At 38.2% G+C, this 71,899-nt stretch overlaps 5 protein-coding genes across 6 annotated transcripts in view; 4 read left to right on the top strand and 1 right to left on the bottom strand.

The window, feature by feature from the left end:
- The window catches only part of LOC146161436 (uncharacterized), a 5,293-nt gene extending 5,028 nt beyond the window's left edge, over nucleotides 1–265 (bottom strand). The window contains exon 1 of the mRNA XM_083385602.1: nucleotides 119–265. Within this exon, the coding sequence (XP_083241728.1) occupies nucleotides 119–179 (61 nt within the window). The 5' untranslated portion in view covers nucleotides 180–265. The remainder of the gene's footprint in view (nucleotides 1–118) is intronic.
- Nucleotides 266–15,371: 15,106 nt separating this feature from the next.
- On the top strand, nucleotides 15,372–18,479 carry LOC146161435 (toll-like receptor 7). Its single transcript, XM_083385155.1, has one exon. It carries the CDS (start codon nucleotides 15,372–15,374, stop codon nucleotides 18,477–18,479), a length of 3,108 nt encoding a protein of 1,035 aa, XP_083241281.1.
- A 5,367-nt stretch (nucleotides 18,480–23,846) lies between these two features.
- LOC146161434 (sodium-coupled neutral amino acid transporter 7-like) lies at nucleotides 23,847–30,991 on the top strand. Its single transcript, XM_083384653.1, has 8 exons — nucleotides 23,847–24,150; nucleotides 25,686–25,884; nucleotides 26,416–26,551; nucleotides 26,953–27,103; nucleotides 27,248–27,362; nucleotides 27,564–27,711; nucleotides 29,135–29,334; nucleotides 30,053–30,991. Exons 1-8 carry the CDS (start codon nucleotides 23,893–23,895, stop codon nucleotides 30,238–30,240), a joined length of 1,395 nt encoding a protein of 464 aa, XP_083240779.1. The 5' UTR covers nucleotides 23,847–23,892; the 3' UTR covers nucleotides 30,241–30,991.
- An 11,565-nt stretch (nucleotides 30,992–42,556) lies between these two features.
- LOC146161433 (mitochondrial glutamate carrier 1-like) lies at nucleotides 42,557–62,985 on the top strand. 2 transcript variants are annotated; one of them, XM_083385969.1, is made up of 10 exons: nucleotides 42,557–42,649; nucleotides 43,577–43,635; nucleotides 43,884–44,012; nucleotides 45,145–45,200; nucleotides 45,633–45,781; nucleotides 55,692–55,764; nucleotides 57,414–57,507; nucleotides 57,881–58,038; nucleotides 58,774–58,843; nucleotides 60,387–62,985. In XM_083385969.1, the coding sequence occupies exons 2-10, from the start codon at nucleotides 43,592–43,594 to the stop codon at nucleotides 60,538–60,540; spliced, it is 927 nt and encodes a 308-aa protein (XP_083242095.1). In that variant the 5' UTR covers nucleotides 42,557–42,649; nucleotides 43,577–43,591; the 3' UTR covers nucleotides 60,541–62,985. The 2 variants fall into 2 exon arrangements, with proteins under 2 accessions (XP_083242095.1, XP_083242094.1); XM_083385968.1 differs by lacking the exon at nucleotides 42,557–42,649 and adding an exon at nucleotides 42,754–42,844.
- A 1,530-nt stretch (nucleotides 62,986–64,515) lies between these two features.
- On the top strand, nucleotides 64,516–68,728 carry LOC146161432 (adenylate kinase 2-like). Its single transcript, XM_083383887.1, has 7 exons — nucleotides 64,516–64,672; nucleotides 64,955–65,059; nucleotides 65,685–65,816; nucleotides 66,101–66,195; nucleotides 67,690–67,762; nucleotides 67,958–68,150; nucleotides 68,448–68,728. Exons 1-7 carry the CDS (start codon nucleotides 64,577–64,579, stop codon nucleotides 68,450–68,452), a joined length of 699 nt encoding a protein of 232 aa, XP_083240013.1. The 5' UTR covers nucleotides 64,516–64,576; the 3' UTR covers nucleotides 68,453–68,728.
- Nucleotides 68,729–71,899: the final 3,171 nt, after the last annotated feature.

Genomic DNA, 71,899 nt, shown 5'->3' with positions numbered 1-71,899 from the left:
CCTTATCGCCGTCGTTGCAGGCGAATTTGCGATAAGGGCGGCTATTCACACGGACCGCTTGGGTCAGAGATCGTGTACGCTAGGCTTCCGCGAAACTGTACGTGGAAAATTTTCTTACCTCCCGAGTCCTTGGCCATCTCAAACTTGCGTGTGAACAGAATCGAGTCGATCGACGTCATTTTTCCCGCGTTTTTGTTACTTTTCGTTGTTTCGGCTTGATTCTTTACTGCTCGGTGCTTTGTTTTTCTCTTTTCTTTTTCAGCTTTGTTCCTCTTACTTTGCTCGTTACTCTGTCGCAGTTACTATTCGCGTTCCAGGTATGGGCTCACAGTGATAAATAATAATCAACGGCGATGTGCAAATATTCTGAAACGAAAACAATCCATTAGGCTTTCAGAGAAATAAATTCCAACTATCGGAAAGTATAACACAGAGTGCTACATGATTTCAAAACCAATCTTTTATGTTTATACTACTTTCTTTTTAGTTCTTCATTTGACACGATGTAAAATACTTTGAACCAATATATACATTTTTTTAATGTAGTACTGCATTCTTAAAGCAATCGTTTAGTTTTGTTGATTATTTTAGCTCATAAAAAGTATCGTCTAACGGCTGTAGTCTTCCTAAAGGCAGTCAAACCTTTTAAAAAATAATGTGAATTAAATATATAAATCGCGTAAGCCACGATGATATATTATGACGATGATTGGCTAAGCTTTGCACTGTAGCTGACTTCCAACCATATAACTATAACAACACTCAACGCTAGTTGCTGTCTTTACCTTTCTAAACCAAGTCATGCAGAGACATATGCTCGAGTCTGTCTACTTTAAGTATCTCTGAAGCGATGTGCGTCTCGAATGCCTACAACAAAAGGATGTGTATCTCTTGACGACGAGCGCCTGAATTCGTTAATCCGTCGCTCAGGTTGTTCGGAAGCCACTGTAGCAAGGACGAAGGCAAGGAGAGCGAATGTGCTCCTAACCCCCGTCGGCCCGCTCTTAATCAAGCCTCGCTGCAGGTGAGGATTTCTTGGCGGAGAAAAAAGCGACCTCGGTCGACGGCGGCGCGCGGAAACAGCAGTTAGGACGAGGTGCGATGTGGCGCGGGGGAGATAGGGGCCGCAGCGGGGTACGAACCAGTCCAAGTGGCAAAATCAAAAGCGAGCGCTCGACTGGCGTCACTTGTGACACGTCCAGACGCACCAACCCGGATTGTGGATCGTTGCTTTTGCAAGAGACGCCAGACGTTCCCAGTTGCTGGCCATCCTTCGGTGCAGCGTAAGACCGGCTAACCTGGCCAAGGTTGTTTTTTTGCTATCTCTAGGCCAGTTCAAATTAATAAGATGGGCGTCCTTGTGAATACGCAAAAATAGTATGAGAGCTGACTGCTTTCGCAATAGCGAAGACTATAAAGTGTAAAAGAGTGCTTAAGGCTAAAGAGAATGTTTTTGCCCAAATGTGGATATTTGATTTTAAAACATGATTTTTTGCAATTTTGTTTGTGTAAATTAACGATATCTAGGTAGTTTTGACACATAGTATTACAAGTTCCCCCACCCATGCTTTGTGAACCCTGTTGCTTATCCAAACACTGATTGGAGGCTCAGAGGGTTCGTAATCTTCTTAACAATCCCATGCAGTTTTGCAAGACTTTAACATAAAAAATAAAATAATTAAACCCAATTTGAAACGCCTAAAGCCTCACCTGCAGGATCTTCCTTACGCTGCTTGCGTGTGAGGGTGCGCGGCTTCACAGCGATGCCAGCAACAAATCCTCCAACCCAGGGCACCACATCAGCAGTCACTAGCTGCCAGCCCCACTTTGCAGCGGCCGCTTCGTCTCCACAAGCAGCACCCGCGACCCAAGCGAAAACAGCTGTCGGTTGCAAGAGCGCTAATTTTCACAACGCCAGCCAGGGTGTCAGGCTTGGCAGGCGCACGGGTCTTGGTGAGCCGAGTGTGCCTTGCGAGTCGTGTGCGCGAGCACCTTTCAAACGAGCGTTTCAAACGACTTGAAAGCCTGGGCGATAATTACGCCGAGTATACATCGCAGTCGACGTACGTGCGACGCGACGCTCCCCTCCCGACAGTTGCACAACACCGCGCTGCACAGGAGAATGACGTCATCGGTTTTATTTTAAACGTCACCGGGCCTGCAGGAGTACGCACCTAAGCGATAACTATCGCGCCGAACTACAATTGTATCTGTGACTTTAAAATTGGTACGCATCACATTTATATTTTGATAAACTTGACATTTAATACCCTGAACGCACATTGTAAGAGTGGATCTCAATACTTGGGAATGTTCTTGGACTGTGCTCACTTGCCTAGTTCAATCACAGAAGATCTAAAAACTTGATAGACGGAGAATCAAAAACAATATGTCAAGACATTTCTCCTGGAGAACTGAAATTAAAAATTCGCTAAAAGATCAATTCACCATCAAACAAAAATTCTTTTTTTTTTAATTTTAATAAAAACAAATTATTTTGTGTAAAATATATCAGAGCCATATTTGTAGCTTTAATTGAAACTCATAAAAAATCAGTGTGAAATATAATTTGCCGTGGATTGGATGGCCATCCTTTAAAAACTGTGTATAATTCAATTTTTGAATGGAAGAAAACATTTTGCATCGAGTATATTAAAATGTACGAAAGTTGGTTATGTTCCGCTCGAAAGAAGCGAAATATTAACATTTAAAAAAACTCCGGAATTATTTAAGAGCTAGAGCCCGATTTACTGTCGCTATACCGTTCGTAAAACTTTTGTGCTTCAACGAAGGCAAAAGCTTTTGTGCCATGTTCATCCCGGGTTAGCAGTCTTTCACATTCAATCTTCAGCCGGTGCGAGCGCTAAAACACCTTACAGACTGCCCAGGTGGAAGCGTCTGGTTCGGGCGGCAGTAAACATTGACAGTTCCCGCCGCGTGTCACCACGGGGTATCGTCGGGCCAAGGGCAGACGCACGCACGCCGAGCGCCTGATACGCTGCTGATTGCGGACCCTCCGTAAACTTGCCACCGATAAACAACTGTTGACCCGCGACTGACAATGCAGGTCTACCGTTGTCCCGTCGCTTCCGAGACGGCCGATAACGCCGCCTCCAGTTGTTGCCGAAACGGGGACAGTCCGCCTTTGCCTTTGCCGCTTCCACCGTTACGTATACGCGATTGCATAATCGCCAGTCGACTTATAGCTTTTGATTTTCTATCCACGTGCTGCTTTGTTTGTATGTTGTTGTGTTTGTAAATATTGATGAAGCTATCATGGGAGGGGAATCTATTTATCCCAACTTAGTAACAAAAATTGTTTTTTCTTAGTATCCATGCAAGTTCGGTAAAAAGTGGCAAAGTGCTATGTTTTTTCATGCGTTGGATGCTTGTTCTTGTTAAACAAAATTATAACAAAGTCGAAATAACAAATTAGATTAAAAGGGCTATCGTTAGGATTAAATTAAACTGTTCACTTCGTGTAGCCTAATGTTAACAGACGTCATTTTTACGAGATGGTATATTTTGAGTCCAATCATAAGTAAAGTACAAGTTTGCAAAACAAATATTTTCTCAAGCCAACGTTTTGCCCGTTCTGAACTTTTAACTCATCGAAATTCAGACGGCGAAGCCCAACAATTTTTTAATTGTTAAAATATATATATATTTTTTTATTGCAATACCTTGTGAGGCCGCCTATTTTAGGTAAAGTCTATCGGGAAACTTTCTTGTAAGGCAGATGTAAGTTACGTGTTATGACGTCGTAACGAATTTTAAAATCTTTTTGGTCCATATAACGAGGCTTGATTGTATCTGAACATGGAATTTTTATTCAATAAGACAAAATCCTGAAAAGAACCGCGTGGCATAAAGTCGGCCACGTATTGATAAAAACATAACGCTTAGAAATGTTAAAAATATAGGGCGAGAAAAAGTGACAGTCCGAAACCGGAAGCCGTTATCAAAGCAACCTCGACATCTGGCGGTGCATAGAGGCTTCTTAAATCGCTTAAGGGGGAATCGTGTATACCTTAATGACGCTACGAATTTCTATTCCCAACGCAGGCCGTGACTCACACAAGGCTAGGAAACTTTCCACCAGCAGCATTAAGCAACAGCAGCAGTTGTCGTCAAGTGTCCGGTGCCACTGGCCAGCTATTCGGTCGCTAGGGCTACGGCATGCAAATTGTTTCCCGCTTCTGATGTCACAAACCTTTAGGAACGTATAATCCGGCGCGGCCCCCTAGTTTGGCCGGCGTCACTCCTGGGATGTGGCACGCGACCTATCGGGAAATGCGCGCGCTATTAGCGTCGCGACTCTTCAGTCACTTTGGTGTGCGCGCTTCTCGGCTTGTGCTAGTGATGTGTCGACAGGTGGCAACCGGCTTGTCCTGCCTTGCTTTGCTTTGCCTTTCCTCCGCTCACTGACTTCTTCTCGTCAATAGCCTCAGAGCTGGACAAGGCTGCCGCTAATTTATTGGCACGCGCGACATCCGCTTTAATGCACTATATTTGTTTGTCCGGGATCCATGCTATGGCCGTATTGTGGCCAGACTTGGACAACTATAGATAATTATAGTTTTCTAAATCGATAAATTAGTGCAAAACGCGGCTAATTTTAATTCCAATCTAATTTATGAATTGCTTGTTGGCTACGATTCTAGTTCTAATCTAATTAGGATTTTACCAAAAAATCTATACTTATTTTGTCCAACGGCTTTTTTTTCTCTTTGTCAAAACAAAGAATTTGAATTAAAAGAACGAACTTGCATGAAATTTTTACAGCCTGTAAAGCATTATGCTAAGCTGAAAGGAATATTGTGAATAATTAAATGCAATCCTAAACACAAAATAAAACTCAAAATGATTTAATTTGAACTAATTTTGAACAAACTGAAATGCTCTAATTTTAATTCCAATCTAATTTTAAAACGCTAAAATAAATCTAGTTGTCCAAGTATGATTGTAGTGATGCGATGGGACTTACGCAAAAAGTTAAATCCTGAGCCTTTTCGTTGCAACATGCCTTTGGTTGCATATAGTGCGGACGTTAAACAAAGCTCTGAATAAACCTTAGCAATAGAAATAGCCGTCAAAACTTTAGTTTTACAATGCCAATTGAGATTAGAATGATTTGATCTATATGTGTTTAATCGTCGTCGAATGTTTTTAATGGAGGCTCTTTTCTGTTTTTTAGATGTTAAACATTGTTTTTTTCGCATTCGCCATTCTGTAGAAAAAAAGTACTCTGACCCGTAAAAATAGACGTCGCATGTCATACTGTAAATCAGTACTTTTCAACACTTTTGCTGGAGTGGAACCCTATGGAAACATTCCACTGGTTCGAGGAACCCCAGTTCAATAATTTCACTGGTTCGAGGAACTCCAGTGTAATAAAAACACCTCAATTAGCTAAAGAATTTAGAAGTTGCGGAACCCCTGGACTGTACAAGCGGAACCCTAAGGTTCCGCGGAACCCTGGTTGAAAACCACTGCTGTAAATCTTAAATATATGTATAGGGGCAGGGGCCTGCAGGCTCAATGCGTAAACCGTCAATAATATAGTATGAGTGTCGTTTTTCGTCCTATTTGTTTTTCATGAAGATTACTGCAGCAGTTCTCAACCAGTGGGTACATTTTGATGCGGGCCACAGGCCAACTTAAAAAAGTTAGATTTATTGAAGAACTTAGCTTCAATTGTTTCACTATACAGAATTGTATATTCTCACTAATGCACATCATAATATTACAGGAATAGCCAAATGGCTTGAGGATGAATTGAGATAAAATGTAAATTTATTGTTTAGCAGCAAGTGTCTCACTAATGCACATTTGAATAAATAATATTTTGTAGTTTTTTTTCATAAAACTTATAGAGCCACAGATTTTTTGTGCAACGAAAATGGCCCACGAAAGGAAAAATGTTGAGAAACACTGGGTAACTGTATAAGACAGTGCGTCTTGGCCTGCAAATAATTATCCTAAAGGGTTAAATCGGTAATTTTATTTGGGTAATTTGACACTGATATGACAAAATATTTTGATCGGTAAAAATAACAAAGTAGTACTTGGTTTTATGTTTCAATTTTGTGTTTTTAATAAATGCAAATTATACGTTAATTTCAACCGTTGTCTTTCAAATCTCCAATGAGGAACATCAAAAGTAGATAAACGTCACCAAAAAGAATTTCCAAGAAATACAGGTATAATGAGTGGAACTATATACAGCACAGCAAATTAGTCAAAAGTAGAAAAAGTACAGATTACAACATGATTTGGGGGATCAATCCTGATCCGGTATAATATCGGGGATCATTAGGCGTTACAGACTTGTGTGCATGGTATAGTGCAATGTATGGTGACGCGTGCATTGTGTTGTGATGTATATGTTACGCCAAACTATCCATAACTCTACTTAACGGCCTGTCGACTGTCCGAGCACTACACGAGGCGTACATTAGTGTTGTAATATAAGACGAAACAAGCGAACTTACAGAAAGAATCATAAAACAATAAAAGGACTTAATATATAAGCGGCCAATGACTAAAATCGGGCGTAAACAATGACGATCTTAAAAGCTCCTAATCCCAGCCTTGCCCAAACCTGACTGTCAGCTCTATCAAGTGTTCCCAGAACTACAAGTGCAACGAAAAAGGTGTGATGGCTTCAATAACGAAAGATAAAAAGGTGTTAACAGCAAACGTGATTAGATAAAGTATATACAGGTCAACGGTGAGGTGGAGCGTGAAGAGGCAAGAAAAGTTTAGTGAAAACGATAAGGCAAAAACAACATACAACAAAGATAACTCATTTTGTGCAACATATATGTAACGCGGACTCGAATATGTATGTATGTGTTAGGCGTTTAGGGTTGTTCAGATTTAACTTTTTTTTGAAAATTTATGCTTCCTGCTTGATTTCCCATTATGTGTCACATAAAAAGGAGTTTCGCAAATTTTCAAACCAATTGGACAACATTTAGGGGCTCCGCAGACACCCCAAAGTAATCGAACTCAAATTGCTAAAATCTGGGACTTCCCCTAACACGATACTGTACGTTTTTCTTAAAAAACACAGAAACCTTGTAATTTTGATATTAAACAATGGCAAGAAAGCATCACTAATCTACTTTCCAGTTTTATGTAACTTAAAATATATTCTTTAAGCCCCTAAAGCCCTACTTTTTACCCCATTTTTAGAGTTGTCATTTAATTTATCACATATGTACAATAAAATATATTTTAACAAATTGTATATTATGAAAAGCAAAGTATTTTAATGAACAGTGAATAAAGAAGGAATATAGCAAAAGTATACCAATGTCATAGTTAAAAAATGTAAAAAGGAACATCAATGAATAGCTTTTTTATTTTTTAGCAAAGTTTTTTTTTTAGAAAATCTGGGTATGATCGCCTGTGATCTTCAACAGCTTGTAGCAAGTTGTTTGTTACTGTGGATTGTCGGTTAATATAGCAGCACAATCAGTGTTTACTTTTAACCCCTCTTTCTGCGGCATCATTCACAACTTTAACAGTACATGAAGACTTTAACTCGTTGTACCCATTATGAGCACCATGAATCGGGAGAATGCGTCGGCCAATCACAATCTGATTGAGTAGCGTAAAATAAACCAGGAATCTGTGCCAATCAAATCCTCTAAAGTGGTATAACTTTTGATTTTATGATGCAAAACTTGAATGCCTTGGTGAAAATCTTGAGGTTTTGCGGTTGCAAGAAGTTGTCGGGCAATTGCTGCCTTTGTGTCCTTGGTCATTTGTGGGTGATTACTAAACAAGGAAAATGTGAATAGTTTTCTAGAAAATTAGCATCATTACCCATCTGTTCATACCACATAAACATTTTTGGCCATAGAAAACTTGTCCCATCCCCTTGTAGTGTGTGTTGCACCTGCTTGATCGTCTTCTTCTTTCGTATGGACTATCTTATTATTCCAGTTCAAATGTCCGGGCAGAAGTCGAGATGCCAGCGGATAGTCTCATCGTCCAAGCGTGTCAGACCATTTGTCCCACTTGGTTGGCGATATATCGGCACCGTGAGACTATGTGATCTGCAGTCTGTTCCTCCAAACCACAGTCATAGAAGCCCCATTTATTCATGGAAGACCTGGCACGCCCGACCCCCGTTCTCAGCCTGTTAAGGCGAGTTTAGGCTCGAATAGACAGGCCAAAACCCTAAAGGCTTATCGGAGGCGGTGGGGCAATAGTGGTGGAGAGGGTAATCCTGCTCCTCGTTCCATTTGGTGGCCATCCATTCACCTACACCAGAGCTTTCGCATTTCTGCAGTGATTTGAGTGCAGCTGGTACAAAGGGGCATCTCGAAGATAGTAGCCTTTGGTATTGTGGCTCCTCTGGGGTGAAACTCAGCGGGCTAGATACCTGCCAGGGTCGGAATGTGAGTGTCCTGTCCAGATGCAATGCGAGGTATATAGACGTAGAAATCCAAAGTTCTTCCATTGGTATTGACGGACAACACACGTTTAATTTCCTTATTATTGAGGTGGACTAAGAGTCCTCTCAACACTGCGCCAATTCCTTTCAGCATGCAAGATCGCCCAGTAATCAGCGCGTATGCTTGGAGACTGTGGCGGGCAGATCACTGTAATAAACATTAAACAGCAAAGGAGCCAGACCTGATCCCTGAGGCATATCGTTTTTAAGGCGTCATAACCTGCTTTGATGGTGCCGTTGTTTGTCTTAAAACAAAGCTGTGAATATGGACAAGTTCCATGATCATGCTGACCATGTGTTTGTTAAAAATATTAATCACTGAATATGCTGCTATGTTAAATGACAATCCTCAGCAACGTGCAAGCTTGCTACAGGCTGTTGAAGATCACAGGCGATCATAAACAGGTTTTAAATAATTCGATAAAATGTATTTTATTGAATACATGTGATAAATCAAATGACAACTCTAAAAATGGGGTAAATTAGGGCTTTGGGGGCTTTAAGAATACATTTTAAGTTACATAAAACTGGAAAATAGATTAGTGATGCTTTCTTGCCATTGTTTAATATAAAAATTACAAGGTTTCTTTGTTTTTAAAGAAAAACGTACAGTATCGTGTTAGGGGAAGTCCAAGATTTTAGCAATTTTAGTGTGATAACTTTGGGGTGCCTGCGGAACCCCTAAATGTTGTCCAATTGTTTTGAAAACTTGTGAAACTGATTTTTATGTGACACATAATGGGAAATCAAGCAGGAAGCATAAATTTTCAAAAAAAGTTAAATCTGAACATCCCTAGCGTTTACTTATAAATCAGTGTAACTATGGAACAAAAACATTTATTAACAAATTTGGGTTCGCGTGTGCAGTGTACAACACATTGTTTTTTCCTGATTCTCATTCTCTTCGGTTTTGTTTCACGGCAATGTTGCAACCATCCGACTTCCAGTTAATTGTGCTGTTCCGGACGCAGTAGAAGAAGAATATTACGACACCCTGCAGGCCGTTTACCACCACGTGCACGTACGTCACCACTAGTGACGTAACTCCACTTCCGAGGCCTACAGACGGGAAACAAAAATTCATACCAATGATATAAAGATAAATGCAAGTATCTGCAAAACTGCAATTGCTAATCATTTAAAGCAGTGGTTCCCAAACTGTATGCCGCGGCACACTAGTGTGCCTCGAGAGATTGTCAAGTGTGCCGCGAAACTGTTTTGTAATTTTGGAAAAGAAAGTATTTGCATTACCAATAGGCATACAAGCAAGTGTTTTAGACTTATATTTGAACTATTCAATTAATATTTTGAGACATTTACATAAAGTTTGTCGTGTGGTAAGGCGATTGTAAAGTTACTCTATTGGTTCTTAAAAGTGTGCAGCGATATAGTTAAGATTTTTTTAGGTGCCGCGACCTAAAAAAGTTTGGGAATCACTGATTTAAAGACACACACGCCGGTGCATTTAGTATTATGTTAGTGTTGCCATTTTACACTTGCTATTCCTGTAAAGTAGGAATAGCAAGGACTTGTTTGGTCTGTTGTTTTTGACAAATTGTTTATCGCGAAATGTTTCAAACTAAATTACCTGTTAAAAAATGACCTGCGTTTCGAGTTACGGATCCCTAAGTGTGATTCCGTTTCGTTAAATCATGTTTACTTGCACATTTTCTTACCTGTGAAAAATCCAAGTACCCAGCTGGTTCCGAGAAGTAGCATAACGACGAAGAAGGAGCGAAGAATAATTTTCGCGTCATCCACCTTTGTTCCTCCCTGTTGCAGCCGCTCCTCTCTTCTCCGGAATCGGAACACCACGTTGGCGGCGGCGAGAGAGGCGAAGAAGTTCACCGTCAGAACAATCCCGAGCGGCACGATCACCGAGAGAACGAAGAGCGCGGTGCCCGGGGCCAGCCAGCATCTGTCGTACTTGCGGATTCCCTGCTGCAGGCCATTGCATTTCACGTAGCGGGTGCTGGGCTTCATGTAGCCGCCAGATGTAAGGCCAAAGACGAGCGCTGTGACGACAATCAGGGCCGGTACGCACCACCAGACCACCAGGAAAAGTTTGGAGCGTTGTACGGCGCTTTGGGTGAGAAATTCCATCGGGAACATGAGGGCCATCGTCATTCGGATTCCGTCCAACATGAGCCAAAAGCCTAGGAAAGTAGGTAATCTTACCTTGTAAAATAAGCGACGTTAACTATTAGACTTTTAGAGCATGAAAGACTCCACGCAGTATTTTAAATAAAGGCACTCATAGGGCCACAAATTCTCTGATAAAGTCTTTAAAAGAAAGGAGCAAAATACATTATTTCACCTGGCGGATGCTCCTTATCCTTATTAAACTAAAACCCAAACAAATAGTTCAAAAATCCACAAGCCGTAAATTGCACTAAATAGTTGCCGCCTAAATCCCTTAACGTACAATCAGTGCGTTGGATCGCAAATCATGGCTGAAATTTTTGTATTAATTTGGTATCGTGACGGCACCGATATCACCCTAGTATCGGACAAGTACCGATAGTGGATACTACCACTTGGTCGTTCACCGATCTGATATCATCGGAAGCTCAAACAGTCATTTTAATTGAAGTGATATTTGCAAAAAACAGATCTTGGCAATCGAATTTATTTAATAAATTCGCATAACGAGTGTTAAAAGAATTAACAAAATTAATTTATATTCTATAAATTTGGCATGTCCGATACTTGGTATTTTTTTCCGATGCCCGACATTTTGTACCTAATGTATGACCGTCTGATTCGAGATCAAATTACGTCATTACCACCCTGAAACTGACAAAAAACAAGAAATTAAAAATTCCAAGATATTTTTAGCGAGGCTAAAATTTGCTCTCGGGTGAGGAAGCTTAGTTACCTCCAGTTGTTAACCTAATCTTTTACAAAAATATTATTATCTTTCATAAAAAAAAAAACGATTTCGCTGACCTGAGGCAAGGAGGAAAAAGTGGATGGCAGCGGTTTCGGCGACGCAGGTCGTTTCGTTGATGACAGCAACGTCGTGAAGCAAGTTGACAATGTGCAAGGACAGAAGGGCGACGGAGATGTTGAGCTGGATCACGGTGCGGTCGCTGTCGAGTTGACGCTTGTAGATGTGCAGAAAGGCGATGGTCAGAACGAGAAAGACAACCGACAGCGCCTCGCACACGTTCGACAGGATCTATACGAAAAATTGATTGGTTAGAATTCGAGCGGTTAGAAAATGCTGTTTTGTTAGGGCAGGCGTTCTTAAACTATTGAAGCTAACTTGGGGGCCATGAAAGTCTAATTGAAACATTTGTACATATTCAAAACAAGAAATAAAGATTTTATAATTTGTTTTGAAAGAAAATACATTAATTGGCTCAAAACCAATGAGGCAATTTCTCCTTGAATGGATTTGAACTTGATTCACTTTTTTATATTTGCACATGGGTTCAATAGAAGTTAGTAGTTTTTTTACATACGTGTTTTATGATATCATCTCAAAAAAAAAAAAAAAGATTTGATATTCTGGTCTACGCAAACCAGAATTGTTGGGGGGGTCGGTGGTAGTTAAACTTCGTGCTTAGCAGTGGTATATTCCATGTGTGTTAATCACACAATACGTACCGCCAGTTCCTTTGGCACAGCGATCGTTTTCATGGCGAGCAACACCGAAAATACGCTGAGGTGATCGCACGAACAGAAAACGCTGTTTCCCACCACGCTGGTGCGACACCCAACGGTCGAGTAGACTTCAGATACTGGGTCGACGAAAACACATGCGTATTCGAGACTTTCAATTAAGATCGAAGCCTTGTTGGACGTTTTGGCCTGTTCTTCGTAAATACCACAAGCACGTTTCAGATTCTCACTGCTGCTAGAAATGTTCCTCGAGATAAGAACAGACCCTGGAAGTTTAGAAACCGTTGCGAGGTCGTAGCCCGCGACTCCGATAAAAATCTGTCGGTAGGGCGCTACAAAGAAGGTGGTCGAGCGAACGTTGATGTTAGTATTGGGTTGCAGACCTGGCGTTGACGTGTACTGAAACGCAACCAGTGACACGCGAGAGCCTGTGGCCGAGTTAAACCTGGGTTGGACAGAAGTACCATTAAAGCCAATCAAGCCGCTCTTTGGTTGGCCCACGACGGTCAGTTTAACAATTTGCAGGTTTCCTTTTTTCAATCGGAGCGGCTCGGAAGTGTTTAGCGTTGCCAATTGGCCGAGATCCCTTTCAAATGAAGTAAGATTGCCCAAACTTAGCTGTGTGACATTGGTCAATGCTGACCATTTCTTGATGAGGACAGACACATTTCTCGTGTAGTCTGCATAATAAATTAAAAGTTATAACTGTTAAAAACGCTCGTTAACATAAAGAAAAAAGTAAAAGAGATATCTTAAAGTGGATTAGTTATGAATAGTTATGCATAATATGCTTAGTTGGCCACTCGAAATTCCTAAATACAGGTTGGATTTCAAATGAAAAACTTTTTCGATCCGCCACAGGTAACAGACTTTACCTGGTATACACGCCCAGATTTTAGGTCCAATCTATATACCTAGAGTCCTAGAATATCATTAAAATTTCCTTATATAACATATTCAACATGAATCACGAAAATTTACTTTTGATGCCCAACATTCTTTTGTATCACGAAATTCTTAAAATGCTTGTATACCGAAAATTTACCTTTTAATACAAAAATGTACCTTGTATTACAAAAAAGAATCTCGTATCACGAAAATTTACCTTAAATAACGAAAACCTTTGTAACAAAGCCTTACCTTGAAATTGAACGTAACAGGAAACTCTGCTAGGCGTGTTACAGTCTTGCATGTACCAGTCATTTGGGTATCGCCTCCCCCGAACACATTTCAACGAAGGAGAGGGCATGTACCAAGGCCTCTTGTACGTTGCGAGCGATCCATCCTGCCACACCCAACCATCGCTTGGTGTCTTACGGGTAAGGCCTACCCAAACAATATAAAGCGGTATGTTATATGCCAGCGATGAGCAAACTGCGGACCGCCGGCAAGTTTTTTGTGGCTCTTCTAGTCGAATCGTAAAATTTCCCAAAAATTGTAAAGACTACCAAGATACCGTTTATGAACATTTCTTAATACTAGAAATAGAAAAGACTGATATTGATCAATATTGTGCGTGTTATTATGTTATTACAGTAATTATTATTGTCTTAATTATTACTGTTTTGTTATATTACAATTCTGTTATTATTGGTCAACTTGCAATTATTTACCGGTTTTGTATTGAAATAATTTTGGGGGTCTCTGGTACTTGTATATTCTAGAAATGACTCTTCCATTGAATACATTTGCCCACCCCTGTTATATGCTGTGGCTATGGTTAATAAATTACTAAGAGCTAATTGCTTTAAAATGATGGCTTGGAGAAAATCGTCGTTCGGTAAATTTTAGGCGCTCTTTAAGTCAACGCAAAAAGACTTGTAATTAGTGATGTGCGATAATATTACACCGAAGCGATAATATTATTTTACACATTTAATACCTGATATCAAGTGATAGTGTCGATCCTTTAATGAGAAAAGTAGATAATCATAGCGGCTCTAAATTTGATTTTTGGTTAAAGTTATCTGCCTTTGCGTGATGCAAAGTCTATACTGCGAAGTGTAAGTTTATAATCTTAAACGTCGGACCCACCTATATAAGGCCAATCGTAGCCATCCTTTCTCCACAGCATTAAGCAATTCCATACAGCCTGATCTTTGTCGGACTCGACCTTAGTGAGGGCAGCGCGAGGGTCGACGTTCTGGCAATATTTTTGCCCGGCATTTTGTGTGAGTTCAACAGCGTTCATCCAGAATAGCTTGTAGGATGGAAGACGAAAACCTAGATAAATAATTTCAGTTTTTAATAAGCGATCGCGTTTCAGGTTTGCACAGCGACTTGCTAACGGATAGCAAACATACCTTACCACATCCTAGCCCGCTTTCAAGTCATTCCAAATTACGAAATATTACATTGCAAATCTTTTCAGAGTAAAGTGTTTCGCAACTTTCACGAAATTAAAGCTTAAATGTTTTATACAATTCAATGCAATGAACTTTCGTGCGCTGATATGCAGTGCCTTTTTTGCTGTGGTGTTAAAACATGCAAAAACGATCCACGTCATAACTTTCCGTAATTGAGTCATATATTTCTTTACATGCTTATTAGTTAAACTGTGCTCCTAATTTCCAACGTTATATTCTTCATTGTAGTTAAAAGTTAACTCAAACTTTTTGCGCAGGCCTTCCTGCTTTACATTTTGAATGGTATTTAAAATAATGTCCCTTTATGGAGTTGGTTTAGATCAGCTCGATTTGTCTCTAGTGTTCTAGCAGACTATATCCTGCTGCAGCTTTCTACAAAGACCCTATATCAACTGTAACCTAAGAAGCAGGAAGTTCCCAGTCTGAGAATGTACTATGGTAAACTTAGAGTGAGCTAAATCAAAGCACAATGGATTGGGGAATATAAGGCCATAACTAAATGCTATGGTTAGTTTTATATTTTTACTGTGGTAACAATTTAGATGCGATTGTATGAACAGCCAACTAGTCATAACACTTTATTAACTTAAAAATAGTCGATTGGCCTTGTTTTCAGCAAGCCCGTGTCCACAGTGTTTTACAGAACAAATAGCGTATAGTGAGAAAGGTTAGTTATAGGTGTTCCACTTCTGGTGAAATTGATGTAAGTTTATTTTTTTATCAGTGTTCAATTATTTTTTTTAATATTAGTATCAGGCTATTCAGACATTTAAATGCAAGACATTTTATTAGTGTCTCCACAATATTTGTAAACCAGAATTGACTTAAAAATACTTCTGTTTCTTGTTGAAAATATTGCAGAGTTAACCGTTGTAAATAAGATAAAAATGAAACCTATTTTATTTGCTATGTTTGCACTCTGCTGTGGTGTACCGCCTTTTGTGAGAGGCGGCGATCAGAAGGCAATGCGATTCATTAAATATCAATGTAGAAACATCGTCAATAGTACGATTCACAATTTTTCAAACAATGTGGCAAAGTTGGCGTTCGAAAGGCTGCGCTACCCGGCCTGGACAAACAAGTCAATTCCGGCCATCAGCTGTTATAAACGAGGCATCCAGACGATACCGAATGTTCTCGATTCCAGCGTTGAAATACTTCTGCTGAACAACAATCTAATTCGGTACGTGGGCGCCGACGACCTAGCGCAATACCCATCTCTGGCAGCCCTCGATCTTGGCTTCAACTGCGAGACTAAAAAGCAAGTGGTCGCGTGCAGCGGCTTCCTGCGATTTCATCCGCTCGCATTTTCGCACACATCGCGACTAAAGTTCCTTGACCTAGGCAACAACGCAATGTCGAAGCTGCCCGATAACTTGCCAGCCTCGCTACGAGTGCTGCTACTCGACAACACCTTGGTCGGACCGATTGGTGAGCGGCAGCTTTCAGCTCTTACCAGTCTCGACATTGTGCTCATGAAGGCGAACTGCATTCAGAGCACTCCGGTCTCCCAGTGCCCGCGGAATTTCACCGTCCACGGCAAACCGTTTGAAAAGAACAAACTCCGTTACTTCGACGGCAGCTACAACAGTTGGCCGCGCTCGGTCCCGCAATCTCTGATCGCTGAAAGCATGGAGTTCATTTTACTCGGTGGAAATCCCATACACGTGTTGGGCAGAGACGACTTCAACCTAGCCAAGAAACTCACCTATTTGGATTTATCCTGGACGACCAGGCACGACTTTACACCGATGGTTATTCACGAGGGTGCCTTGGGTGGTTTGCGAGATTTGACAGAACTCAATTTAGCCGGTAACATGCTCACCGCAGTACCAAAGGGCTTTCTTCTTAACAACACAAAGCTTCGGGCGCTTCACCTCGATTTTAATTGCTTTAAGTTTCAGACGTCCAATCCGACCTTCATACCGCCCCTGAAGTATTTAGCACTGCTCGACCTTGCCACAAGTAATCGATGCCAAAACTTATACCCGACGCCACCTGAACAAGTCAACCTTACCCTAGGAGCGGCATACAGCAATTTTCCGGCACTTATCACGTTGGTACTCGGATTGTCGTATGGAGTGAATCATTCGGAAAACTACGGTATTTATGGCTTACGCTACAATAACGTCAATGCTCATAGTTTCGCTGTTCTTGGCGCACTGCGCCATTTCAAACATCTTTATCTGGGAAGGTGTGGCTTTTCGAAGTTTGACATGAGTGCAGTGGACGAATTAACCAATCTAAACATACTGGACCTGAACGCCAATGACATTTCGTTGATACATCATGGCGAAAAGCGAAACGAAACTATACGAAAGCTAAATATAAGCTCAGGGTACTACTATAGGACATTAAGTTTGAGAAGCAACTTTATATCGATTGTGAATAGCGGTTCTTTTGGAAATAACCCTGCTTTTAGCTCCCTTGACCTGAGCTACAACACGATCAGCTACATTGAAAATAATGCATTTTCGCCGCTGATTAATCTACAGATGGTTGACTTGAGTTATAATCCGATTCGAATCATATCCCCGCTGGCGTTCAGCGGTTTATCAAGAGTAAGAATTTCATTATTCGGGTCCTTCTTTGACCCCAACTTTAGATTGGATTTTTTAACTGCAGTTAGGAAACAAGTCAATTTGACAATTGGTGGGACCCGCAATGGCCTCTACTACCTGTTAGGAATGTATTTGCTGCACAATGTTTCTTTCGAAAGCGTGGACGTGCTTGATCTTTCCGGCATCACGTTTCCCTACTTCGACGTGATTCAAAACGATTTCAGCTACGCCATGTTTCCGGCAGTAACCAAGCTGACGATCCAATACGCCCGTTTAAAAAAAGGACTGACCTGCAATTTTTTAAAAGGCACGCCATCAGTCGCTGAACTGGATGTAAGTCATAACGAGCTGGAATTATTCCCATACGCAGCGCTCCGAGAGTTGCAGAATTTAACGCACTTGGTTGTCGACTCGAACCTAATCGAAACCATCAACACTTCTATTGTGTGGTGCTGTCGCAATCTGAAATCGCTTTCGATTAAGCACAACATTGTACACTCGATAGCCCCCGGCTCTTTCAATTTACCCAAGCTGCGCGAACTTGATCTTTCGTTCAGCGAGCTGACTGACTTGTCGCCCCTCGTATATACAAAGCGGCTATTGACCCAGCTGTCGTTTCTGGACGTTCGCGGCAACACAATGACTTGTCACTGCTCCATGAGTGATAACTTTGGTTGGCTGGTGCGTTCAACCATGATCGACCACACTTCTGTCGTTGGTTTTTTGCCTCACTGTCCGATCCAGATGCACAACTATTTCGACGGCTGCCTTGTGTGCTACACAACAGAAAATAAACTCGAAACCGTTTTTAGCTACAGTTTGAATTACTTTTGTCAAATGAACATGGCATTGCTTGACTTGTCGTTATTTTGTTCTGTCAATTTAGCTTTGCTTATTGCCGGCTTGACAGGCACCAGCAAGCGGTTTAAAACACTTCTTACAAAGATAGTGCACAGAAAAATACGAAAATGGCACGAAAATGAATCGAATGCCGACGATGTAAATGCAACAACGTACTCGTATCACGGATTTGTCGTTTACGACGTAACCAACAAGTCGGTTGAGACCTGGGTAGTCGACCAGCTCGTTCAAAAGCTGCAAAACGGCACTCCGTCGTTGCAAATTGGAGTAATCGGTCAAAACGACTACTGTGGTACGACACCGATTAAGCAGCTGCTTTTGCGGATGCAGTCGAGCCGAAAAACGATCGTAGTTTTGTCCAAGAACTTCGTTAAGTCCAACAAGTGCAAGCACGTGATAGCGGTTCTGGAAGACTGGTCGTTTTCTGGCCTAGGCGATCGCTGCGTCATTGTCAGCCTCGATAGAGGCGTCGGCGCCAGTTCCTTCGTCAAGTACAAGGCCAGGAAGAATCCGCACAGCGTCGTGCTGTATCCGGGTCCAGGGGAAAGCGACGAGCTGGTTTGGGAAGAGGTGCGAACCGCTGTGTTGCTGTAGCGACTTTCACAAAGAACCGCGAAAGGAGAGCGGGTTGGCAATGTTTCAATTTAGGTTGACACGCGTTTAGGAGGAGGGTCAGTTTGAAGTTTGACATGAGCACATGGGACAAATCAACCCACTTGACCAAGCTGGAGCTAAATGATAATGACATTACGTTAACTTATCACGGCGAAAAGCGTTTCAGGTTTTAAATTTAATTTTTAAAAAGGAACGAAAGCGACAGCGCTGAGAGAATGTTGACGTCCTATCAAACTGTTGTTACAGCGGGTTTTAAAAGCAGGATGCCACCAATTGCCCACTTACCATCCCTAATATATCAATACACCAATGAATGTCTGTCCAACTAGCGTTGTACTATCAAACTGCGTTAAGGGGAAGACAGGCGAAGTATAAGCGGAAGAAAACAGAGGGAAATTTTGCCTGAATATTTCCGTGTTACGTTCGCCCCCATAAACGAGGAGAATCAATGTTTAAAAACAACAATTAACTATAATTTAACACGGAAATCGCTAAGAAATTAACAATTATTCTAGGGTTTGCCTATATTTCGTCACACGGCTTGCAGTGAAATTCTGTACACAATTTTGCCCTAAATATATGTATACTGCACGTTCATTACATTAATTTGTTCATCGTTGTATTATTCTGTCGCTTGTGTTTAACAGCGCTCGCATTTCTTTTTGTTTTGTAAGATTTCCATAGTTATACCAATTCTATGTGTACTTGATATTGACTCTAATTCTGTTGATCATTCACAACACGTCTTTGCCTTATGATGTTGCAAATGTAGGCAATATCAGAAAAGGTCAAACACCAAGGTAACCGCTAAGTAAGGTGAGCTTAAATTCAGCCGATTTAGTAGTAAATCCATTGGTATATCGCAATGGTGACTTTTTGGATAGAAATTTGCATTCAAATCACATTAGAATGGCGACAGGACATTTCTCTTGAGCACTTACGGAACACCCTCGCCTAGAGATAAATCGTAGTTTTGCTTGTAGTTTCCAGGTAAAGAATGACACATTTCATTGCTATTATAATAAATAATATTAATTAAATCAACGTCTTTAGGCTTTGATTGTTTTAACATTAGCGATTGGTCGTTAGTAATTTGCAACAGGAAGCGATTAGTTCGCCAAAATATATTAGCTCAACTGACTTATATATGCGTGCAAGATTCCTGTATCTTAATTGCAAACTTATTAAACTGTATACCTATTTTAATTTTCTAGAAGATGATATACATATGCCGAAAATATATCACTTATACGATGCATCCAGCACTGTATAATAAGTCCAACTGTAATGACTAACCCTGGCCAAAACAAACGAGCACCACGAAAGCCCACCTGCATAATTATAAGAGACCGCGACAAGTTGCAGCCTTCTGTAGCCCTATTGACAAGGACCCGAAATGGATGATTTTTACATAAAAGCCCCTGTTGGTTATACTAATAAGATAAGGTATAGCTTTACGGAAAAACAGAACTTACCGAGTAACTGTAAGTTCAACTGAAGTCCTGGGTCTGATAAAAATGAAATGCAGTCGTTGACGCACACTTTATTGATTTCATCTTCAGGCTCTTACATTGTCAAAAAAATAAATAAATTCTAAAGTGCAGGTTAGAAAACAAAAAATAACTCATGTATTAGTGGCCATAAACCATACATGCAGTTGTCTAACGTTTATGTTTACAACAAAGCAAAGTAACTCGAGTAAAACGACGTAGAAACAGCTAAAATTTTCTTTCTTGGTAAAATGTTTTGCACTTTGACTTTATTTGAATAATTAACATTTGTTGGACACGACTGACAAAAACAGGAAATTTACCAAAAAAATATATAGCTGAATGATAACTCTCCAAAGCATAAAATGTTTTAGGCCTTAGGTTTCAATTAAGTACAGTGTCGCAAGACCACTTATACCAAATTAGTTTATAAGATATTTTTTGCCGATCTTCAGGATTGCATTCAGTCCGTTTTCGCCAACAATTATTTGACCGTTGATAGTTGTCGAAAAACCTGCGCCAGTGACATCCTCTGACGTGCAAGATCGTCGTCATTGTAATTTAACAACGTAATATGGCCGTCTATAGCATCTCACTTCGGCCTAATCAATCTCACTTCGGCCTAATCAATTGGCCAATTTTTCAGAATACGGAAACTGTCGGCCAATGAGTTTGAAACATATTTTATAAACACTTACTTGGTGTGAGACAGAAATTGCGCTGACAGTTGCGCTGTTGACGGAATTTGGCAAGAAACGCCATTATGTTGGTTCGGTTGACGGAGAGATTACTGGCACTCAAAGAGCAGTTCATAAAGTACTCGCAAAATCCTCCTCCGCATGTGTCTAAGAAAAGTCAACCCATACTGATTTAGATTTTATACTGTGCGACGATTTTGCTGTGCACAACTTACCTGCAGTTGCCGAAAATCTTTCATAATTTAAAGCAAAAATTAACAGAAGGAATTTGCAAAGATTCATTGGTACAGCTTCAACAGTTGTGACAGTTTTTTAAAGATATAACTACACGTTTCCGATCTTAATTTATTCTGTGATGTCAAGGAATCTTTCGAAATTAGTTTTTTTAGCTTAAATTACACTTATTGCACCGAAGCGGTTCTATCCTAATAAGGTCGTTGAATGTAACTGTTGCAGTGCAATTGCGATCGCACCGTTATCTGCCTCCTTTAACCATTTGGTTTTTCTTCGATGAAAACTGTGTAAATTTAAAATCGTAATAACAACACTATGAAAATCGACCTAGTATGACTTTCATGTGCTGCAGGCTTCGCGGTTTTCTTGCAAAATAACTTCATGGTTGGAAAAAGACTTTATACCTGGTCCTGCTTGTGTTTCGGTCTACCTAACGCGGAAGCGTTGCCCGCAAAGCGCTGTTCGTGTCACTTTGTTGCCTGTAGTTCGGCCTCCTTCTATTTTGAAGGAAGTTACCGGGAACACACGTTCCTTTAACAATGGACTAGGCTACATCGTTACCAACATCACGACCATTGAATATAATAGATCATTATCGCTCTTACTAGCATCGTATATTATTTCCAGTTGAAAGACCATCTCCTAACTTACAAATGGGTCGTAATAAATGTTGAGTTTTAGTAGCAGCACAAAGCATATCATTTCTGTCATTTAAAATGCAACTATCACAGTTGTTTTGCTTAACCTTGTCACATAGGCTATTCTAAAGGCGCATTGTTTATTTTTGGAAAAAGGTTATATTTTTTTCGGCAAGCCAAACACGGAACTTTCGGACCGGCTTTCTGTTTTATGTGTGGCCTATACATCATCCAGTGTTGTATTGACTTAAGTCAATGACTTGACTCAAGTGCACTAAGTAAGGGATCCGCAAATACTTTTTGGCGCGACCCCAAATTGCTATTACCGAGGTCTCGCGACCCAAATACTTCGAATTTTTTTAATAAAATAGCTTTGCTAAAAAAACACAGTAATTTATCGTGTTTCTATTCATTAAGACAGATCTATATGTTATGCGTTTTCAAAGAGAAAGGGGTCTGTAACACAACTGAAAAGAAGCCTTGAGTTTTACTACTTTTGATGTCTCATTCGGATGACAAATATGATTTAGCAACCAATATGGGTTGCAGGCTTGCATCTCCACCGACTCCCCGCCATAACCCCTTCAACCCGCGTCCGCTATTGCGCTTTCTTAGTGCAATAATTACTAGCTAGGTGTGTAATGATTTTTTGGCGCGAATCACTAAAAATGCCCGACGTCTTATCGCAATCGTTTTAGGAAACTCAACATTATAAGGCTCGCATCTAAAAATTTTTCAGAGAGCAATATAATTTTTAAGTCAGAGGTCGACAACCTTTACCAAGTCGCGGAACAGACTTCAGCAAGTTCTCGGCGGGCATTAAATTTCCGCTAACAATATTTTATAAAAACGTGTGGCCTTAAGCACTTATATAATAATTAATAACTCTTAATCAGGGACAAACCCAAATGTGTGATGCAGTTAAAATGAGTCTAGTTACACTACAACAAGGAAGCAACGGGCGTAGCGCGAAAAAAAAATGTTTAAATTGGCATACCTTTAAAATTACAAGGAGACGTGACGCATTTTCCACTCATGGAATAAAATACGAATTTCTTATGCTCTTTTTGTTAATGTTTATCATTAAATAATACATCAGCGAATTAATTTGGAAAAAAATGATTTTAGAGGGTTTCATGCTACGAAAAATTTCCTACTTATATTTTTCATGCGCACGTCACCTTTGGTCTGAGAAGACTACATCAAAACGCCAATGTAATTCAAGGATAAATTTGATACGCGCGGGGAAAAATTTTGTGCAATTTCGTATAGTTCAAACAGTTAAATATATTGAGCAAACTGGCCTTGTGTACAGTTTGTGATAGAGTTTGCGGGCAGGATGATTTTCACTGGAGGGCCGGATCCGGCCTGCGGACCGAAGGTTGCCGACCTCTGTTTAAGGACACGATGTAACGAAGAGAACAACGTGCTTACGACGCTTTGGTTACAGAAACGGGATAAAAACATTAAAGAGAGTTTTTTTAAAAACATAGCCTATACCAAGAAGTAAACCCAGATTTCGGTAAGCAGATCAGTTCGGTGTGGTAATGGCCAAAATAGCGTTGGATTGCAAGCGCTCTTTGCCAACATCACCTGGATCGAACGAACACTCAACTTTGAACGGAGCTTAGTGTAAATGTTTTCGGTTTGTGCAAAAAAAGTCAGGAGCAGTAGGCCTATAACTTCCTGAGATACTACAATCTAAAAAACTTAGCATGCTCGAAGACCTGATTGGAAAATTGGCCTGTTGCACTATCGGACGCATCGCAAAGTTGAAGTAGCTTTTTACAGCCAACAAACTTAACCTTATTAAACGCCCCCCTCGCGCAATAATCAAATATTCCAATCTATAGGTAGAAGATACCAAAGTTGCTCTTAGCAGATTGTTCTTATAGTAGCCAAAAGCCCTTAACATTATTTTAGGGTTAAAAAAACAGTAAGCCTTTTTGCTATATTCGGCCCGATTTTGAAAAAGTTTTTTCTGGCAATGACTAGGTGAACTTGGTCTGTGCAGGTCTGTGCCTCGACATGGTTTGACGTCGGTTGGTCTCTTTAAAAACGCACTCAAAATCTGTCAATGCCTAACCCAAAATATAATTTTGTTAATTAGCATAATTTATTGCATACAATTTGGATCACAAAACAAAATGCAACTTTGAAATTAAAAATGGCTTCCATTTAAAAAAAAAAGATCCAATGTGTAAAACGGAATTCGACGTCTGTTGTTCTCTGCTCAGTGGCTCATTCTGCTGACTTATTTAGACTACTTTGACGAATTGTGTGCAGAACAGATTACTGGTGAACTTTTCGGTAGTTGTTGTTATTAGTTGCGATGGCAAGCATTAATGAAAAAACTAAGCTTATCGTTTCGAACGGCACCGAACCTGAAATTAGCCGGTACGAATACGAATTGGACGCTGATGTCGAAATTACTGCGAAAGACAGCCAAGCAGCGGCACCTGAAGCAAGGACTGGAACATTCAGTGCAATTTTTATTGTGGTCAACGCCGCCATGGGAGCTGGTTTATTGAACATTCCAGAGGCTTTCAAGAACGCAGGTGGACTTTTACCCGGAATTATGTTACAAATGGTAAGTTCTATAGTTCTATAAGTTGGGATGTTCAATACTTGACGTTCTAATCAAGTGGTTCTCGGACTTTTTGGTTTACGGATCCCTATGGTTAGTTGAAATAGAAGCGGGACCCGTTTAAATTTAAAATAGCTATAATTGAAAAAAAAGTGCAGTAAAATAATTAGGCGCTCTTTCACTATTGTAGTAAAAATTAATAAAAAAAAAAATTTCTTCAAATGCCGCATACCACAACACATATTGTTTGGGTTAGGGTGCGGGTTCGCGTTTGGTTGAGGGTGGGTCAAGTTATTATTAATAATAAACATAGTATTACTTGACCCACCCTCACCCAAACGCTAACCCGCACCCTAACCCAAACAATATGCGTTGTGGTAAGCGGTATTATTATTATTTTTTTTTTTGCATAACTTTTCACATACAATAGTGAAAGAGCGCCAATAATTAATATAGACATGCAGTCGATTCTCATACCAATTATACTTAATTGTATACAAGCTGTCAAAAGATTTATATACAATAAAATGAAAAAAATGTATTTATTTTATTATGAAAATTAACAGCCTATAAAATAGGAGATGTTATGTGGATTTCAAGTATGGATTAAGCACTTGGCTTCCAAACCGAATGATCTTATAGCACTAGTTTAGCATGAACAGTATTATTACTGCAAAACTATGTCTGAGACTGTTGAATTAAGTTCACAAACAAGGTTTTTCTCCTGATTAATATGTAACTTTTCATCGAATTAAATGTATTTCCACATATATAGCAATCATTATTGAAACTTAACAACTAGACTTATGTAACTTATTGGAGACCTTTGAGCGAAACTGAATGTTCATGTAATAGCACTATAAGCACACAAAGATTGTTTACTTAAGCAAAGCCGGCTTAAAGGCATTTTTTTGCATTTTAATTTCGTTTTAAATTATTATTGTAAAGAAAAGTGTGGCATTTCATGGTAATAATATTTTACTTTCAACATAGAGCAAACATTTTGATTAGAAGTTGACTATATGTTACTAATTGCTAAAGCAATCCAATCACATGGATGTATAATGCATCTTCTGTCTAATTTTACCCACTTATATTAAATCTGAATTGTGCGAAGGTTCTGTAAATGTAAAAAAATGTATTTTCTTGGTGTCTTTTTTGTCAACCCACGCTGTTTGTAAAATTTAATAGCAATACAAATGTATAAAATTGAGGTGCTGTTTTGTTAGATGTTAGTGTGTAAGTCAGGAACCTATGGCTCTCATTATGTTGGCTTTTTGTACAGTCCATTTCAAATTACTATTTTTGCCAACCTAAACAATTGTTGAAAAATATATTACGACTCTCATGAAAATACAAACAAAAATATTTGGGTTTTATGGCTCCCTCAGCCCAAAAGATTTCCGACTCCTTGTGTAAAAGATCCACTGTTTAAAATAAAAGAAACATTTTTATCAGTAGACAAAGCGTTTCTGTGTTATCTGCATTTTTGTATCTTTACTTTACCACAAACTAATCATTTTATTTCTGTTTTCAAGTGTTTCCTGGTTATGATTGTTGGGAGTTTGATGATACTCGGTTATTGCACACACCACTACAAGCGCCACACTTACCAGGAGGTGATTGAAGTGATTTGCGGAGGATTTGTTGGAGTTGTAACAGAAACTTGCATTATCCTTTACATGTTCGGCACCAGTATTGCAATGATTATCATTGTCGGGGATCAGTTTGATAAAGGTGTGTGCCACAATGTTTTATATATACAACACAGATAGTTTGTACTATAGTTACAATTTTCTTTAAACATTTTAAAGTGAATATTTATTGTTTAAAGCAAGTTGTATTATACTGGGTTTAATCTATCATTATCTTCATTAATGACTATGTAACATTTCTCAATATAAAGCAAAATAGATGATTGTGGATGAAATAAAACAAAATAGAGATGACAAAATGGGCCTACTAGGTTTTTTAAACTCCTGCAAGAATTACTGCATAAGCTTTCTGGTTGTAAATATGCCTTAGTTTCTTTTTAACTATGTTATATGCTACCTGTTTTACTTCATTTTTCACAAACATATGTGGTAGTTTTCACTGAAACACATTTTGGACAGTTTTAAGCTGGAATTTGACTTCACAGGACCATTATTACTATAGTATTGGTATTATCTTGGTGTATTACTCTTTTATTTTTTTTAATACTATATGAATACATGTTTTTTACTCTAAATTAAGAAGTGGCTTTATAACCGCTTTTGTTATATTTAGTGATGGAAGCTATTAACGGCGTAGATTTTTGTCACCATTGGTACTTCAACAGAAAGTTTACAATGAGCATATTTTCAACCGCTGTCATTTTGCCATTGTGCATACCAAAGAATATAAGCTTTCTTCGCCATGCAAGGTACAGATTAAAAAAAAACACAAATACAGGTTTTGTCCAAATTGTACAGGATTTCTTGGATTAACTGGTATAACTTTATTAGGACTGAGATAAAAGTCAATTGGAACCACCTTAAAATGTCTGTTGATATTTTTCAGACAGCTAATTAAGCAATTTGTGTATTTCTTATTTGTTATTTTTTGTGTTAATTATTGTACTTACTTACTTTAAGATAATTTAAGATATGTAAAAAGGTTTCAATATTTCAACATATGATCATGTTAAAATCAACATACATTTTGTCAAAAAAATTAACATATATATATTATTTAGTATTTTTATTGATCCTGTTACTTCAGTTATAAAACTTTTATTGCCGAAGTTTATTCGCCAATGTGACCTGTTTTTGTTTACTTTTCCAGTGTGGTCGGTGTGATTGCCACAATTGTTGTAATGGTAACAGTTGTTGTCAAGTTTGCAACCAGCACCTATATTCCAGGGACCATCCGGCACTCGCCACAAAGTTTGTCTGAGTTTTTGGCGGCTGTTCCAGCAATATTTTTCGCGTATCAGGTAAATGTCAATATATAATAAAAAGTAATATATAATTATGTTTTTGTAAATCTAGCTTTCATATTAATTTACCTTAACTTAGCACACTCTCTTAAACTAATTTATACCGTGAGTCCGTGACACAGACAGATTTGTGTATTTTAGTGTCATGTGAGCAGTGTTCCAGTTTATGCATCTCTGAAAAAGAAAACAGCCACAAACTGGGTTGTTGTCATTGCAGCATCGTTGTTTCTTTGTTCATTTTCATATACTATAACAGGTATTTCTCAAAGCTTTGTTAGCTTGTATAAAAACAGTTGCTCTCTAAAAGGAATTTCCTGATGTTTGACATTTACCATTAGCATAATAAATGCTCTTGTAGATAACAAAATAATGAAAGATTAATGTTTTTTGAGGGTCATTGCTTGCTTTTTGCCATAACATTTACTTTTAAATTTTATTTTTTAACTATTGTTTTAAGGTGTGTGTGGATACCTGACGTTTGGTGACGATGTCAAAAGTGACATTCTTCAATCCTACAACGCCAAAGACATGTGGGTGATAGCGGCCAGGATTTCAATTGTAATTGCAATGCTCACCTCCTATCCTATTCTCCAGTTTTGTGGAAGGTATGGTGTTTTACACAGAGGATTGGATACTAGCTTCATGATATAAATAAAAAACTATGGTAAACGTAAATACACCTTAAATACAGCTGTTGTAAGCTCCCTGTCTTATTGTATTCTTCTTGTATTTAATGTCGTAATGGCGTTGGTATTTATTGCATCTTTATAACCTCAGGTATTTACGGTGATTCACGCCATTTAGTATATCCACTTGCATTTATTTCAGGAAAACATAATTGAGCTAAACACATAACAAAAGGATCACATTGCTATAAGATTTCACTGACTTGCAGCTTACCAGACAGTATTTTGCAGATTAAGCACTGATGCAATAGTGATAGCAATGCAATTCATATTATCACACTCGTGATGTGAAATCAAAATGAGTCAATAACAAAATTAGATGCGTCTAGTCCCAGAAATAAAAATAATAAGGCGTTGACAGCAAGTGTGTTTCAGTTGGCTTGCAATTTTAAAATTGTTTGGTTTTAAGTGCTATCATATAATACATTTATTATACTTAAGGACCTTAAGCAGAAAAAAACCTTCCTTTTGTAAAAAATAATAATCTGTGCTATATATAGGTTAATTTTGATACACTATAGCTCAGGGGTCGGCAACCTACGGCCCGCCGCCTCTTTGACAAATTGGACACAAATCAATTTCACATACGTTTTAACTACTTAAATTCAAAAAATTTTTGCGCTTCGGGCGAATGATCTTCCTACGTCCAGTGTGTTTCCGTTTTGCTGTCTTTTGAACTAGATTTTACGCTTCTTTACCGTTGCGCCGTGGAAAGCTGCTAAGTGTGACGCGGACAAACGGAAAACATATTCACAAATATGTTTTAATATTTATTTTTTTCATTTTTGGCAATGTACCGAAAACTTGCATGAATTTTAAAAGAAATGCCGGTATACCAAAAAAAAATCGCGCTCGCTTCGCTCAAGAAGTGTGACCTCGCTTAAAAACGTTAACAACCACTAAGCTAGATTAACTTTAAATGTTATGCCGTTCCCTCAAAGTAGTTTTATTACACTTTTTATTAGTTGCATGGATGGTGACGTGTGAAGTCGAATTTCAAATCAAACAAACGCTTTTTTATGCACTTTGCGCCACCAATTTAGTACCTCCTTAAATATAATTAAACACGTTTTTAAGTGCAAAAAAAGACCCGAGGCCCACCTGATTTACAGTTGTTCTATCATTTCAATAATACAATTCTTTGTTGGCATTTTGTGCGGCACGCAGAGACCTTTCTGAGTTTGGTTTTGGCCCGCGACTAGAAAAAGGTTGCCGACCCCTGCTATAGCTGTATCGAAAATCTTAAGGTACTATTTAAATATAATTATTTATAGAAATCTTACTCGGAGCTAACCACGAACACACAGATTTTTACCGTTTATTTAATATCGTTTTTATCCAGAGCTGCACTTACCACGCTGTTCGTCAAAGTCAATTTCTTTTCCACGCAACCTATGCAACGCGTTGAAAGATTGCGACGCTACACCATAACCTGCACCTGGTTTTTCGCTTCGCTGGCCCTCGCTCTTTTCATTCCCAACATCGGTGAAGCGATTGCAGTGGTCGGTGGATTCGCCGGCTGTTTTATTCTGGTCTTTCCTGGTAGGTTGGGTCCGTATTTATAATTTCTTAGCGGTCAGGAACGCCAAACCAACCTGAGTAGATAGATAGATAGATAGACAGGTATTTTATTTGCAAGTTTGCGGTGGTTTTAATCGCTACGAGAACAGACGAAAGAAATTAAAGTGCAGTGCGACGAAAGGCATCAAATTCACCATGTCAGCTACCTTTGAAAACACAAAATACTGTGTACTACAAGAAAAGCCCAAAACTTTTGCACAAAACACGGAATCAGGAGTTTACCAATCGAAAAACAACTATACCGCGTTTAATTAAGCGAAATAAATTAGGGAAAAACATACAGTACGAAAATAATCTTGTGTTGTCGCATAGGATTTTCCCCCTAGGCTCCCAGGGTATAACACTGGAAAGCCACCAGTAACGTTTGTTGTTATGGTACACTTGCATATCGTTTTGATATGAAATTCTTGATTTTTATGTGAAAAGTTGAACTGGCTTGATTATAAAATGTCTGTCTAAAATCGGTCGAGGTATTACTGTGGTTATTACAGATGTGTTATATGGTTCAACCAATTTCCTCGTTGAAAAGCACAACAATTAAAATTCCTTTAGAGAAGTTTCCCCTAACTAACAACATAGAGTAATTTAGACAGATTGCTATTGCATGGTGATAAAATGGAACGTTGTAAACTTTCGGTTGCACTATATTCCTGAAATGAGAAAATAAATCGTTTTTTAGGTATATGTCTGACCTTCATAGCGTTCGAAATAGAAGAACTATCGAAGTGGAAGGCCTACTTATTGATGGGAATTGGTCTGTTTTACGTCACTGTGGGGACTTTCCTCTTCGGGGAAATCGCTACTGAAGCGGTTATGAGCGACCTACGAATCACCACCCCGGAATTGTCAAGCCAGTGTTACGCTTAGGCGCGTTTTACCTGCAATTTTATTCCGTTTTTAAATCCACTTTTTTACGATTTCGGTGGACCATTTTACTTGCAAGTGATGTTTTCTTGTTTTGAGCCCGTTTTATTATATTAATCTTCAGTACCTGCACTCGTGTGTGTTTCCGATTTGTCGTTGTCATTTTGTCTTGTACGGTTTTAGAGTTTATCGTTTTTAAACTAAATAATTTTATTTTAAAGGTAACTTTAACTTTGTCGTCCGTGGAAATACCTCATTTTGTTCCACTTGATTCTGCTTTATCTCTTCGGAGATAAGTTTTATGGCCTATCGGTTGACGTGTTTTACTTTGTTTGTATTGCCTGAGGTCTTGTTTCTATTGCTAGGAGAACAGTAAATTGGATTTTATTACGTGTTAGTTAATAACTTATAATTGCCTTTAACTGAAAGTTTTTCCACCTTGTGATGTAATTTGCAGCTTTTTAATTAAGCAAACTATATTTATCACCGTGCCATCCTCGCCACAGTTGTAAATGTCCAACCATTTAAATTCCCTACTTGTTTTTTCTTCTAACATTTGAGTTATGATTTTCTCATTCAGTTTTTTTCCTATGTTGGTAATAACGTGCAATACTATATTGCGACATTTTCCTGTTTTCTTTAAGCATTGTATTGTGTTTGCCTGTTGTGACAAATCTGAAAATCCACGTTACTATCATTATACGATTTTGCGTAATTTTTTGTCGAAACTTAAGTAGGCTACATGTATGGTACATTAGGGGAGAAAAGCAATAATTTCGAACAAATTAAAATTCCTGTTATGAGTCCACATATTTATTGTTAAGATTTAGCTTTTATTCATTTGTCGCAATTTTTCAACCATAATTTGTCAGCAATATCAAACTTATAAATAACCTGGAAAAAATGAACTTTCTTTGCTTTTTTAAGCATGACAATGACATCATTTTGGGGTGTATAATCTGACCGCCCTACTCCCTAACAATGATTAAGGGTTAGTAAGTCTACAGGTGAAATTTCTATGTTAATGTGATATCAGATCGGCACGCACCGGTATCAGTTTTGTATCAGACGAGTACCGATACTATGCTATTTGACATCGAGTATCAGCTGGGATCCTATGTTACCGGACATCTCTACTCATTACTGTGCTCTAACTTGCAAAATATAAAGTTTGTTTAGATTGTTAGACCAAAATTTGCATTAGCGTTAAGAATTTAGTTTCCAGTTGTAACCTTACTATATTCTGATAAATTTACCTAAAGGTACAATTTTTGATCGCTATCATGTCTGAAATTCCTATATTATTTTGGGATAGGATCGCGAAAGATATCACCATAGTATCGAGCTCGTCGTGACCATTTAGCATCGGTTATCGGTTTGATCTGATAATATTGTTGTCATTGGCTACGTTCAGGAGAATTAGGTAGGAATACTTTGCCAGTAGATAATGCCACCAAGGCTCAATAAACACTGTTACCCAGTTGCTTTTTGTGTTTCGATAATGTTGCATTTTTGTGTCTTTCCTATACTAAGCAACTAACTAAGCGATAGAATTTTAACTGAACAGTTTTCTTGAACATTACTCATATTTCTAAAGCGGCATAAAACGGTTTACCTCGGTTTGTAATTAATTTGTATTGTGATGTTGACATAAAAAGCAGGGGGGACATTTACTCCTACTTAGGCCTACTATTGGTGTTTGAATAAAGATTAGTAAATTCAAATGCGGGTTTAACCACCAGGTTAAGTCCAATGGCAAATCCTATTAATTGACATTTTAGTAAAAAATCCTAATAAACAAAATTTCTGCGAATATTTTTGTTTAACACCCATTGTTTAAAACCTAAACCAAACATAATATGTTTTCACTGGTCACATTTTATTGTTACACTATTTTACGATAAAATCGCAAATGGCACGAGGTGAAAAACAAAACAGCTGACACAAAAGGAGGCTAAAAAGGCAATATATCACAAAAGTAAAAACACCTGCGTATAAAACGGCGAAAAGTTGCGAATGATATGCGACAATAAAACTAAATGGCAGGCTCAAAAGAAAACAATATATTGCACAAAAATCGCACATCACAATAGGTAAGGCGGCGAAAAACAATTAGGAAACAATATTTGTCGAAATCAAACAGCACATTAAGTATAAGGCGGCGAAAAATATTGAAAATACGCGTGTTGATAAACGACAATGTTTTCATGGCCAATCCAACCGCAAAGCGATTTGGTCAGTTTAACAAATACAGGTTTCGTATCGCCCCTGCATTGTTGGGTCGGGGAGAAAAACAAACAGGCCTATGACGTCACTTTTTGAGGAACCTAAATCGCCGCTGCAAGATTGCCGACCTCCTGTGCTTGAGGTCAATCGGCGGCTTTCCTTTCACAACATCGACCCTGGCCTTCTCTTCCCACCCAGTTTGTTTCGTTCCGCACAAGTTAGTGACACGGGCTTGTCGGAGTTCGTCGGGCTTCGTTCCCTGCGTACGCACTGGCCTTGGCTCTGCTATGCCGACGTCGCGCGGTTCGCCTTCGTACGGGCTTCTTCGACGCAAAATTCGGCCGAATTGTCGCGAAACGACTTGAAAGGCCTTTGTCATTCCCTTGTAATTGTCAGGGTGCGGCTGCTCGCCTTTAGTTTGGGTTTCTGTTGCTTCGGGTGGATTTGATACCGAACGTGCTTTGACGTCATTTGTACGCATGTTTGCACCATTAACATGTTGTTGACCCCCTCGGCTTTCGTCGTAGCTACGAGGGTAGATTTGAATAGCGCGACATTCTTCGCCATTAGAGGCGGACTGTTTCCTACTATTATTTGAAGCTGTAAGAGATTTGTCCTCCTTGTCGCATATATGCACAGATTGTGGCATTATGTTTCGTCTTTTAATCCGCGCTGGGGTACTTTTGTCCTGCTTTGGCGGGCGAGGTTCGTAAATTTTAAAATCGATTTCTGTGGCGGAAATAACGTCCTTTGCCATCGGCATTTCATTCTCTGAGCTGCATTTTTGCGGTGACCTATCAAGAATACCTCTTTGTCGAGCTGCTGACGTATTTCTATTCTGGTTTGGCTGTGTAGGGGTTTTTGGTCGTACTAAGTTTTGTCCTTGTTTAACAATCCTTGGACATTTATTGTCGACATTGTGTTCATTCTTGAACATTGAAGCGACTAATCGGTGTCGGAACATTGATGGATGTGGCCGTGCCGACCTCCGGTCAGTTTTAGGTGGTCTTGCCATCATCGGGCAATGTTCGGGAAAAATTTCCGAAACTTTGTCACTCTTTGGATGTTGTATGACGTTTTGCTTTGGTATTTGGATCAACGGTTTGCCACTTTCTTGTGGTTGGTTCGCCCCATCTCCTATGATCATTGATTTATTGATGTTGAGTTGCTTTGTTTCAGTGTTAGGAACCACTAGGTTTAGTTCATCGGCAATCGCGACAATCTTCGTCGGATTATTAGACCTTGAGCAGTTTTGCTGAATGACCGGAGGTGGTTGTTCTGTGGATAAATAAATAAAATTAAAATAATTAAGCAACTGTCTGAGAAAACAAAACAAACAAACATGTATAATATGTAACAGAACAACGTTTACATCTAATTATCTATGAGTAAAGATGTACTCTAAACTTCACTCAAAAAATGAACCACACTCGTGTGATAGAACATTTTAATTATCCTGTATCCGAGTGATATTTTCTATAAACATATGGCCCAACACAAGTATATTTTTGTTTTCTATTGGCTTTATGCAAATATTTGGGTAACGAAACCTACCGTTAACTTTTGTTGCGATGTGAATGTCGGATCGCACAGGATGCTTCTTCAACGACGCGTGAACCTCGCGAGGGTTATGCGGGATCGTCGGATCTGTGACGTAACAATGTTCTTTGTTCACATAGAGTTATTACAAACAGGATCAGACATTAATCAGCAGTTGTGCCTTGAAAATCATGAACCTAAAACTATCGGGTATGGTGCTACAATGTGTAAAAAATGGTAACAAAACTTACCTGCCAAAGTTTGGCTTCGTTTTCGAGCTTTCAAAAGGTCTTCTTTTAACTTAGGGTGAGCTCGCGGTGTCTTTAAAGGGTCAGGTCGTTCTTTAAAGAAACTTATTATTTTAGTAACACTTTGTTCGACATTGGATTGCAAAAAGTATGTTTTAAAACTTACCAACGATGTTAGGAGCGTTTGGGATTTTCGCAACATTTTGAAGCTTCTGTAAATCTGACCGTTTTAACTTCTGTGAAAAAAGTTAAACAAAGTCAAACCAACAATTCATTACACAGAACGAATGGAGATGAAGCGAACCTGAAGCAACTTTGCTCTGCTTTCATCCATCTGCTTCACGTTGTTTTCGACCTTCAAGTTCTTGCCATGAAAAAGATCTTCGACTTTGGCAGCATGTTCATGCTTTTGCGATTGGACCGGTTTTAAGTGCTGCTAACAGAATAAACTTTAATTTATTACTATATTTAACATAGCAGCTAAAAAATATTATTCTTTAAATTAATGTTGTTTGAGTGTTTGAGTTCTGAGATACGGACTTACAAACAAACTGATCTCGCCAATATGCCTTAATTCACCTTTCGTGGTGCATCAGTTCTAGCCTTATCATTTCTTCTTGCATGTTGTGACGATTTTGGACGGCACTAAAAAACACAAAACGGTTATTATTTAAATATCCTGTGGAGTTTCAAGTAGCGTTATTAAACCAAAGATATATAAATATTTATCGCCACTTTACCTTTGAAACATTGGAATGATCTGAGTCAGATTCGCTCAAAAGTTCCAACACTGCTCGATATATATACGGGTCCATTGGCTTCATTATCGGCTGTTCTTTTGCTTTCTCAGTTGAAAATTTGCATAAAGGATTTTCTAAATTTGTGTAATACACGAATTTAAAATTGATTAAATTTGATGTTTCGTTTGATGTGAGAACGAAATGTAAACAAAACATGTTTGAAATACATGACATATTTACCTCGTTTGCCAGCCTCACAAACTTGTACATCAACTCTGCTTTGTTTTCCCGCTTTGGTATATTTTGCCAATTCATTCCTTGCGTTTGATTTCTTAATGTGGTAACTTGTACCTTTGTTCTCACTTTTATCTTTGCAACGAATGTCGGGCTTAACTGGAGTTGTATCTGATATGCTTGGTACGGTTTGCATCTCACGTTGGCCACGTTTTTTCGCTAGCAACTTTTCTTTTGATTTTAGTCCCTCAGAAATATTGAACTTCTCCTTTGAGTCATGTGAAGTCGTTGAATGAAGTGATTTTTCGCTCCCGGTCCGTTTTTTTAGTCTCCCGTCTCCAACTGCAAACAAACGAACGTTAGATCTGTTCGCTTTTTGCTGATTTTGGATACTTAGCTGATCGTAGAGGTTTGGTGATAATAACCACGAGACAACAGAAGACAAAACATACAAGACAGAACAAATGAGTGATTTGCAGTCGGATGATTTGACTGAAATCTGCCACTCAACAGAAAACGACGAGATGTGTCAACATATAACAGAAAGACAATCCTTGACAAAACATATAAATTATGTTAATACTTTATACAAAAATTACAGAAGTACAGCAAATACCGTTGAGACTGTTTGGTTAAATTCAATACCTTAAAACAGTAGACACAAATAAAAAAGTGTAATCTTAAATTCAATTACTCTTAAACAACATCGAATGCATATACCTTTTGGCGAGTGTAGCGTTTGACAAGTTTGACTTATTACAGATTTTTCACTCTTCTTTGTGTTTACGTGAATGTCGATTTGTTCTTTTAAGTGGACTTCATGTTCCTGATTGTTCACAATCTAAAAAAATATATATAGGAGTTATAAAACAAAAACCTGGAAAACGAAATCAATTTTTAAAATTAGACAATCATTATCACCGTTTTCGCATTCTTTGTGCAAGACGTTGTTGAAAAAGCATCGCAAGAAATTGCTTGCTTTTTGGCTTTTCCTTCGCCACTTCCGACCGTTGACAAAACTACTTCTTCGCCACTTGAACGCTTTTCATGATAATAGAAACCGAGCAGGTTTTGACGTACAGCGGCAAACTTTGCCGTCCTCTCGTAGGCTTTATCGCGTTTCGGGCATGGCTTTGTAATTCCATGTATCGGGCGCCAAGACTTTTCGGCGAGATCAACTGTGTTGGAGTGTATCATGCGATACTCGGAGTACAATTCCGGCGACTTTCCTTTCTCGAGGAATTCCCGCCATTCTCCAAGCAACGGCGACTCTGTAAGAACTCGCTCCACGCAGCGAATGCCGAGGGTCGGCTCTTCAACATCCGGAGACCAAGCCCAGGGATCCTGGAGGACTTTACTCTTCCGATCGTGCTTCCTCTTGTAAGGGTTCGGGATGTCGCCGGTTTTGCGCAGCTCGTTTTCTTCCAACCTCCAGACTTCGGTGACGCGAACTCCGCCCGTGTCTTTTCGCGGAAGCGCGATCATGATTCCGGCATCCCGAAGGTCCTCCGGACTGTTTCCAGCATCAAGGAGAAAACTCCGGCGCTCCTCCAGCAGCATCATCCGTTGCCACAGGTAGTGGCTGACGTAGGTCGACTGGAACTTGTAAACTGCAAAATCGATGGGAAATTTTTAATTCGCTGAATATAGAGGTTAAAATGGGGTTCAAAATTAACCACGAACCTGAATTGCCAGAAATAACAGTTAGGTCATTGGTGTTTTTCGGCGGTGATTCCTGGAACGAAAAGTCGCTATGTTAGTGTTTGTCCAAAGTGGATTAAACTAGTTCACATACAAACATACGTTTAAAAGTGTGTGTTCCTGCAACCACTGATCTTGCACAATTTCGTCAACTCGCGGTCGGTCTTTTGAATTTCTTTCCAGCAACCGATTTAGTAACTCTTTACAACCTGTTCAAAAATATTGTGAAATGCCTAGGATATTTATAATCATTTTTTTAGTAAACTTGCTTACCAAGTGAAAGGCCTTTACGAAATCGCAACGATTGACCTTTCGAATCTGAAATCTTCTGGGAAATTTCATCTGAAGTTTTTCCGTCAAATGGCAAATATCCATGTGTCAAAAGAAAAAGAATTACTCCCCTGAAAAAAAAATGAATGCAGGTGAATATCCTAAATTATATCAATCCTAATTAATTTAGCATTTTTATCATTCAATATTTAAGTATCTGTATTCTGTAATAATGTTTGTGTTGTAAATTTTGTAAAACTGTTAAAATTCAAACAACTCATATTGTGGTTATGGTTGTGCAGAAGTTGTGGAAAAATTCCCAAATTTTGTACAAAAATCAACATTATACGTACATGCTCCACACATCAGCCTTAAATGGGTTGTAGGGCGTTTCGTGTCTTTTTGAAACCTCTGGAGCCACATAACCGCGGGTGCCACAATTCGTAGTGGCAAGTAAATCATGCGGAACTTTAAGCTGCTTTGAGGCGGCGACGGAAAACCCAAGGTCACATATTTTCACTTGCTCGTCTTCTGTCACCAGTACATTCTCCAGCTTCAAATCTCTGCACAATTAAACGGTAATGAACAAACATAGAAACCAATGTTTGCAAAAAAAACAAAAAACATAAAACTTAATAAAGCTTTGGAGCAGAATGGTTAGACTAGAGCAGTGGTCGGCAAACTTTTTTGTCGCGGCTTAAAGTACTCTTTTCAGAGTTTTTGAAGGCCCACTACATAAAACCAGTACGGAAACAGTGGCGAATTCAGGATATTTGTTTTTTTATGTGAAGTATTACACGGCGCCTTGATGGCCAAAACACTGCCAAGCCATAATGCAAAACATGGTAAAAAAGGAATATTATACGCGCGAAGCGCGAAAAATTTTGCGTTTCCATATATTTAAATGTGGCAAAAAAACAAAGTTCGACAGGTATAGGCTACTCCGGATCACATGTGGCACGTGGGTCTGAACTACGCTGAGGCAATATAAAAATTTTGAAACAACATGTATTTTTAAAACAAAGTTCAATGAATGTATACGGCTACCACGCGGCCCACAACTATGTGTCAACACTAAACTATTCAAACGTAACTCGCGGCCCACTAAAAATGGCTCTGCGGCCCACATTTGGGCCGCGGCCCACAGTTTGCCGACCACTGGACTAGAGGTTGTAGTAAGACGTAATAAGAATATCAAAGCCCATACAGAAGTAGGTATCATTGATGTTGAAAATGAATAAAGAGTTATTCGAAACGTTCAAAATGATACCTACTTTTGTATGGGCTTTGATATTCTTTAATTATTACGTCTTAATAAAGTGTTTTGGTTTTGGCTTTAGATTTAGATATATTTCTTAAATTATTACGAAGGTTATGAGATTTGTTGTACACCACAAATAACAAATAAATATACTCTACGAATATTAAATATCGCTACCTGTGTGCTATGTTTTTCGCGTGTAGTTGTTGGACGCCTTTCGCAACTCCAGCAAAATAATAAGCGGCAAGTTCTTCGTTTAAATATCTTTTTCCAGGTGGATTTCGGTGAATGTGCTCTATGAAAGTTTGCCTAAGATCTCCTCTGGCCGCAAACTCCAACACCATAAATATTCTCTTGCTTGCTAGGAATACGTCCAACAGGTTAACCTAAAAGCGAATGTGTTTTTTGTTTAGTTGGTATAATTACCACTTGTAGAATTTCAAAGGGTATAGATTATACTTACAATGTTGGGAAGTCCAAAACACTTGTTGCAGTTTGCTATTTCTCCCGGTAAGCATTTCCACAAAGCCGATATACACTCTGCTCCGATGTCTGCATAGCAGATCTTGATTGCAACCTTTGAACACATAACGTTAAACTTTATATAAACGTTTTTCAAAACATGGCAAATCACTACGTTTTCTGTTGTTTCAAATCAGTCGCTTATATGTAGGCTATATTATTTTGTCAATGTTAATTTGCGTTAAATATTGCCTTGAATCACAAACCCGCCTGCAATGATAGCTGTTATTTAGCTTTTGTTAGTTCCTATTTCAATATTTCAAACTTATATTAACGACCAAGCCAAGTAAATATCAGCCCAACTGAGAATATTACGTCATAATGACTTTAATACATTTTCAAGCAATTAGGTTGACACCAAATCACGTGTCGTTACCACGGCAATTAAAGGAAAAGTGCTAAAAAATGGAATTTTTAAGAATCTGCCCCAATAATAGAAAAGGTCTATATAACTTTAAAAAACTGTGGCATTATAACTCTTTGCTGTTAAGTTGTCCATTCAAGAAACATGTTACTTTTTCTTTTCAAATGTATATGTATTATTCTGATTTTGAAAACTAAACCTGTTTATACAGACCACCTTTATAAATAGTCAATCTACCCAATAAACATTCACCAACCTTAAGCTGCTCGTTTTTCTTTTTGACCAATATCAGCTTCTCGGAGGACTTGATCTTCTTCTTAGTAGGTCTTGCCAAAAATACTCTACCTGTGGCTCCACCTCCTAAGTATTTGTCGTCGACTTTGTATCCATGATCAGCACAAGCTCTCCTTTCTTTATGAAGAAGAAACTCTTTTACCTGTGAATTCATTATTCTCGAACCAAGGTGCCACTGAAATAAAGCAGAATCCACAAAATCGCTTTCAAACTGACAATATTCACTTTTGTAACAGCTCTCTGAAACACGTCTGTCTTACTCGCCTCTCAAAAATCTCAAACCTGACAAAAAAAATCAGGCAAAAACTGCCATTGTGACTCTATGATGTAACAATGGATTTAGTTTAGTATTAAAATCATGTGTTGTTATAAGCAATAAAGCAATTTGCATAACTTTTACCACCAATTGTATTGCATTTTAACAACCTATTTTTTATTATTTTGTACCGGTATAATGTTTATTGATACCGGTATTTATATGTATGCGGCAGACGTGTGTATTAAAGCTACTCAATTATGGATCTTTTAGGTAGTGGCTCTTACCCTGTTGGTAATTGCTAGTGCCCTCAAAGAGATAAATTTACAAACGAACAGTGTTGCGAAAAGTAATTTTGAACTGACTTACCGATTCAAGTCATTTGCTAAACGACTTGGGAACAGTTTATATAAGTTCCAGTCAAAGTCTTTACTTACCCAATTAAGTCCTTATTGTCATTGCCAAAGCCATGTTAATCCAAGTGAAACTGATAGCATTACAAATACAATTTGTGTTTTCCGTTACCGTTTCACGATATTTAGGAAAAAACTACAGCCGTCAAATTGCATTACTTTATCACCCAAGTTGAATGTCAAATTAGCTAAAAGTTAAATGTGTAAAGACCAGGCGCGGATTTAAAAATTTCGTTTTGTAATTACTTTTAACGCGTATCTTAATTTTTTTTTTCCAGAGGCTATGTCGCAAAGTAACGTGATATCGTAACGTCACACATTGACGTAAAACTGTTTCATAAAATGTAACCGTAAAAACACCACCCAGTTTGTTTATTTTGTTAAAGCTTTAAATTAGACACGACGCCTTTATATTGTTAAAGTTGTCCAAACTTTTATTTTCCGTCCAGACATACGACGCCTTTGGGCTAAAACGATTATATCAAAATGAGCCAAGACATCCTAGAAAGATAATAATTAGATTCGCGCGGAGCACGAAAAAATTTTGCATTTACTTCTCGGCACTTTTTGAACCACGGCTGTAGTTGATCGATATTACTTTATTTTCTTACATATTACTGTTACTGTTGAGAACGCTAATTTAAATAAAAAAGCCTAATTGTTACGTTTACATCAAACAAGAATTTATCAGGTTTGATTGCTGCAAAAATAACGGACTCAGCTAGACTAGAATGGGTGTTTCCGGTAGCTATGCCTGTTTGGGTTAGGCTACTATTGGCAGTATTGTAAGAACTTGATTTTGGTGCACTTGTCAGTTGTCACAGTTTTCAAATGACGTAACTTTACTTGAACCTTTAAGACAAATGATTTGGTTATAAATAAGGCGTTATCTTTAAGCAATTGCTTAATAAATTTGGGTTACCTATCTTATTTATGCACAATAAACCAGGGAGTCGAACCGGAACCGAACCGGAACTTTATGAACCGGTTTCGGGTCAATTTTATCCGAACCGTAACCGAACCTGAACCGGTTTTTATAAGATTTTAAGGAGCCGAACCGGAACTGAACCGAATAATTTAAAAGTACCTGAACCTTAACCGAACCTGAACCTGTAAATAAAAGCGGTTCGCTCCGGCATGACGTCACAACTTCTATTTTACAGAGTCAAGTTACGCCATATTCGAAATTTTATAAAAAAAATATGAATATTGAATAAAAAAAACGTTGATTTTTTAATTTTTAGATATTTCAATAATGAGTTGTTGTTTTTTAATACGTCGCGTAACTTAGATTAAATGACTTACAATTCAAAGATTATTCTCTACATTTATCGACCCACATTTTGAGAACTAACGCAAATTATATTGTATCTGAACCGGAACTTTATGAACCGGTTTTAAAATAGCGATGGTCGAACCGGAGCTGAACCGGAACTTTTAAATTCCTCCGAACCGAAACCGGAACTGAACCGGATTCCGAAAAAATCCTTGAACCCGAACCGAACCTGAACCGGAAAAGTCAAACGGTTCGACTCCCTGCAATAAACTATTTGCTTGCTATATGTTGAGTTTTTGTTATTTTTTACTTGGCCTTATTCCAACGAGTTTATCTGAATTAATATTTGTTTTTATGACCTGGACTTGAATTGGAGTTGATTTGCTCTAATTATTACTTAGACTAAAACTTGACTTTATTGTTATTTATGAAAAATACTTGATTAGTAGTTAAGTTGTTTTACAGTTGACTTAACTGGAACTTAATTCATTTCAAAATGAAAAATATTGGGCTGAAATCCTGTCTGGTTTAAATTGGAAATACTTTCAAAAGGTGGCGCGTTGGGCACAAAAAATAGTTTCGCCTGTTGCTCGAAATAACATTGCTTGTATATAGAGTTCATGAGTCATACGGCTTTACATAGTACGCATACGGCCTTGGGCTGAATAGATTTTATTAAAACAGACCAAAAACAAAGTAAAATGGGAGAAACTTTTGCGCGAATCAAGATTGTCGTCACAAGGCTAAAGTTGTAATAATATTGTGGAAAGGACGTGACATAGTGTTGTGCTCAACCACATATAATCCTATGAAATAGCGCTACCATTCGGACAATCAATTTACCATGTTGGTTCAGGTTTTGTGTCGAAATTCTTAGACTCTTGTTCGAGAAAAAAGAGAAAGGCAAACGCCGGGCCTTTTTCTCTTGTCACTCTTGACGACGCGTGGTTTCTCATGCTGTGAACATATTGTGCGTGCTCTTCGTAAAAGTTGTTGTCTTTGCGATTTTGAACAGCTCTGTCTTTGTTTGTTGGTGATAAGACGAGGAGTAGAACTAGAATTTATTAAGTACGTATCGAATTCTTGGCTCCGATGTTTTAAATTAAGCCTAGTCGGTATTTTACAGTTCACTTTTAGCGAAATTGTTTTATTTTATGTTCCGCGTTTGTTTCAGATTTTTGATTGTTTTAAAAATTAACCTAAGAATTTACTGTCTGTGATTGTGTAAATAACACTTCTCTTCGCTAAAGATTATTATTTCTGGTGCGTTATATTTTATATTCATTACGTGATTTAATTTCTAAAAAGTTGTGCTTAATTGTTTTTTGGCGCTGGTCAAGAATCCTACCACAACGTTGAAATAATTATTAAGCAATGCACAATACGTGGGTTAGGGTGTCGGTTAGTGTTTCGTTGTGGGTAGGTCAAGTAATATTGTTTAACACTATTACTGGACTCACCCAAACCCAAACGCTAACCGGCACCCTAACCCAAATAATGTTCGTTGTGGTAGGATTCTAGACGAGCGCCTGTTTTTTTTATAGCAAAATTATTACTTTCAATTTTAACAGTTTTATAAACTAGTCATTTTTGAAAGTCCCAGTCAAGCCATTATTATCAAAGCAAGTCAAATCTCTTCTATAATAACAAAACGATAAACCAGTAAACTTGTCCAGTTATGAACATTATTTCAATGAACAAATAACAAAAAAACACATGTAGCAATTTAATTGTATTGTAAAACTGAAAATAAATTGCTGAACTGTATATTAAAATGTTAAATAAAACTTTAAATTAATTTCAACCCAAGTTATTTATCCCAAATTGACTTAATTCCAATTCAAGTAATTTGTCTGAATATCGTAAGTCAAGTCATTTTACCACACTGACTAAAGTCACATCATTTGAAAACATTGACTTAAGTGCAAAAGGTCATTAACTTATATCATTGCAATCACTGAATTTTAGATTTATAAATATTACTTCACATTGCAGGACGAATCTAAAGTAATGGAACTTGAGACATATGAACATAATCTTGAGCTATTAACCACGTAAGTTAAGTAATATGAAATGCAATTTTGGCTTTCTAATATCATACTTCTAATTAAATTGTCAAAAGAGTTGTTTTTGAGTTTCCGAAAACATTGTGTAATAAACATTATTTTTTAAGTAATATGAAGCAATATATATATATATATACTACAAAACCAAATTTTTTCAATGTACATTTTACATATTTAATTAAAAATTTAAACCTTTTCGATTTCCAGAGTAACTAAAAAGTTTGTCTATTATACAGAGTTGCATCGGTAGTTAATGGGGGTGTTGCGGGAATGACCGGTGTTCTTACCACATTTCCTATTGACCTAACCAAGACTCGCCTGCAAAATCAGTCAAATGAAAATGGAAAAAAATTGTATAGCGGAATGTAAGTACAAATCTTTTTCCTTATTTAATTTATACTAATTTAGTGGTGGGAAAATAGCTTTAGTTAATCATAACAAACTTGATACACTTCACTCCATATGGTTATCATCTTTAAATTTGACTGACTTTTGTGTGTCTGACTAAAGCTATTTATCTATGACATATGAACAGAATTGTCAGTTTTAGACGTTTATGTATTTTACAACTTACTGTAATCTTTAAAACTGTAACTTAATAAATTAATCATATAAAGTAAAGCATTTTGTGACTTTTCAGTTTTGTTTAAATGATATATATAACACGTCGAACAGCTGTCAGAGTTAGTGTTGATAACTAATAAAAGTTATAAACAACTCAAATAACAGATCACTAAAATTAATTTTCATTTATTACTATTAAACATTCATAATTAAAACATAAATCCAAACTTAAAAACACTAAAATAAAGGAATATTCCATGTAAGACATGTAATTGAAACCAGAACAATAATTTTTGTGATAAAGCTAAATCTACTGTTTGAAGCTTTGCTTATATGTAATACCCATAATTTGTATTATTTGTTTCAAAAATTGCCATGCAGTAATTACATTTATCTGTAGCTAAAATTGCACATTTTCCTTTTTACCTGCGTTCAATTTTATGCATGCATTTCGGAAGCCGCAGCTGTAAGGCGCGAAAACATGCCGACCCCGATTCTAGGCCTAGATCACACTCACGAATTTACTTTTGCAGAAGAGCATTTGAAGAAGGGGTGAAGTGAACCCAGCTGTGGGTTCATCGTATCGCGGTTCGTGTCCCAAGCATTTCTTGTTGCACTACTTCTTTTTTTAATCAATCTAACACACCAAGGCTTTCAGACTGTGTGTAGTTGCCACTATCTATCCAGCGGTAACTGACTGTTCAAATATCGTGAGCTAACTTACTACCCTCAAAGTCCATACTTCACTTTTTCAGATTGAATAGTTAACATACGTTTTGTACACTTAACAATGCCTTTGCTGTTTTTTTTCATTTGTGCGTTAGTCGTCTAAATTTATAACTTATGGCAGTCTAATTTGTTTCAATGAAATTACACGTTGAATGTCAGGGTTCTTTTGCAATGATCAGCACAATGTTTTATTTTCATTTTTAGGATTGACTGCTTCAAAAAGGTTGTAAAAAGCGAGGGATTTGCAGGGCTCTACAGAGGTAAGTACCATGTTGGTAAAATCCAGTTGACAACATTTATCTCTGTAATATTTTCGCTATAGTTGCTAAAAAATAAAGGGTCAAAACATTGGTACTTTAATAAAATTTTGCAATTGAAACAATGCCTAGCAGTAACTAACAATTGAAACAATGCCTGTCAGCCTGTCAGTAACAGTATTTTCATCTATCTTTGTTAGTTTAGAAATTACTTGATTTTAATAAATCCAATTTGATTTTTAATTTTGAATACACAAATTTTTCTCCGTCAAATTATCTCAATGATTTTGTATAAATGTGTTTACGCTTCCATATTGTTTTTTAACAAAAAGGGAAGCTTCATTTTAAAAGGCATAACTTGTAGTTGTTGCAGGGATATTTATGGGAGCATTCATTTACAACTTGGCAGTCTGATAAACAACATATTTACTTCAGGTATATTGCCAAACTTGATCTTGATCCTGCCAGAAAAAGCCATTAAATTAACTGTAAATGATGTTCTGAGAAGACAACTGAGCAGCGATGGTCGGTCAATCAGCATCCAAAACCAACTTTTGGCTGGAGCTGGTGCTGGAGTTTGCCAGGTAATCTTTATCAGTTGAAAAAGATTCTAAGAACTTGTGCTTTAGTAAGAACATAGCAGTGTTGTAAACAAGTCATTTTGAAATGACTAAGTCCAAGTCAAGTCTTTGTAAAATAACTTGAGTTGAAGTCAAATCTTTTTTGAATAAATAACAAGTCAAGTCGCGGTCAATTCATAGTTGGAGCAAATTAATTCCAAGTCAAACCCTACTCATAACAATAAACAGTAAACTACTAAAACTGAAATTTGTGCAATTATTATCAAAATAGGAAAAACGCAACGTAAAGCAAGCAAATTGTTTAAAAAAAAAAATAAGATAAATTGTCCAATTAAAAAAAACAATGGTATTGAAAACACTTTATTTCAACCCAAGTCATTTGTTCAAAAGCTTAAAGTCAAATAATTTTTCTGTGAGACTTTTTGACTTAGTTAATTAGCTCAAGTCAATATAACACTGAAACATATCTATCCAAGTTTAATGGCAAGATGTGTTCAGCTGTGGAGTAGGCCGTCATCACTTGCACACTAAATGTTGCGTCTATATATAGAGTGGTTGTACAGTCTCTATCTTAAGAATCACAGTACTTGTCCTTAGGTATACTCAAACAGTGTCTTTCGTGAATACAATGCAAGATTTTTTGTTAAATATATGTTTAGTTTTTGACTGTTGATTTTAGTTGAACAGTAATTTGCCCCATCCCCATGTACTTTTAAACTCCCTTTTAATTTTTCAGTAATAGCAAATTTTTAAGCCTGTTTTAACTGTACCGTATAGCATGTGAAAAAAGGCAAACTGAACTAGAAAGAATTTTGTTTGAGCTAAACACATGTTGTTGTTTTGTCAGACATCTGAATTCGATAAAAGGACTTTTGAAATCGACAAATTGGGTTTAACTTTACCATGCTATCAGTAAATTTCTTGAAAATCCTTTATGATGTTTATTAATCGTTGCTGATGAATAGGGTACTGTTCTCAAGACAAAAGGTCGAGTTTTAAGGGGGTAACGCGAGCAAACAGTTTGACGAGCGATACGTGTTTATTGACCTACACGCTGTATTGGTAAATATCGATAATACATTTACCCTTGAAAACTCAAATATTAGCCCGTTCACATCATCCATAAATAGCCAATCCGATCGCCAGCGAAAAGGGAGTGTAGAACTCGCGGCGCTCTGATTGGTCCGTTAGCGTGGCGCGACAACGGCCGTCGTGTTTTCTTGTCTTGTTTTTACCTGCGAAGAAGGGCTTCGCAACATTGGGCGTGTTTCAAGATGGACACAGCGCCGAACCACCACTACCACCCGCGGCCAATGTCTCTATTGATTTTGTTGCGCACCTATTTGGGTCAAATCGCCATCGCAATGCCGCGTTATGCGTTATCTGATACGGCGGCCAATGTGCGATCGCATGAAGCCTGAAGTTTGTGAAAACGTCGTCGACATGCATATCATTGGAAAGGCCCGTCTAGCTGAACGTTGCAAAATTCCAAAGCAAAGTCTGGTGCCAAAGTTTCGATTAATTATTATTCTGGGCACAATCGTTCGGTTTCTGTCTTATTTTAAATATTATTATAGGTCACTTAATACTATCTGCAAGGCCCACAGCTGTTTTCCCCTATTTTAGAGATTATTTACGTGGTTACCTGAGAACTTGTTTTCCTAATATGGGTCGTTTTTAAGAAAAGGAATTTTCTTTGTTTTTTTGTGTAACCATTTTTTCCGACAGTAAGAATTCTATTAATAGTCAGTAATAAAGATAACAGCGGTGACAAAATCGGCACATGTTATGGCAACCCCTTCATTATGTATACATATAGCAGATCTATAGCCAATGTTAGGCGGTTGTTTTTAACAAAAGGTCCGCATGAAAAACAGGAAATGTCTTGTAGGGCCGTATCAAAAATAGGATCTGAAACACACATAATACAAAGTGTTACTCTTTTTACATGTGCTTTAAATATCCTTGTTTTGTCTAATAGGGTGAGTGGAAATGCCTTACAAGTGGGTTTTGTTCGATAAAATGTTTTAAAATCACGATATAAAAACGTTAAGGCTCATTTCTTGTCAAAAAGTTGTATGAGAAATCAGTCATGGGCCAAATTACATTGTTTGGCGAGCTTAACCAAGGCAAACGGCATGGGGTAAAAGTTGTACCTTCAATTATCAATTGAACGCCTTGAAAAATGTTTGTTAGTGTTGCAAAAAACGCCTGTAAGTTAACGCAAGGCTACAAAACATACGGTCGAATGGCGGTGCTTGGCGGTTCGTTAGAGTCGACAGTGTTGCATCGCAACATATTTTGTTAAGTGCGAAGCTCACTATCCTAATCACGTTGTTCTTTTTATTTATTGACTGATATGTTTGCGAGACCGCGCTAAAAACAGCTGGTCGTATTGCGAAAATCTCATCAAAGCGAAATGGAATAAATAGAGGCGGGTATAAGATAAGCGGTCCGTTAGCTTGCCTATAGTATGGACAGAGGCGGTTTCAACACAAGTGCCAGCTCTTCCCGTCAAGAGGCCATTTCTGTTTTTGTTCGTCGTGGCAAAACCAAACTCAACTACCAATTGCGTCACCCCAGCGCAATGCCATATGTGTGTCCCAACTGTCCCATGTATTCTTTATTGTGCGATCGGTTTAACTTGTTTTGTATCGAGAGATGAAGTGCTAACTGTTGTTGTCGTTGTTTACTACGTACGGGTCCGAGAGTAATTTGTTTTACCTATACAACTGCATAGGTTGTTTACGACAGAATTTCCTGTGTTTGTAAAGAGTATATCTATACGAGCCCCACTTGTTTCACGGATGGTTGTTGTTTAGGAAATGGTAAATCATGCTGCGTTTGGGCGTCTCTATTCTTTTTACACGTGGTTTGATGTATGTCAACTAGGCAAAAGTTCTGTTCAGCTGTTTCTAATAATTTCTGCGAACTTGAACAACATTCGGCTGCTCTTTCTTTTAGTTTGATCCGACTGTTGTAACATTTCCAGAAAATGCGGCGCATATTTCTGACGCCAAACTAGGGCTTCATGTTGCTTAAACCCAAAACACACATTTCCCTGATCAATCTTTCAAGTCGCGTATTATATCAGCATTTCTGCTTTGTCCTTGAGGCGTTATGGACCTTGGGCGACGTGCGACGAAATATTTGAAAGTTGTTTGCTGAGCAACTAAAACTGCCACAAATATTGCGCAACACATAAGCAACTTTAACCCGTTTAGCTTATAGCGGAAAGTAGTTAAAATTGATACACGCTGCAGGTGTTGAAAAAATCTTTACGGAACATTTGGGCAACTTACTTTAAGATGTGATTGTTATACCCCGTTTATGTTGGGTCCAAGTCGAATCGATCGAACAAGCGATAATGCCATTCTTACCGTTAATTGTTTGTGATGCACTATAACCGACAAAATTGATTCTTTTGCACTGATTTCGTTTCATTTCCCCAGACTATTATGATATTTTATTGTATTAACCAATATCCAGGTTTAGTATGACTCCCAGGTCGGTATGACCTGGGCGGCGTCTTAATTGACGAAATTAGATGTAAAAGTAGAGATAAAATAATCTTTATATTTTGTATAATTTTATTAATATATTGTTAAGGATTTTTACTCATTACGTTAAAAACACCTTAACTATTTCACCCAAATGATTTCGCTTCTGGTTTCAATGTGCTAGGTTTTCTTTAATGAGGCCTAAAAATGAAATTTTAAATTTTATTTTAAAACAAATAAACGCGTATTGAAATGCAGGGTAGCTCGTTTAACAAATGGTTTAAAATAAAAGTTAATTAGGCTGGACAAAGAAGTAGCAGTATGTTTAAAAATAGGCTTTCGAGCAGGCCAAAAAGTCCCTATCGTTGGTACTTCGATTGGGTCTTTCCTGTGGTTTCGACGCCGCCCGATTGTCGCTAGACTCCTAGTGCCTTATCGAGTGACATTGCACCAGGCCATCGTGGCCTGACTTCGCTGCATATTTTAAAACTTGCCAAGGACGATGCACTTTTCGAGGTTCGTTCTTATGGAATTTTAATTAAACATTGTTGCTGCAGCCGGCAACAATTTCGATGCAAAATGCGTGCGCGAAATCGCTTTTTTTTTTGATAATTGCATGTTGTTACCACTGAATGCTGGAAAAATTCACCGAAAGTTAAACGTTTCGTTCGTTTGCGATAACAACCCGGCTCGACGCCTCGAGCCGGACAACGCAGCAAACGCCAACATTTTTCAATATTTTTGCTTGATAATGGTGTTTTGATGGTACGAATGTGTGTCCGGCAAAAAGAAACGAATTCAATGTCGGAAATTGGTCAGAGTCCACTAATTGACTTTAGGACCATACTAATAGCCTGAAAATGCCAAAAAGGAAATTAATTTACTCTAAATTCGTCAACCCGTCTTTAATTAAAAATTTTTGTTGGCATTGCAATGATTTACAAGGTCGGCAAAATGCTTAATGGAATGATTGCAATAAGACTTTGGCGAACTGATGGCTGAAACCAGCCTACGTTTAACGACTGCGTCAGTCCAAATCAAAACTGAAGCTGTTTCACTATATAGCTCGAAAGATAAGCCATTGAGGCGGCGTAGAGTATTGTGCAATAGCGCGCCATATGCCTGCCGACAAGCCAGGATGTTGAAATCGCGTGAACGATGGATGGGTGTTTTGCTTTATGTACAGATCAAAGCGGTAACTGTTTGCGCTACCTGCTGCGTTGTAACAATGACAGCTTCATGGCGGCGCTTTGTGACAATGACAGCTTCATGGCTGAAAAAACGCGCTTTTACATCTTTTTCAAAGTTTTAACGCTTTTTAAGTTTATCGCAATCCACTAGTGATATGCAGGATTGGAATTTTTCGACCCGTTGTTTGCCGACCCTATATCATGTTAATATTGGTCTATCTTAGCGCTGGGCAATTTTTCGCATGAGAAACATGAGTTGTCTTGAAGGTTCCGGTCAAAAAGCTGAACGGAATTACACATAGTATCAAGTGTGATTATTTTAGAAAGCTGTATCCTTGTTTGGACAAGCTGGTAAAAGTAGGAATAGGCAAGCATTCCTTAAATGCTCAATTTGTAAAAAATATATTCTAAAACCAAGATAAAAAGGTTTAAGCTTGCTTTAACTAAAACAGTTCTCGCGGGTCGTAGCTTGCCCGTTATAAAAATCGTCTATTAATCGGTGTCATTCGCCCTGATAAAGGCGATTTGAATAGGTTGCCAAAACGTTGGTACCAGAGAAGTTGTTTTTAAATATTATCGTCCATTAATATCGTTTTAGGCTCGTTTGTAATGATTCGAAATGCTTACGCAACTGAAAGTGCGCGTGGAAAAATGTGACGCTGAGTGCTAATCACAATCGCATCAGAACCGCATCGCGATCGAAGTACGCGACAAAATCATCGCCCCAAAGTATGACGTAATCTCTAACTTAAATCCTGAATAAGCGCTGCTTGTTAAAGAGGTGTCGATGGTGCTTCGTAAACACGCCCAACAGGGTATTTAATGCAAATACGTTAAGATAGCAGGAGGAGAAAAAAAATTCTGCGACTTTATGTAATTTATTTTTCTAATTCGGATCGAACTGCCTTAAGATAAAAAAAAAACGCTCTATACAACTTGTTTTTTAACAGTCTTTATTACTTTTATTCAACCTCTGTTGCTAGCTTATACACGACGCCTGTATTTGGCCAGTTTTCTCATTCACCCTGTTGTCGAACATTATCACACCAAGAGGGAAAAATATAAAAAAATGTTCTGACGCTTTTGGCATTACAGTAATCAGCCCCAGTGCAAAAACTCTAAGAAAATGGAAAATTTCTAAACCCAAACCAGCCTTACGTGTGAACTCCTATCTTCTTCGGTAGCTTAGGCGCGCCTTGGCGTAGTAGATGCAACGGCGTATTTTTACGTTTCGATTAACACAACCTACCTACCTCCGATTAGCCGGTAATCAGTCATTCGACGCCCGTAGCGCGTTTGCGGGTATGTTGCGCAATCTTTATTTTCTTGGCTCTTTGCCCTTCTTAACCTTGCGTTTTCTGCAAAGCGTCGTTCTGCACACCGCTTTACGTTTTGCCACATCGTTTTACGCCTTTGCAAAGTCGTGTTGAGTTAGGTTTCTTTAAAACGCAAGCCGATAAAACACGACAAAACTGTCGGTATTTTGGTGTTTTATTTGTGACAATCGGTCATTAACTGTGACAATAATTATGATTAGTCCACTCTGTACAGTGTACACCATTATATTTCCGGATATGATTTAAAGCATGTTGCGGGAAGTGATTGTACACCCTTCGACCTATACTGTCTGATTATGAGGGTCGTGTACTTTCCGCATCTGTTGATCTCATGTTAGATGTTAACGAACTGTTTGCAAATTAATCATAATTGGCCAGGGTTGCGCAAATGGTTTGATGTCGGTTGAAATATATACGATACACACATATGGGCAACTAATACTCGCCATTTGTTAGAAGTATACTCCTTGAGTTCAGGATAAGTAAAAAAATGGATAAATTGTTTACTTTCGTTAAAAAAACATAAACAGAGAGAATAAATGCATTTATGTACAGTAAAATATAGTAGACAGCAAAACATATTTGTATTAAAATTAACCGTTGACAAGACAGTCTACGCCTGATTATTAGAAGGCTATAGGCTATTTACAGACAAGACAAATTGATATTGAATTAAAAAAAGTATTAAACTCTCTGTTTCTGGTCGCACAAGATCCAATTTGATAATCATATTACAATAACTTTTATAAGTGACTGTGTGCCTCTACTGGCGTGTACAGCTGGTCCCAAGGCGATTGGCCTGCTTGATTCAAACATCGCGTATAACCTTAATTAATTACTTCACGTCGACCAATGTGACCTCTATCTTAATGTATGTAGCTTGTCTCTAGTCTATTGGAATATTTTCTGATACATACAGTTAATACAAGCACATTTTGTTCCACAGTGTTTTATCATTCGTAGGCATTTTACGCGGCATAAAATTGTGTTTCACAAAAACAGGGAGACGAGTCGTAATTTTAGCATCGAAATACATGACGTCAGTATATGCAAGCACTGCTTTAAATCTCTGGCATTACATTTGGATGTAACCTGATGCTTTGAATTTGGCCCTTACAATTCGGAATGGAACCCAATCGCTGTTTTATCTGTTGTTTAGATTCGCCAAAAGAATTACTTCTTGAACTGTTTTCTGTTAAAGACGTGCGTTAAGACGTTGAACATAAATTATGCAAGTGCGTCACAGGGGGCCGCTCGATAGACGATGTTTAAATCTAGGACAAATAGAGTTAAGTCTTCGACCAGACAGCGTTCCGTACTGTTTGCGCTGTTGGAAACTTCCAGTGTAACCCTGACCATAAAACATTGCCTTGGAGAGCCTGTTAAAGTTTACAAACTTTTCCGCAGATCGAACTTTTACGCGTATCCGTGTTTGCGGTTTGCAATGCGGCCCGCAGACACCCAACTTTTCGAGCCTACCATCTGGTCTGATCCGTGGCTAGGCAGTGATTCGGACGTGATAACTGTGAGGCTTTTTGACACGTAAAGTTTCGCACTTTTTTGTAACATATTTCAATGAGGCTCTCTATACAACGGCCATGTGTTGCGTGTATGCGTTTTCTGTTGAAATAAAATAAAGGGATGTTCAATACGTGGTATTTTATTCCGATTCCGATGTACGATAACTTGGCGAAAAGTATGGCAGTCCGACCCCATAACAATTAACGTCATTACCGTGCTAAAACAACCTAATTTATGAAATTCTAACGCAAGGTGTTCTAAATTGACATAAAATGTGAATATCGGGAGTAGGGATGTTCAAAGTAGAATACCAAGGTATTCTAGAATAATAGGTTTTGAATCTAGAATAACGAATCCAAAATATGGAATCCTAGTATAATTTTATTAAATTATTTAACCTCGATTTTGTTTGGGGAAGGGATTTTTTGCTAACATGTGTACATCATAATGAAAAAATCTTCCATATGTTTAACATTCTTAACAACTGTCATTTGAAGCAGTTGTGTAAACTGTAATATGTCAACTGTCCAAGTTGTTGTAAAACTTATATTTTTGTCTATAGTGAGTACAATGCAACACTGCACACAGAACCCTTTAGCAATTCCGTCCTGTTTTTTAAAGCATTGTTGGATTTTTGTGCTTCTTTTTTGAATAAAATGATCTGTTATGCAGTCAAATAATGTACTGCAAAGAATACAAAGTGACTATTGACATAACGAATACTTGACAATTACGCTGTGCATTACTGTATAACCTCGCTGAATATTGGCCTAAAGTTGACCTTAAGTAACCCTATAGCGCATTTGGTCGACATCCAGCACCTCTTACAGCGTAATGTTACGTTTGCAACTTCACGCATTTAGGGAAATTGGGAACTCCCCCACCTGAAATTACACGTTAGTCGCTCGCCCAATAATGCTTGATTGTGTCAATAATTATTAGACGAACGTTATCGCGAAACGCGAAGTAATTAGTCGCCCATCTGGATTCGAATGCAAGGATTCGATATTCTACTTTGAACATCCCTAATCGGGAGCAATGATAGTTATTTGCGTAACCCGCGTAAAAAAGTAAAAAAAAATCTCCCCAAGTTTTGTTTTTATGAGGCAGACATTGCTCATTAAGAATTTTAAACATTTGGGAAAGTCTTTCATCGAAAATAAGTCCAATGTACTGTTAAACTGTCTTAATGTACACGGCACGTAACCACACGCTTTACATGAAAAAATAAGAGCAACCCAACTAGTTTGAAAGTTACAGCAACCGCCTTTTTTACGCCGCGATCACCACTCACTGTCATGTTCAATGTACAACGGAAAGGTCGTGCCACGTCCACAAAAAAGAATACCCTACAGCGTGTGCGCGAAGCCTTTTCTATAATTAATCTTACCTTTCGAGAGGCAAATTATAATCGTGTCGGGGAAAATGTTACAACTGGCGAAAAAAAAACGAACTTTGTGCGCCGCTCGGTACGACCTTCCTTGTTAGAGCAGCGCTGCATTATTGATGATCGGCTAAAAAGGGCAGATGATAAGGAGCGACGTGCGGTTTCGCGGAGCTCGATAATGCGTCGTTTCCGACATGGCTTTGGCGCGCGCTTTCGGTGGGAAATCTTTCTTTGTTGCATCCCGATGATTTCCTGTCATTTTGGCCAATTTGATCTGTACAGAGGCAATGTTGATATCCCCAAGTTCTTATGCACACAGAGTGGTCTTCTATTCATTACAGTTTCCAGGCGAGACTTGGGACAAGGTGGCACATAATTATGTTCTAAACCACAGATCCCCAACCTTTTTCAGCTTGCGCCACCCTTACTAGTGATTTTGCTAGTGATTTGCCATAATGTCACAATAAACAAAATAAAAATAACAGGCATACAATTACATTTATCTAAATGTCAGTGTCAAATTTGCGCTTAAAAATTGGTTTATATCAGGAGACCATTTATATCGCACTTGAATTGCACACAAACAACTTGCCAATAGAGCAAAATATATAATCCTAAAAAGTCCAAAATACCTCGCGGCACCCTTGAGCGATAGAATTGGCACCCCAAGGTGGTCGGTAACCACTTTTGTAAACAAGGCTTTACGTAAAATGAGTGTTCTTTGGTCAACTTTCTTATCATATCAAAAAGCTAACGGTTCGACTTAATTGGTGACAATATTTTTGTCACAAGATTGCTCGTTTTGTAAATGTGGTACGATAAGAAAATAGACTCAATTTTGTTTCCTTGGAACTTTGGTCTATGACTTGCCGCAGTTTATTCGCCCACATACCTTGGTACATGCTATAAATACCTCGTTTTTTTATAATTTTGTACTGCCTTGCCGTCCCGTCCTAAACATTTCTTGCTTTACGTTAGGTGGTGGTCACCGCTCCGATGGAAGTGATGAAAATCTACGGGCAAGATGCGGGAAGGATTAATGCACTTCACTGTAAGTCTTCCTTCACTTGTAACGCAGTTTGAATAAACACATGATTTGTTTCGTATCACTGTAAACACTTGGGAGTTTTGGTGTCCATTTTGGTGTCCATTCATATAAAAAAGTCTATAGCTTAGAATTTCTTTTTACCCGCTGTATCTAAAATCTATGACAATTCTAAAAGTAATCGGTATTTTTTGTTAAAAAGACGCAAAAACTCCCATTAAACAAGAATTTTTAAAGCGGTGCTCTTCTGTAAATTTAGTGATCCATTACCATACGTTATTTTTTTCTTTTAAACCCACCTGACATATGACCTGAAATTACGTGTTCAAACGCCTTTCTTTAATAACATTTTATGTAGCGTTCTATGTTTTTTGCCACATGTATAGTAAGTGTTAGGCGTTTGAGGTTTTCGCATAAACTTACTCGCGATTTCTTTTCATTTTTCCAGCTTGTACGATTTCGAATTGGCCCCCAATATAGCTCGTTTGGCTTTTGCCCATTATCCTAATGAAAGTTTTTCGGTGGTTCGTAAACCGGTTAATGTTAATATAATGTCCCGATAAGCATGTCGAAAGCGAAACATTACCAATCGTTGACGTTGTGTTATCGATTTTATCGAACTGCGGCAAGCTAATGGGTAATTACATTTCGCCACGACGCATTCCAATCAACCGCAAATCGGTTTACGTGCAGTTCCACGATAAAGGGACGTTCTGATAATAACAAAATCCATTTAGGCGAAAAGCATTTTTAATAAGATGGAATCTCTAGTGAAACTGTTACTGGTGTGAGAGGTTAAAAACTGCATCACGTATAAGTACTTTGATAGGATAAGCTTAGCTCCAACATAAGTTTTCCGAACCAAGGCAATTTCTAAGTAAATTCATCAAAACATAGCATAGGTTAACAATTGATGCTAAGTAAACTTCTTAATACCAAAGCAAATGTTGGCCTAAAAACCTGCGAAACTTATCTTTGAAGGTTCTATTTTAGTCTATTTTGTTTGTTTAAAATACTAAAGTCATTATAATCGGACATGATCGCGATATTATTTGTTTAAAATATCGGCATCGGAATCAATTGTCAGGTATCGGACATCTCTACTACTAACGATATTAAAATTTCAAATACTGAACGAGCGTACCGAGCGTACCGGTACTTAATATTTGATCAGTGCAATGTTACGATAATAGCATATCATTATTTGTGAAGCTGTTTCCTGTCATGATTTTAAATATTCAGCATTTAACTGCAGTAAGTTGGTGTAAAAAGAAATATATTTTATTGTGCTGTTGGGTTGATTTTCTAAGCATGATTATTTTTTCTACACATATTTATCTAAATAAAAAGATACACATACATCAACAACTGTGATCTAGCCCTTCTAAAGTTGATTTTTGGCCAACTATTACCGCTTACGCATCACAGTACACCGGAAGCCCTCGAAAAAATCGGTCGACTGATGCAAGCAGGACAGACTAAAAAATACCTAGCCTGCAGTCGTGCAGTGAGGTTCGAACTCACGAACTGCGGCCATTATCGGGACCATCGCTCTACTAGCTGAGCTACACAGGCTCAGACGTCTAAATAGATTCTGTATTTTACCTTTCTGGCCACAATAGAACACTTCTAATGCAAACTACTTTCGATTGCAGCAAGTGGCGGCCATCGCAAAAATTCCTTCCTCGTGGTTTACGAACGCTATGGTATTTCGGGATTCTACCGTGGAGTCTTCGCAACCCTACTCAGGTCAGTGGTGAAGTCCCTGTTACTCTATTTCAATGCGAAAATAACCTATGTAAGAATTTATGTTGAACCATGGGTTTGTTATACAATACCTTATATATTTACACAACATAGCGATTCAGTTAAACCTAGACCAATGACCTTTTCAGGGTAAAAGCAAAAGTATAGTATAGAATTAATGCGTTATACCTAGAAGATCGGTCTTTTGTCCAATAAGGTGTTTCGAAGTGGGCATATCATTTACTACACAACTGTCTAAAATCACTTTTATGGAGATTAAAGGTTAAACTTTCACGAAAAATCAGAGCCAAACCTACAGTTCCGCGATCCCAGCCTCTACTGAAAAATATTTTACGCCATTCTTACCTCAAAATAGGGACGTCCCCTTCTCGATGATCTACTTTCCTCTCTTCGCCAAGTTGAACCGGTTCGGCATGAAGGACTCCGACTCAACCCGATCTCCCTTCATCGTGTCGCTCCTGTCGGCCGCCACGGCCGGTGCTGTCGCCGCTGCCGCCGTCAATCCCGTGGACGGTGAGTGGGCGTCGTGTTATGTAGCTGCCACCTTCTGATGTGCTGTAGTGTATATCCTCATGCGCAGAGCGAGGGTGCATCTAAAATATATGCTTAATTGCTTATACAACTTCCGACGGAGTAATAACAGAGATTACTAAAATCAAATAGCTAGGATGAATTGCAAGGATCAGGGAGATTTATCCTAACGTTCTTTTTCTATTCATGCGATCTAATATGCTTTAGATCAGAGGTGGGCAAATATGGGGCGCATGGTTGTAAAAAATGTAAGAGGTCATTTTTAATAAACAAAAAAAACGAATCACAGACCGCATTGTATGGCCTTGTGGGTCGCATTTTGACTCTCCGTTAGTTCACGTTGTCCAGTTGAAAAATCTGCTTCCAATATTTATTTTTGAAAACATTTTGAGACCTCTTCCGGTATTTACTCCGCAAGATATAATGTTTTTTTGCATATTTGAAATTGTTTTTTGTAAAATAAATTTCGGGAAATAAAAACAATGATCTACGACTTGTATTTTCGTTATTTTTTATGTTTCACACTTACCGCCATGCGATATCTGTATGTGTATACATTTAAAGCCGAGTTTCACCACTTAAGTTGGATTTCGGCTGCAAAGAGATGCTTGACTATTTTGGTGATTTAAATCTGTGATTGAAGTTTTACAAGCTCTACCGGATTCTGTTAAGTGTTTGTTAATTAATCGCTTCAAATTTGAATTGTGTATATTTCAGTGGTAAAGACCAGACTCCAGTCTGTTCACCGTGCAACCGACAACTACACTGGCGTCGTCGACTGTTTCAGGTGTGTGTTTGTCACTTTTCGTTCAACCACATCGGATATTTAATGTTTGCCAAAAAATTAGAAATGCGTGCTGTGTAAAAATCATGCAACATTTTGGAAAGTCGACCTACTTTACTCTACAGCAGGGCTTCCCAACCGGGGGTTCTCGTACCCCTGGGACAGATTTAACAGTACAGTTTTATTTTGGAATTGTAAATTACATTATGCCATTACGGTCTTTGCATTGAAAAAAAAAATCAAATATCTACATTTGTTATTATTTAGTAAGAAACCTCATTGTCTTGTAACAATCCGCTATTTTAACTGCACCGTCTGTCGTCAAGAGATTGAGAAATGAATATAAATTTACTTGCTGTCAGCAATCAACAACCAATCACAAAGTTAGAAACAAAATGCTCAGATAAATGCATTCAATATACTGTTTCTGTAAATCTGCTACAAACAGCCACTATTATTCATCTCTGGAACTAGAGTGTAAAATACAGTATTTGGGGCACAGAAATCGGTTGTGCCTCCGGAGGTATTGGCCGAACAATTTACGAAACAAATATAGACATGGGTCTAGAATACAAAACAATCTCAAATGTGAAATCTTAATTTTCCTTGAATAAAATCGACCATCGTTTAAGCGAATTTTATCAATGAAGTCGCAACACATATCCCACTAAGAAGTGACAAACAAAATAATTGACGTTTAATTTATTTTTGCGATTTGTGTGCGAAATACCAGGTTAACGTTTAATGGAGGTACAAAAGCAATGTAATTTAGCAATATATATCTGAAAGATTCCATAATAATTTTTTGGGGGTACGAAGAATGCTCTGACCTGACAAAGGGGTACGAGCAGCAAAAAAGGTTGGGAACCCCTGCTCTACAGTAAGACCTAGATAATGTGTAAGTTTTCGAAAGTTTACTGTTTATGTGAAGCGAGCGTGATTCAAATGCTTCCGATAATAAGTCTAACAACTTACCAACAAAAACAAGATAATTAAGTATAGTTCTTCAGCGTGATAATTTACTCTGTAGATCTGAATACGCTTTTATACCGACAAGCGTGTTTCTGACTTTACCTTAACCACCGTTTTGTCCTTACGTGTGTCCTTAATTCAAATTTTCGTCACCGACCTACACTTTATTTCTGCAATCCAACGATTAACCCACCCATTTATCCACTGCATTCGCAGTGCTTTTCGCTCAAACACATTCTTCCATAGCACACCTGAACCGAAGTCCATTAACCTTCTTCGTGTACAGGGTTGTCACGAGTCTTTGGATCTTTAAAAGTCTTTGATCAGATGTGCAGATTAATTTGAGTGTTTTGTTGTGGAAAAACAAACTTCTAGACATTTAGTTTATTTTGTTGACCATTCTACAGATTTTAACTGTTTTATTTTCGAATTATATTCAAAACACGTCGAGTTGGCTAATCTAATTTAAGTATTAAAAACGTATTTAAAATCGTTAAACGTCTTTTAAATTTGTTTAAGTTGCTGGCAAACCTGATATAAACCCCTCTAATCTAACGTGTATTTCTGTTTGCAGGCGCATCTACAAAGAAGAGGGCATTCGCTCCTTCTTCCGCGGAGTCCAGCCTCGAGTGCTCGCCATAGCGCCCCTCTTCGGCATCGCCCAGTCCGTCTACTTTCTCGGCGTCGGCCAGGCCGTCCTGGGTATTCCCCAGGTCCGATCCATTTGACCACCCCTCACCCCTATTTGTTTTCACGCGTCGCTCGCTTTTTCCTTCTTATTCTGCTCCTCCGCGAAAAGTTCGTTTCCTTTTTCCCTTTTTTTGTGGCTGTGTTTTTTTGCTGTGTGTTAGGCCAAGCTTCGTTCGCTGAACGCGAGCGGTTGCCAGTAGGTATGTCTAATACTTTCGAACTATATTGGATTATAGATAACACGTCTGTTTATCAGTAGACGTGCGATACTAGATCGTCGAACGAATGTTCTGTTAAGCTTCACATTACAGCATTGCAAGATGTGCAACGCTGTGATAGCTACCTGAAAAGGTAGAGCAGCTATCGAAACCGATTGGTGAGTCCATTAAAATTAAGACGTCATCCTATGAACTTTTCATCCTAGTTTTACTTTTTTATTATGTTAATTTGTCCCTTTTTAAAGATTTGTAATTTACGTTTTCTGTCCAAAATATCTTGAAAGGTATCGAACATCCCTATTGGCAAAAACGCTTACATTTTTGGAAAGTTTGCTAATATTACCTATCAACAATCAATTCGCTGTCCGAGAATATGTCGCCGGTACTGTATGAACACTCTTTGTTTCCTTTTTTACACCCGCGTGCTAATAGTTGGACCCGAGGCTGCTAAGGTTTTGACGTGATCGAAAATCGGGTGGCCCTCAAGATTTCATCTAATCCGCAACGTTTCAAAAATAAAACAGGAAAAACTGCACAAAATATGCGCGTGCTTTTCTAACTTGTCGTAATTCCAATTGAGCGCCTTCTAAAGGCCCATAAATCCGGTTGCCAATTGGCGAAAACCTTATGAGTCCGGTTCAAATTTTTTGTTATTTTACGATTTATAGTCCTTTTTTGTGCGTAGGGTGCATTTATTTTTCTTGCCGCTGAAGGTTAATTTTTCGCTCTTGCTTTTACACGCGAAGTCAAAATTCACGCTGTTCTGTTTCACCCCTTTCTGCTTTTTTCACTGTGTTTGCGAATTACACACATTAACGATATTATGGTAGTATGTAGTTTTTATCTCAAAATCAGAAAGAAATCGGCCAAATGAAAATATTAAATGAACCTCAAAACCAAGTTAGTGAACACAGTAACTTTGTGTAAGACGTACTCCATAACAATTATTTCTAATTTTTCGTTTCGCACATCTTGACAATCCGTTTTCAATTACTGTGATTAGTACTGCAAACCAAGTTATTCGTCGTATACTCGTCTCCGTGAACATCTAACCGTAAAAATTTAAGCAGTTTTCATGTCGCGACAACTATAACTCATCAAAATAATTATTTGTTTTGTGCGTACTGCTTTGCGCCCCCTTCGTAGCAACGGCAAATAACTAAACGGTGCCAAGTTGAAACTGGTAATTTACCGTGTTGTTGTATACGTACTATACTTTAACTGAATTTCCGCATTGTGCGCAATCTGCCCGCTCTTCAACAACTATACCCAAATTGCTTCACTTTGCTTTTTCCAAAGCGTTCCTGTTTTTGCGTTGCTTTTGTTTTCCTAGTGCTGCGTCACCCTGCATTGACGTCTTATTGTAAAACTAGAATGCTGCGTCATGGTCCTTCGCCTCGCAAATATGGCCCCAAAATAATTACCTGCATCGTCCTGAGAATTTGGATGTCGTTTTTTGGGGGAGAAACTAATACGCGATTGGCTGTTTTTCGATTGTATTTGTTTCCGATTTAAAAACACTCTTGTATATAAAGGGGGGAAACCCAACATCGCGAATATGGTCCTGCAGGGTTTCTTGTTTGGATAAAAGGCTCTTACAAAGAAACCACCGTTCGTTAAACCTAAAAACAATCCCGCAAGCGCCCTTCGTGTGTTTGGCTTCCTCTTCTTCCGAAAAAAAATTAAAAAAAAATATTTTAGTGGTAATTTCGTTTTGCTTTCTATCGCCTTTAGTTCCATGTCCCTTTCAATAGCAAAACGCCTCACATTTCGCTTGAATTCAAAATAGCAATGCGTACCAAGGCGCTTTACCTTTTTTCAGTTTGCTTGCTTCCTTTTCTGTAGCGCAAGTGGCCCGTTTGGGCGCCGTAAAACCTTCCGGTGTTGCTTCCAGCTTATTTCATGCACCATAAGAAGATTGTAAAACTTGCTATCGAAACGCTGGTGGATACTTCGTTACATGAACGTGTTGTTGACTGAAATAACGTGTTATCAGTTGCTTTAAAGACACAGTCCATAATGGGACCAGCTTGAATTTTACGCCTGTTTGAAATGTCGTTGTGAGACAATAACGTGTTATAGTTATAATGTCATCGGCGACGCAGTCACTAGATAGTGGACTTGCATTTCGACATAGTATATTTACTTGTGCACCGGTTGTTCGCCGTTTGTTCGTTCGTTCGTTCGTTGCTCTTTCCCTATCCGTTGCCCTACAGGAGTGCAATATACTTTTCGTTTCTGTTGCCTGGTGTGGTTCCGAGTGTGCTTCGCTGCGGCCCCTGAAAACGCCAAATACACAACAAGATAACGTTAAAACTTTCTACGATTTGAGAAAATCCCTGTTCTTGTTATAGATGTAAATTTAAACCGACAGTTCAGCATGTCGTTTGCTGTCATTATGTTTTTTTGATTGAATACAGCAGATTTAAATATTAAAACCATAACCTGCTGTTACCGGCAGAATAAAGCGATGTCAGTTTTTATTTAAATAGTATGTTGGTTAGGACCTGTAAGTTTCCTTTTGGGTATTATATAATTTGTTTGGCCATGTGCAAGACCAGAGTGGCTTTAAACAGTGTTTAGGTACTACTGGGTCATCACTCGAATTTGGACACATAAGTCCGTCAAAGATGGCAGTAATGGACGTGTTTCCGCAAAAGTGGCCCACCTAGACTTTCTATTAACTTCGCATTAAAAAATCCAGAGGGCAAAATCGTCTCGAATCTTTATGTCTAATATTGGGATTGGCCTAACATAGAAAGAGTTTCAAAAATCAACGCTCGCTGCCCTAGTGGAGGACTGTGGACTCCAGACAAAAATTAAACTCGAGTAAAATGTGCGATTTCGTGGAGTCCACAGTCCGCCTTCGAAGCTTCAGCCAGTATTTTACCGATTTATGTAACTAAAAGAAGTTGAATATTCAACAATCCACCCCTGAAAATTTAAGGTAACAGCCTAAAGGCAAAGTTTTAAAATTGCAATTTTTTAACCTGTTTTCAAAAAGGAAAAATGTACTACATCCCCTTAGCAACTTTATTTTTGTTTTTTCACGTTTCACAAATTTAGGATTTATAAAAGGTGATCTTTAAAACAAGATAAGTATTAAACAGATAAAAAAAAATAAAAAAAAGTGAAAACATGCTCCAGTAAAAAAATAAGGGCGGAAACAAGTGAATCAGGATCTTTCGGATGATTTTCGCCGAATAATGAAAGCCCGAGCTCGAATCGGCGGCGAATCGTTGTGCTCCTGCAACGCTTCGCTAACCACATTATCTTGCCACGTGCAAAGCTGTACAGCGTCACCAAGAAGCAGCAAAACGTGTAAGTAAAAGTATGAATGGAGTAAGACGCCTTATTTACTACGTTGAACTATAAAGATAACAATTGTTTAGTGACCATAGATTAAGAGCAGCCCTGTGCAGATTTTTTCGGTGTTTGCGTCGACCTGGCTCTTTGAAACTCATACAAAGCTGTATTAATTTTTCATAAGATTGTATGATAACTTGCCCTGATTGGTATACACAAGATTAATAGCGCCACTGTTAGGGTTACTGATGGTTGTTAGTATTATTTGTATCATTTGATGGCTTAATATTAAATGCATATTGGTGTTCAGCGATCGTTCAGTTTTCTACAAAATACAGGTTGTACAGAAATCAATTTTTTTTATTAACAACCTGTTAATGGTACTTCAATTTTTACAGTAAAGTGTCGTCAATTCAAATAAAATTTAATTATTGAAATTATGTTTTAATTATTCTATGTCCATTAATGCTTTTTCTATTATTAGGTTATACCAGGTTATACTGTTATTTTTTTAACTATTTATTAGTCTACTTTTTTACCTGTTATCACAATGGCTCCAAAATCTATCAACACGCCTCAACAGCAGGAAAGCAGAGGAATTCGTGCAATCTTACTGGGACCTCCCGGTGCTGGAAAGGGTACCCAGGTATTAAATCTGTCTCACAGATTAAAGTCCGCATTTTCCGTTATTTTATTCTTTTTGTATTTGATCCATTATTTTTTTGTTTCGATTTTACATTATTTTTGTTTGTTGGGCTGTTAAAATAAGAAACAGTATAATACAGTGAAAAAAAAATAATCTTTTCTATTTAGTTTTATTATACTGTTGGTAATATAACAACTAAAAGATACATTTTTATTAATGCCCTAACATTAAGAGTTGCACAATAGATTTGTTTTTATTTAAAATGTTTTTTTCCTGAAACAGGCCCCCAAGTTAGCTGAGAGGTTCTGTGCCTGTCATCTTGCCACAGGAGACATGCTGCGAGCTTTGATCAGCAGCGGCTCACCCCTGGGTGCTGAAGTTAAAAAGGTTGGTTTTTATTGTTGGTGGATGTTTAAAATACAAAAAAATTAGTTGCATATTTGGGATTGCATTCATTTCCACGATTAGTGTGAGCAATTTGAAATTGTAAATGTTATGTATTTCCCTTGCCTATTGTTTGTTTCATACCACAACTGTCATAGGTTTAATAGCGCAAATGTTTCAACTGGGTAAGTTTTAAAAAAAATTTGCATTTTCTGGCTAAAAGAGGGAATAAAACAGGTTTTAAATAAAGTTGGAAATAAAGTGACATTCAGAGAAATTTGCAAAGTTGCTTTTGTACTGCATGGCATAGTTTTGTAATATTCGTCATGTGTCTGCTGTCTCTCAAATTATGCTGTTGTAATTAGTATTTTGCATAGACAACTGTTCACTAAAACTTACCAACAATTTTTGTATTGTCCTCACAATTTTGTATGAAACTTTTTGTAACAGCCACAAATATTATGGTAAGTTACATTGAAACAATTTATAATTACTGTATGGTAATGTTTACTTTATGTATACATTTATGCATGCATTGTTTTTGAAAATGTATATTTGATAAACTGTGCACCAACAGATATGATTTATTTTGTAAATTGACCAAACTGTGTTGTCTTTCTGCTTTCAGGTCATTGCAGAGGGAAAGCTTGTAAGTGATGATCTTGTTGTTGAGATGATAGACCAGAACCTGGACAAACCTGAATGTAAAAAGGGCTTTCTGCTCGATGGCTTTCCAAGAACTATTGTCCAAGCAGAAAAGGTATCCAGTTTTGTGTAACAATTTATTTATTTTTTAAATTTAGCAGTGTGTAATGTTAGATTTTTTAATTAAAACTTGCAGTACATTTTTGACAAAGTACAAGAGAATCGCATTAAAATAAAAAGTTGCAATGGTTTAAAGTTTGGTACAATGTATATATTCAAGTCTAATATAACTAGAATTTTGCCCTCTTGACATTTTGTTTTTTGATGTATTTGTAGCACTTTTTGTCATAACTGTATTTAATGAAATATATCTTTATTGTTTTTATAAACGTTTTTTAGCTTGATGTTTTATTGGAAAAGCGTAAATCTGCACTTGATGCCGTAGTTGAATTTCACATTGACGATTCCCTTCTTGTTCGAAGAATCTGTGGAAGGTAAATAACAGTGCTCTGCAGTGGTTTTGTTAGATAAAATTCAGAGGTTGTTGTACGATGATGTAGAGTAAACGCCCATGTTTATCCTTGTTTATATATTTTTTGTTAAATGTTGTCCTCTCCTCTGTAACATTTGAGAATCCCCATTAGAACTGTTTAGGTGCAAGTGTGGTTGCAATAAAACTGTATTATGTCTGCACTCTGCAGAACCTAGCTTTATTTATTTAAAATATTATAGGTAGTATTACAAATTTTCAAAATATTTTACTGACTGTGTAATGATGCATTTTTGCTTGGAAAATACAGATAAGGTTGACAATTTAGTACATATTTCCATTTGCGTTTCTTAAAACTATCAGGTTCCAAAACGTCACGTTTCCTTTGCTGTTATGCTACCAAGCATTTGGCGATCCTAACTAGATTTACACACGCTAGTTTTCTCATCCTGGTTTCCTGCTGTTGAAACAGCTGCGAGCAGTTGAAAGTTCTAGCAGATAATTTTTGTAAAATCATGCTGTTTGCACTTATTCATCGACAATAGCAAGATGCTTTTTATGTAAAAAGCTGCAATGTCGGCGAGCCCACCCAACATATCTGGGTTCGGTCTAGGTGACGAGCGATGGCAGATGACTCAGCTCAAAAATCCCACGGCCAAGTGATGGAAATGGTGGAATGCCACTTTTCCGTACAAAAATGCCTCTTGCGGGTTAAAAGCGATATTGGGCGCGCGCTAGAAGCGGAAAAGTTTTTATTTCGAGCCGCTGTCTAAACGCTTGTCGCGGTAGGAAAAGCGAACACCGGAGAACAAGCGCCAACTCTTGCGAGGCGCCCCAGGGCAGAGCCAGCGAAGTCTAGCGTAAACACGCTTCGCCGTTCTTAACATTCCAGAGCAGCGGGCCGGAACGTTCTGCTCTGTTTCTCGCCCCGCTTCTCGCTTCTATTGCGCGTTACGAAGGAAGAGGCCGCGCTGTGTTGTGTGCGGAAGACGGTGGCACAGTGCTATAGGAAAGTAACGCTTCTCGTGCGCTTACCGGGCGCACTTTATTCTACTTTCATGTAGCATTGGGAACACCGTCTTTTCCGCCGTTGCTACTGAGTACAAGTTTTTATCAACCAAGAGAGAAAGTCAGTCGGCAAATAGGTTGCTTGTTTTAGCCTTAGCCTTATCAGCAGCCGACCCTGTTCAGTCTTGTGTCTTCACAGTGGTTGTATACTGCCTGTTTGCCCTTGCCTCAACAGACAGTATAATCACGGTGTCGTTACATGACCGCCACGCTGCCTTGAGTGTCGCTGACCGGAGATAAAGTTTACCCAGTTATACTAAGCTTCTAGAGTTTAGCTTAGCTTGCCTGTTGTGAAAAGTGACCTTTGGACGCGCCGGCAAGGCAAGGTAAGCAGGACAGCGACCCCCGTTTGTACCTTCCGTTATTTTTGCTGCGATGCGGTTTTGAACTAAACGCAAAGCCATCTTGTTGAACCCTCGTGTGCTTTCAGGTTGATTCACAAGCCGAGCGGCCGGAGTTACCACACCGAGTTCAATCCGCCCAAGAAAGAAATGACGGATGACGTGAGTGGTTTGAGATTTCTGTAACTGGTGTTTTACACGTATTGATTAATTTAAAACAGAAATAAACCCTTTTGAACAAAGGGTTAGGTAAAATGCAACGATGGCAATTCCAAGCCTACTTTTCCATTATAAACTTACTTAAAAAAAAATTAAAAAACGAAAAGTTAAAATAAAAAACTGCCATCTTTCGTCCAGGTAACTGGCGAGCCGTTGATCAAACGGTCCGACGACAATGCAACGGCGCTGAAAACTCGACTGGAAGCTTACCACAGCATGACCACGCCCCTGGTCGACTATTACTCGCGAAGGGGCCTTCACTCGAAGATCGACGCCGCCCAAACGCCCAACGTCGTCTACAAGAGCCTCTGCGACACCTTCATGAAGTGTCGTAAGTGAAACGTATAACTTTGCCACTATCTTAGCCCGATTTTCTGTAAGAGCTGGCCAGCCTTTTAGTTTTAGCTGTAACCTTTTTCAGCTACAGTACTTCGTAAAAAATACCACGCGCCTTACTAGGAGGTTCTATCAGTCCCAGTGTTTTCTACAAGGAAACACCTTTTGATTCCATAGCAGTACTAATTTTACTGCTGCGTAGGCTTTTCTTTGACGAATTCCGTTACAAATTTTAGTAGATATTGTTTCTCCATGTTTCACATGATTTTTTATTTAAAGTTTATATTTTTAGTGTGATGGTGCAACATCTATTGTCGTTCGTGGTCGCTGCTACTTCAAGACATTGTTGTTTCAACGAGGTTGTCCGCCGAAGCCGATTTAACATTGTCTCAAACTCGCGTATATTCCCTTTAAGAAGTTGCATACGTTACACGGTGTGCGGTGCATATATATATATATATATGTGTGTGTGTGTGTGTGTGTCCGAATGAATATGTATGTCTGTCTGTACGTCGTCCTGTCAAGTTTTGTCATTGTAATTCGATCGTAATGCAATAAATGGTTATTTTTCGACTGTGCCAAAATACCGCTGGACAACCCAGGTTACCGTTCGCAAGCCAAATTTAAAAAGCTGTCGATAACCGGCCAACTTGAAACGGGCTTGCCTTACCGCCGCAGTAAGTAGCAGAATGCTGCGGAATTTCCTGCCGGAACGGATCCGGCGTTTCGCCCAAGCGAGGCTAACCGCCCAGCGAAAAGTTGTGAGGCGTGACCCGGAAAAAGAGCCCAGTTTCTTTCGACGTTTACGTCACCAAACGTGGCGGAAAACCGGTTTTTGATTGCCGCGCGCTTTACCGAAACACTATAGCAGCTACAACGGTATCTCGCACGTCGGGTAAAAGAGCTGCCATGGCCCCTGGGCGTTTGCTCGTTCCAGTATTTACCTCGTCCAGGCCGATTGCGAAGACTTTCAATTGTGCTGCTTTGCGCTGGCAGCTTTTAGATGCCCACCTGCGGTCAACAATGCGCCACGAGAAAGCTTTCCCTCGCCCGGGGCCTTACTGCAAAGCGATTTTAACACATTCCGATACGCTGTTGTATGCGTTCAGCGTGAACTTTTCGCCCGATTTTGAGTCAATTGTGCCGAGTTCAATTATTCTTCGCGTAAATCCGTCCGGTAGTTTTTAAGGTCAAAAACCCCGTTTATAAATTGTAAACTGATAAGTAATGACGTCCAAGAGAAATTCTTACATTAATCAACTGTTGGTGAAAATTGTTTGCTCAAGCCTTTTGCATGTTGGCTATAAACGTTAACACTGTCCTATACTGATTTACAAAATAATCCAAATTTCTAAGCAAGTTACACGAAAAAAAGTTTACTACATTTGTTTCTGGTAGTATTCGCAACTAAAATGTTGGTCAACTATCCATAATCAGTTGAAATGTTCAATGACTTAATACCCCATTTTCTTCGCTTCTAAACTTGGGTAACGTTTGTCGAGTCCGCACCAAAAGTTCATTAAAACGAGTCTTAAAAAACATTATTTGAAAAATAAAAATAACAAGGGTCCTTTGATTACAACGGTACCGTTTTACGATGTTTGTTGTGTATTTTGGGGATAAAATGCGTAAATATTCGTGACCACTTGTCTGGGAATTTTCTCCCCCAAACATCGATAAATCTAAAGTAGGGGGTCAGCAACCCAAAGGCCACGCTGCTTTTTAAAATTGTGCACGAGGAAGTGCCCCATCGGCAATTTAAACTATACTGGTACAAAAAATAGTGACGTGAAAGAAATTTCAGGGATGTCATTACACAGCTACGCCATAACCAGAGGCGCCCGAAGAAAATTTTCCAGATTGGGCAATATTAATATTTTCACTTAATATAGCTTCAGTACCTATGATATTAATACATACGATTTAATATCAGTAGAAATTGAAATGCGAATCAAAACCTTTATACGTAAACGATATTACACTTAAAAAAAATAATAATCGCATTTTGATATTCCAGATGGGACAAGTGCCCCTCCCACCCCCTTGCTCCCCGTGGGGCGCGCATGGGCATAACGTGACGTCACAAATTTTATCTAACCATGACGTCAAAAAGAAGTAACTTTAAGAACGTCACGCAACAGTGCGTTTATTAAGTTGTAGTTTAGATAGTTGTTAGGCTTCGTTTTATACAAAGCTATATTACAAACTTGTTATTGATTCGCGCAAGACGACAAAACGCCTTATAAATAGAGCGAATATTTTTTGACATGTCAAAAAAAGTCAAAATTTTGTTAAAATTTACACTTTAGGTCAACATTTGTCAAAAATTTTTCAAGTCAATATCTACTAAAAATGAACATAAATCGTTTACAAATTCAAAAACGTATAGTCAGCTTTTTGAAATTGTCGTTCAGTTAACATTTTATCATAACAATTTAGTTTTTAAATACGTCTAACGACATGTTAACCGTATTAAATCTTCATTAGAGCAATATTACGGTGCACGCGAGCCGACAGAATTAACCACCCAGGTCTAGTTTATCGCATTAGGTTATGCTTTATATAGTTGTGTAGTCCTGATTTGTCCAATGGTTTTGAACAGTATTTCATTTTTTGTTCACTTGTGATTTGCAATTAGCCTATTTCTTATTTGGATAACATACTCGGTCATAATTGGAAATTTTCTGCAATTATTTTTACCTTGTTTTTCAATTGTTTACACATCATTTTTCTAAAATAACCAGCGTCATGTTTTTCTTTGGCAATTTTATAGCTGTTTGTCTTTTTGAAATGACAAAAACATCAATTAAGCATTTTTATGAATTTCGCGTAAACCTGAAAAAATAACTGATTAGTGTTCGACAAACATCAAAATTATGTGGTTGACGACGCCAAGACACTAATGCAGTACTTCATACAACAATATGATGTTTAAATCAATGTATTTCTAATAGGTCAAAATTTTGTCAAAAAAATAAATTTCAAGGTCAAAATTTCAATTTTTCGGGTTAAAATTTCCAATTTTTTTAATCCAAAAATATTCGCCCTACTTATAAGGTTTGAGTTGCCAAAACTTTCATTTTCGTAGGTGCGATAAGACGCATAATGCCCTTTCGCACGAACCACGTAAAATTATTTTTTTACGTATGGAAAGAAATACAGTTTAGAAGGCATGGCCCCGTAAGTTTGTATATTTTTCCTACAAAAGGTTTTAACGTGGTTCATTATTGTCCTGCAGCGTTCAAACAAAGTAACTCATTAGGTGTATTTAATCCTAATGGCTCGCGGATTTATTGATGAAAGTTGGTTAATCCTCGACATTTCTAACTTGCTAATTTGTGTGCCTTGTTAAAAAATCGCTTTACATGAGAAAACAAACCTCAAATTGTTTTTATAATTAAAACATGTCTCGACATGCTTCTGGTCTTTTATCTTGTTGTACCAATAAATTTAACTATGTTATAATTTTATAAAACATACTTCAAATTCTTATGAAATATACCTCTTTAGAGTCTAATCAGTTGAAGCGCTTGTAAGTGCATAGTTGCGTTGTAAAATAGTTAACTAGCGCCAAACCTGGTTGAAAAATATTCCACAATGCAGTATATGTTAATCTACATCTATTTACAGTTTGTGGAATATCTATTTTGAATTAAATACTGCGCATGCACGCGCCCGACTCGAAAATCGGGTGGTCTTACGTAGTCGTTTTCAGTGCCGAGTTCGACTCCGCAATTATGAAAA

This window comes from Ascidiella aspersa, chromosome 3 (genome assembly GCF_963924565.1).
Source record: "Ascidiella aspersa chromosome 3, kaAscAspe10.2, whole genome shotgun sequence".
Classification (NCBI taxonomy): domain Eukaryota; kingdom Metazoa; phylum Chordata; class Ascidiacea; order Phlebobranchia; family Ascidiidae; genus Ascidiella; species Ascidiella aspersa.
This window is presented reverse-complemented; position numbering and strand designations above follow the sequence as displayed.

Excerpts from the sequence above, each read along its gene's own strand:
- LOC146161435 (XM_083385155.1), top strand. The coding sequence starts at position 15,372 with ATGTTTGCACTCTGCTGTGGTGTACCGCCTTTTGTGAGAGGCGGCGAT.
- LOC146161434 (XM_083384653.1), top strand. The coding sequence starts at position 23,893 with ATGGCAAGCATTAATGAAAAAACTAAGCTTATCGTTTCGAACGGCACC. Across the intron at positions 25,885-26,415 it reads CGGGGATCAGTTTGATAAAG|TGATGGAAGCTATTAACGGC; the intron begins GTGTGTGCCACA and ends TGTTATATTTAG. Across the intron at positions 29,335-30,052 it reads TTTTATTCTGGTCTTTCCTG|GTATATGTCTGACCTTCATA; the intron begins GTAGGTTGGGTC and ends ATCGTTTTTTAG.
- LOC146161433 (XM_083385969.1), top strand. The coding sequence starts at position 43,592 with ATGGAACTTGAGACATATGAACATAATCTTGAGCTATTAACCAC. Across the intron at positions 45,201-45,632 it reads ATTTGCAGGGCTCTACAGAG|GTATATTGCCAAACTTGATC; the intron begins GTAAGTACCATG and ends TATTTACTTCAG. Across the intron at positions 57,508-57,880 it reads GTCTTCGCAACCCTACTCAG|GGACGTCCCCTTCTCGATGA; the intron begins GTCAGTGGTGAA and ends ACCTCAAAATAG.
- LOC146161432 (XM_083383887.1), top strand. The coding sequence starts at position 64,577 with ATGGCTCCAAAATCTATCAACACGCCTCAACAGCAGGAAAGCAGAGGA. Across the intron at positions 65,060-65,684 it reads TGGGTGCTGAAGTTAAAAAG|GTCATTGCAGAGGGAAAGCT; the intron begins GTTGGTTTTTAT and ends TTCTGCTTTCAG. Across the intron at positions 66,196-67,689 it reads GTTCGAAGAATCTGTGGAAG|GTTGATTCACAAGCCGAGCG; the intron begins GTAAATAACAGT and ends GTGTGCTTTCAG.